General features: G+C 33.2%; 3 protein-coding genes across 3 annotated transcripts; all 3 read left to right on the top strand.

Annotated features, from left to right (window-relative positions):
- The first annotated feature begins 15,119 nt into the window (after nt 1-15,119).
- Nucleotides 15,120-17,435, top strand: LOC139497445 (ankyrin repeat domain-containing protein 50-like). The gene has a single exon (XM_071285668.1). The coding sequence runs from the start codon at nt 15,120-15,122 to the stop codon at nt 17,433-17,435; it is 2,316 nt and encodes a 771-aa protein (XP_071141769.1).
- A 14,770-nt stretch (nt 17,436-32,205) lies between these two features.
- On the top strand, nt 32,206-60,117 carry LOC139497273 (uncharacterized). The gene is made up of 3 exons (XM_071285454.1): nt 32,206-32,287; nt 51,066-51,517; nt 57,399-60,117. The coding sequence occupies exons 2-3, from the start codon at nt 51,066-51,068 to the stop codon at nt 57,850-57,852; spliced, it is 906 nt and encodes a 301-aa protein (XP_071141555.1). The 5' UTR covers nt 32,206-32,287; the 3' UTR covers nt 57,853-60,117.
- LOC139497444 (uncharacterized) lies at nt 59,148-59,933 on the top strand. The gene has a single exon (XM_071285667.1). It carries the CDS (start codon nt 59,148-59,150, stop codon nt 59,931-59,933), a length of 786 nt encoding a protein of 261 aa, XP_071141768.1.
- Nucleotides 60,118-72,089: the final 11,972 nt, after the last annotated feature.

Below are 72,089 nucleotides of genomic sequence, written 5' to 3'. Positions count from 1 at the left end.
TATTTTTGAAATTTATGTATTCTTAATGCATGAACTATGTAACAGATAAACGTTTACTTTGTGAAAAATGCACCCTATTAATTAATTCAATACTTCTATAAAAAAAAAAAACAGATATATTGGATATTTTGAAATATGCAGCCAGACAAATTCTATTTCCTTTTTTGATAAGCTTCTTTTTAAGGTTTCATAAAAACATAAAAGAAGGATGAGCACTTTTAGTTCATTTAAGAAGACCTATTGTTTTTTCTCGAAACAGGATACCTGTGTCTACAGTGGCCGAAGCTTGTATGCCATCTGAATTCCTTATTATATTCACTAACTGTTTTTATTTATATACAAAGGAATTAAATTTTGATTAACAAGCCACGAAACAAAAATAAATATACTAAAGCAGTGAGAACTCTTTGAAAAGGGACTAACGATTTGTTTCCTGTTTCCAACAGCTTCCTTTCAAAATCCTGCATTGAAAGCAGCAGCTCTTTAACCATGTTTAAAACATGTTTCATTATTTCTTTTCTTTCAGAAAGAAAATATGAAATTGACTTTTAAAAATGCAAACCTCCCAAAGATATGCATTGTGGAATACTCTATTCTTAATCATATTTTGTAATTGTTAACGAAGCAATATATTCGTCAAATCTAAACAAAATTTTTCAACGGAATATATATATATATATGTTGTGTTCAAGATGTAAGTTTGTACAAATTATAATTTGTACAGGGTTTTTGTACAAGTTATAAGTTTTTTGACACCTACCTTCTTGCAACAGGTGATACAGGTTTAACTTATAAAATGTACCAGTGTAATGTTTTAAATTCAAAAAAATATACGTCAACCTAACATTTAGTGCTATTCTTCTTGCCTTCAAACTGGAAATGAGGATACCTGAATGGTTTAAATTCTAATTTCATTTTTTTCCTTATACCATATTCATATCTATACAAAATCTTTGTGAGGTCTTATAATGTTTTTGTATCAATGCTCAGCATTAGACTTTATCATGAAGTTGTGAAAAATTTACAGAAATATGCGGAGCAAAAGACTGTGTGCTTGCATCATCCATTTTTGTTCAGCAGGTCATAAAACACTGATAACTTGTACAAAACTTCTGTACAAATTATAATTTGTACAACATTACAACTTGTACACAACATATATATATACAAAAAAGTTTCTTTTGAAGCGGTGTACAGAATTATATGTTAAAAATTAAATACACAAAAAGAGTTTTTAAAGCAGCACTGTCTAGCGCTTTCATCCATCTTGGGACTTTTCAAGACTATGAACGTCGTTATGGGGAACACAATAGTATTATGACGTAACGTCATTGTTCGTAGCATATTAGTAGGATGACGCGACGTTATTGTTCATGTAACTACTACGCAGTAAGCTTGGCGTCAAACACTTTAATGAATTTTCTCTCTAGTTCTTTACGGTATTCTTCTGTTGGTTCCGTACATTTGAAGAACGGGAAAAATTTGAATTTTCCTCCCGCACAAATGTCTAAATGTTCGCTCAACGGAATTTGTCTGTACTCGGGTTGCCGTATTTGCTGTTTATGGATCCTGACCCGTTCACACACACTATTTCCTGTTTGACCTATGTAATTTTCTGTAAACATACTCGTCTTGCCATACAATATGAAATGTTATTTTTCATAGACACTATCTCGAAACTTCCGATCAATTATCATAATACAAAACAGAATCTCTCAAGACGGAAGAAAAAATCACTAGAAGAATTAAAGAATAATCCGTCATTTATATTAAAAGAAGTCGATAAAGGAGGAGGAATAGTCATAATGGACAAAAAATTTTATAGGGATACAGTTTTAGAATAGCTAAATGACAACGAATATTACACCAAACTTCGTAAAAACATTGATAAAAGTACAATCAGAAAAATTAAGAAATTGGTGGAAGAATACTCAGAATCATTTACGGATAATGAAATTGCTTATTTGTGTGACTTTACTCCGAAAGAAGCTAACTTCTATGGATTACCAAAAATACACAAAAGCAATACAATTCAAACAGCTGTAAAACATCAGAATAGAAAGTACATTGAATCTCCCAACCCTAACGATCTTAAACTGAGACCAGTAGTTGCTGGCCCTGAATCAACAACTCAAAGAATGAGTCACTTTTTGGATCTAATATTCAAAAAGTTTTGTCCGCTTATACCAAGTTACGTCAGAGATGATATAGACTTTTTGAGGTATATACCTGAAACAGTGCCGAAAAATACACTCCTTACTACATTTGATGTTACCAGCTTGTATACAAATATACCGCACGATCTAGGAACAACGACAATAAAATATTGGGTTGAAATAAACCGAGAAATTGTCGACGGCAGATTCGATACGGAATTCATTGTAAAAGCTTTGAAAATCATCCTTGAGGGAAATATTTTTTATTTCGATGGTGAATACTACCAACAAATTAAACGAACTGCAATGGGAACAAAAGTTGCGCCTTTCTATGCCAATTTAGTTATGGCTTACTTAGAAAAAATATTATACGAAAAGGTTGGCCAGATATTTGGACAGGTATTCTAAACTTATGTTTATGGTGGAAAACAGTGGAAAAGATTTCTATACGATTGTTTTATATTATGCAATAAATCAACAGAAGACTTAGAAAAATTCAATGAAATTCTTAACTCATTGCATCCGTCAATGAAATTCACTATTGAAAGTAGTAACTTGGAACTCCCATTTCTAGACATTTTGATGAAACTCTCCAATAATAAAATCATTACGGATATTTATTACAAGAAGACAGATACACACCAGTATTTAAATTTTGAATCATGCGACCCATCACATGCAAAGAGAAACATTCCATATTGTATGGCAAGACGAGTATGTTCAATTGTATTGGATACAAATCTTCGCAAAAGAAGATTAGAAGAACTGAAGATGTATCTCTTACAACAGAAATCTATACTATTAAACGAGAAGACCTCATTTTTTGTGTCGCTTCTCTTCTTTCCACAATTAATTAATCAACACGCCTCTGTGTCCTATAGGTACAGTGCATAGTCGCATTTGACATACATTCATATGATTATTCAGATTGAGTTATTTTGGGAGAAAATCGAGAAAAAGGGCATCCGGATATTGTCCCGTCATTGGACAAAATTTTAAGTCAGATTATACTTCCGGTTTGCGTTTTTCTGTATACTTTGAACATACATATACTACGAATAAAGTGTATTTTCAGAATTCTATTTGCTATCATTTTCAAGTTTACTATCCACGGTGGTCACAGAGTTTATTAAATTGAGAGGGTCTGTATACTATATCAATGACCACCATGGATCGATTAGAAAACTTAGAATTGAAAGTAAATACACTTTATTTATATAGTGAATGTTCATAATATACAGATAAGCGCTAAAATTATTCATGTGCACTTTTGATACCTTTTCTGAAATTCTCCAGTCATTAAATTTTTTACAAAATTCATTGATTACAAAAAAAGAAGATGTGGTATGATTGCCATGTTGACAACTCTCCACAAGAGACCAAGACCGAAATGACACAGAAATTAACAACTATAGGTCATCGTACGGCCTTCAACAACGAGCAAAGACCATACCGCATACTCAGCTTTAAAAGGCACCGAAATGAAAATGTAAAACAATTCAAACGAGAAAACTAGCGGCCTGATTTATGTACAAAAAATGAACGAAAAACAAATATGTAACGCATAAACAAAGGCAACCACTGAAGTCCAGGCTCCTTACTTAAATGTTCATAACATACTAAATGTATATTTATATTGAAATTGATAGAAAACCACACATTTGGAATTTTGGAAATAAAGGAGGAGGGATTAAAAAAAACATTTTCCTGTCCCCAATAACCTATGATTTATGATAATTTTGCTGAAATTCTCCAGTCATTCAATATTTCACAAAATTCTTCCAACAACACTTTACATACTTTAAACTACGCTCTAGTGTCCATTAAAACTTATAGATGACAGTATTGAGAGGACAAATAAAATGTCTACAAATGAACTTAGAATACCGAAGGAACAGACAACCGATGATGATGTCCTCCCGTTTGTGACTACTCATGATCCGTCATTACCAAATGCCTTCAAGTTTATAAAATCGAATTTCCGATTTTACATCAAAGTGAAATAATGAAAAATTTGGTAAAAGAAGAATCGATCATTTATAGTAGAAGACAACCGAAAAATTTGAAACGCCCTCTAACAAAAGCGCGATTTGATATAGTTGAAAACATATCATCCGTACAAATTTGTGGCGACTCACGCTGTGGAGTATGTTCCAGAGACAATTATAATTACTTAGAAATCGGTAGTACCAAATATTTCAAAAACGGTAAGAAATTTACACTAAACGCAAACATGACTTGCAGATCAGAAAATTTAGTCTATTGTATAACATTTGTAAACTGTAAAGAAAATTACATAGGTCAAACAGGAAATAGTGTGTGTGAACGGGTCAGGATCCATAAACAGCAAATACGGCAACCCGAGTACAGACAAATTCCGTTGAGCGAACATTTAGACATTTGTGCGGGAGGAAAATTCATTTTTTCCCGTTCTTCAAATGTACGGAACCAACAGAAGAATACCGTAAAGAACTAGAGAGAAAATTCATAAAAGTGTTTGACGCCAAGCTTAATGCTTAGTAGTTACATGAACAATAACGTCGCGTCATCCTACTAATATGTTACGAATAATGACATTACGTCATAATACTAATGTATTCCCCATAACGACGTTCATAGTCTTGAAAAGTCCCAAGATGGATGAAAGCGCTAGACAATGCTGCTTTCAAGACTCTTTTTGTGTATTTAATTTATAATATATATCTATATATATATATATATATATATATATATATATATATATATATATATATATATATCTTAATATAATAGTTAAACCAATGATAACGTTATATCGCTTTGCGATAATAGAAACAAAGTCACGCATCGATATTTCTTTTGCAAATATTTTAGACATGGCACAAGTTTTGGCAGTACCAGGTGATGTTAGACATAGCTTTTCTTATATCTGCAAATTCAACCATGACTTCGGCCGAATTACTGGGATAGCAGCTACAATAAAGGGGAACATTTTGTTATGTGACTATGATAAAAAGAATCTGATATTAGTTGATCCTCTTGGAAATTATTTAAAGAAGCTTGAATTAGACAGTGAACCATACGATATTGCTATAACGAGTCAAAATATAGGCTATATTACCCAACCTAAATCCAGATCCGTCCTACAAATTGATCCTGACAGAATGGTGGAACTTTTCCAAGCAACATGCAACGACCTTAGCACTAGCGTATTTTCTGTTTCAGCAGTCCCATTTACTGGACGGGATTTTTCGGCGAAAGTTCCATGTTTTCTTGGTGTTAAAAGACAAGGTTGTTCGTATGCATTTCCTGTCAATCACAATCAAATGTAAGTTAATTCTTGATGAACATGTAGTTTTTCTCAAACAATATTATATAATTTAATTTTGGATGTAACGCGTCTTCTGATTGGCTGACGTTATTTTGTTATGAGCCCATAGACAAAATTTAGTCATGTGACCGTAACGTCATCAACGTTTTTTCATGGTTTTCTACGGTTTAAAATGGAATTTAGAATTAAATTATAAGAAATGACTGTAATATTTGTTCTGTCTATTCGAAATAACATAATAAAATGTGGTGCACACTGTAAAATAACCCGCTACGCGCGTTTTTCAGTGTGCATCAAATTTTTTATGTTATTTCTTCATAGACAGAAAAACTATTACAGTCATTCCTTAAATAAAAAAGTATAAAAACATGTTGGTAACTTCCAATTAAATAACTAAGCAATAATTCATCTTTTAAATTGTGTAATTTTTGATAGAGTTAAGCCATTCCAATTCATATTTAATAGTGTGCCTTTCTATGTTGTGAAGTTACGTTATTGTATTGAAGGGGAAGGTTAGGTACCATTAAAAAGTTTAAAACTGCTGTATTTGTGTGCACCTGTCAAAAGTCAGGAATCTGATGTTCAGTAGTTGACTTTTTTTTAAGTGGTTGATAAATGTTTCTCCTTTCTTGTTTTTTAAATAGATTAGACCTTTGATTTAACAGTTTGAATGGTTTTACACTAGTATTTTTTTTCTTCGGAGCCCTTTACAGCTTGCTATTTGGTGTGAGCCAAGTTCCGTGTTGAAGACCGTGCCTGGGATCATATTGGTTTACTTTTATAAGTTGTGACTTAGATGTAAAGTTGTCTCATTGGCATTAATATGCAATCTTAATATATCTATATAAGGAAAAATTAAAACACAAGGTTTTTCTATCAATTCCAATCCAATGTAAGCTTATGTTCTCAAAGAACATGTATAAAAAAAATCCCAATTAATTAACTAAGCAATAAGTTATCCTTTTAAATGGTGTAAGGGAGAATTAAAGAGGACGGAATCAAATGAGTTGAAATGGCTTATCCTTACACATTGTTACACTATTACTAGGACATTTATAAGGTTCACTTAGAAATATAGAAATGATCCACTCAACGACTCGAAAATTTGTTAAAACCTTTGTTTCTTGCCAAAAGTTAGGAAGCAGTCATTCTCACCTGTTTCTTCCTGTCCCAAGACAGGAGCCTGTAGTTCATTGGATCTTCCGTGTCAGGGCCTTTTATAGCCGACTATACTGTATTGGTTTTATTCGTCATCATAAGACAAATTGTTGCATATAATTCGGTACATCCAATTCACTTACACTTTGGTGGATAGTAGCCTACTTGGCAATCTTACAAGCGCGTTTGTGGTTGTAACATACACATGGTGTATCTTTAGCGCATTGTTGACGTATAAAACGCAACTGTTGCGTATCAAAAACGTATTCTGACATTAAACGAACCTTGCTCTGATATTTATAGGGGCATATGTCCGTGAATTTACAAGACCATGTATATCCAGAGGTGTACTAGATATTGAAGACCGTACCTTGACCTATAATGGTTTACTTTTATAAATTAAGACTTTGATGGAGATTTGTTGTTGTATTGACACTTCTACCATATCTTCCTGTATCTATAAAGGTAGCACTACACATCTAGAATGCAATTGTACCACCAAATGTTTTATCATCTTCCGTTCTTGTTTTTCTAATACATAAACCAAATTGTTTGTGTCATACATGTGCACTTATATGTTATCAATATCTTTCATAGATAAGATTTTCAAAAGGTATAATTGTGAAAAATAAATCAGGTTTTTTTTGTGTATCCATGGCAACATTCTGCATTAAATTTTGCAAAAAGGGGCATGAAAATGTCATGTCAATTCATTCTTCGCTAGAATTGCAATGCCCTTGAGTGATACCTTTTCTGAAACTGTATACATATATCGACCAATTGATCAAATAAAAAAAGGGTATCTTTTGCCTCATTATCTCGTAAAATTTCATCACAATGTTCCTACGACAATAAATTTGAAAAACAAAATTACAACAATTTCCGCACCGATATCTAGTATGGATATAAAATACCGACTGTCGTACAGAAAATCCCGCATAATACATAAATAACACAATCTTGATGTTTCTATAAACCCACCATGGAGGCTATATTAATCCTCAGCTATCTAAAAATCAATTGTATTGCACACTAGCTCTCATATTTGAAAAATCCTTGAGGGTCATTATGCGAAACTACACGCCAATATGTGAAGTACTACCCAAACATCCCCTAACTGTGCAAAATACGTGTTTCGAATAGCATATACTTTTGCAGATAGTTAAATTAAAAAAAAAACATGTGTATCATATACATAATAGTGAAAACAATATATTGAGAATTGAAATGGTGAATTTGTCAAAAAGACAACAACCCGACAAAAAAGCAGATAACAGTCGATGGACACCTATAGGTCTTCAATGTAGCTGGAAAATCCCCAGCCCATGAGGTGGTCCTCAGTTGGCCCCTAAATGAAAATGTGCACTAGTTTAATGAAACACCCGATAATAACATGTCTCATACATCCCTAAAGCACGGAATATCAAAAAAGGCGTCTCAAGTACGTTCAAGGGGAAGGTTTTCGTCGCAGTGTACATTGCATCTACGTTTTACAAACGCTAGACATATGCCTAAAACGTGACTTGATTGGCGGATAAACGCTTCTTGTACGCCCTGAACACTATTAAAGCTCGCTGTCGCACAATACAGATATGATTTACAAGTTGAATGCGTCCGAAATGACTAGCGTATTTTATATATTTGACCATGCCCGGCGAACGTCATTGCTGATTTTGACACCGGTATAATACTTATGAGTAACACTTGAATACAATCATTTAATTGGGCGAATAAAGTATAAAGTTGTAGTGCTTCAAGGACCAAAAATTGCATTCATATGAAAATACAATTATATGACCATATCAATGTTAACTGATGTAAACATAAAAGTACTGACTCCTTGATTGGTGAAACCTTCGGGGAATTAACATCAACTATAAGTGGCATCGACAAAGTGGTTGTAAATAAACTCATCATATTTTATTTATAGTTGAGAGAATTATTTATCTGGAGAGATATCCTTAATTTTAGTAATGTATTAATGAACGGTTTTAAAATTGGCATAACACCAATCGTAATTATGTACACGTTTTTCCATACAAACAACTATTAGAAGACGTTGTTTAATAGTTTAATGTAACTATAAACATGATAAAGTCAATATTGTCGAGTCACAATCTTTAAAACATTTATATTTTGACTTGCTCAAAATGTCATGTTTTGATTTAAGTAGAAATAAAGTGGTATGGTCGCGTTTGAGACAATGCTATAACGAATTTTTTTTTTGTAATGAAGATGAAAAAGAGGTTTGAGGGATGAAAGCTGAACCAATCCAGATACATGGTAATGCTTTGCTACATCTTAATAGGAATATACATTGTGTATTATGTATAATCAACAAGGTGATCTATAAACTAAATATTCTCTTAAAAAAAAGACAACGATGTAATGAACATTACATCGGACATGCACATAAAGAATGTGGTTGGGTACAGTATGTTTTAGGGCCTTTACCACCTTTTAGTCTAGCAGCAAACCATTCAGAACTAATAAAAATTGTAACATAGTTAGGCACGCATCACAAACTACCTACAACTTTGAAGTCAAATGTGGAGCAGGATCTGCTAACTAAACTTAGATTTGTGTATGTTGTGTGTGTTGAGTACTACTATTGTTGTATGTAGGTATTTTAAGCCATAGTGTTATCAGTTTGTTTTCTACTAATGAGTTTAGATGTCATTTATCTTTTGTTCTAAACACAATGACAACCAGTGTCAATCTAAGTGTACTTAAAGTCACCTAACAAATTTTGTTTAATAGGCTTCATCTGCATTTTTGTTCTTCTTTTATTTAATTAGTCTCACAGTCGTATCTGAAGGTGGCGGACAACATATTGGTCCATGTGTTATAAAGTTCCATGCAGTTGATGAACAGAATTTTTTGTCTTGTACCGGAGGTCAACATTATATAACGTCCAGCGGAAAATATGGAAATAATAAAAAGATAGATAGTATTGCTACAATGGATACACCCACTGATATATGCTCTGACGATAACGGACACATCTACGTTAGTGGACAGGGATCGAACAACATACACAGATTGGTGTTGGAATTACAAAACATTGAGATAGACTCTCGCTCGTACCTTAAAATGTGTAGACAGGAACAGGATTTGAAAGTATTAGACATACCATTGAATGCAAATCATGGAATCAAGGAACCTGTCGCCCTGTGCTTCAACCAGGAATATAGTAAATTGTATATTGTCAATGAATGGGGGAAATCAGTTATGATTTTTGATGTAATTTGATCAAAATTAGTGTTTGTCATACAGCTATTAATCCAAATAAATGTGTCCTGTTCATTGTGTAGTTCAAGTTTATTTTGTATATTGTTAAAAAAAAATTGTTTTATTTTTTAATATTTATCTTTAATTTAAGGAGCCAACAATTAGTATATTTTAGTCTGAGTGTAAGTTATCCTTTATTCTGTTGGGTCATTTTCAAAAAATGTGGATATTTCAGTTGTGAAATAACAATACAAAAAAATATTCAATTTTCAACTTTAATATATGAAATTGAATAGTTTAACAACAATACAATCTGAAATAAAAATATGCAATCTTAAATGCTACTACAAAAATATTTTAAAAAATAACATAGAAACAAGTATGGGACAAATGTCAACTACATAACGGATTTAGTTTCGGTCCCTAATTTTTTTTAAGAATATTTACATTTTGCTTGATATATATTTCCATAAAAATCATCACACTTTTTTCAAAACAGTTCATTTTATTATATGCCGATGATACTGTTCTAATGTCAGAAACAAAGGAAGACCTTCAAATGCAATTAAATTGCTTCAGTGAATATTGTGATACTTGGAAACTTAAAGTAAATACATCTAAGACTAAAGTTTTAATTTTTTCTAAAGGAAGACAGCCTAATAATATTAATTTCATTTATGAAGAAAATGAAATTGAAATAGTGAAAGAATTTAACTACCTTGGACTATTGTTAACAAGATCCGGATCCTTCAACACAGCAAAGAAAATACTATCAGAAAAAGCAACAAAAGCTATGTACAACGTTATTAAAAAAGGAAGGCAGTGTAATTTATCAATTGAATGCCAATTAGAGTTATTTGACAAACTGGTGAAACCAATTCTTCTATACGGATGTGAAGTATGGGGATTTGGAAAAAATGACATTATTGAACAAGTTCATCTCAAATTTTTAAAGCATTTACTACACCTCAAGAGATCTACCCCAAGCATGATTGTGTACGGTGAAACTGGACGATACCCATTGGAAATAAGCATTAAATGTCGAATGATAACATATTGGTGCAGGCTGCTTATAGATGAAAATAAGTTATCATCAATCTTATACAAATTTGTATATTCCCGATATCACACACACAATGATGATATTTTATGGATAAAGAACATTAAAAATATATTGGACAATGCCGGATTTTCAAATTTATTTTATGTGCAAAATACAGACCTCACCAAATGGTTACCAAAAAGTATCAAACTAAGATTAATTGACCAGTTTAAACAAAGTTGGAATTCAGCTATCCAGAGCACATCAAAATGCATTACGTATAGGCTCTTTAAGGAACATTTTGAATTTGAGAATTATTTCAACATCATAAATGACCGAGATATATATACACTTTGTAAATTCCGAACATCGAATCATTCACTGCCAATAGAAAAGGGGAGATGGTATAACATTGACAAAAGCGATAGAAAATGTTCAATATGTACGAAAAGTGATATCGGAGACGAATACCACTATATTTTTGTTTGCCCGGCTTTACAAGATGAAAGAAGAAGATTCATCCCAAATGAACTTATACCAAGACATAACACTATTGCATTAAACAAACTGTTTAATTCAAAAAAACCAAAGACACTTAGAAATCTCTGCAATTTTATAAGATGTATTAATAGTAAGCTCACTCCTTCTTAACAACCATAATTTATATACCATACCTATACTTATAGGAAGTATTTCTTTATACAATTTTAACTATTACACTTGACTATCAAAATCTATATATATATTCTTTAATATGTTATCTCATCCGAAATTTTTGAATTTTATGCATTTTAAATGCATAATTTGTTTTATATGTATATTATTTTTCAACTTCTCTGTAACCTTTGTACTTGCATGGTTTTATGAGAATAAACTATCTATAACATGGTTAAAATAACACTTTTTAGAAACATATTTTAAAGTGAATTTAATTCAGCATTGTCAACTACATAACGCTTTTTGTCAACTACATAACGTTATGTAGTTGACCGTTATGTAGTTGACCTATTTGTGGTTTTTGGATGTTTTTCTTGACACTAATACTACCAGATAAATGGTTTTTATTGAATTAGAGTCAGTATTATAGACTTTGAATGATTTATGTAAAAAAAAATATTTATGCCAAAATTTATCAATGTTTTTGCCGTTACAAAGTTGACATAGAATAAAATTACGGAGTAATTTGTACTCACCAAAACTAATCTATAATGAAATGAATCAATGATGTCATCCTGTAACTTTAAGCACGTCATCAGAGGATGAAGAGTAAGTAGAGAGCACTTCCTTAGTTACAAGGGATATAATCAGTTGTTTATTGGCAACATTATTTCATTTGTGTTATGTAGTTGACATTTTTTTAAGTACGAAATGAAAAGTAAAAAAAAATGCTAATAAAATCTAATAATTCCCTGTATTTGTGTATACATACCTGCAGTGATACCTATATATTTATAATAACAAAAGAAAAATAATAATTTCCGCTGGGTATTAAAACCAGCATTTAAAAAAGAATAGTTTTTCAATTTCGTACAAGCAATTTTGGGGTTTTTGGACCCTTTGAAACCCACTGGAAGCAATTTCTGTAGCTAAATTTCATATTGAATTTGCTGGAACTTGTTACACACACCAAAAACTAAATGGTGTATCTTAAAATTGGATAAAAATATTTATACTTTTTTAGAAATATTGATTGTACAAGAAAATCCACATATTTTGAAAAAGGCCCTTTAAAATCAAACTTTGATTTTTTTTTTTATTTTTGTTAAACCAATCCCACCAAATTATAGGAGTGATATAAAACAATGTACATGTGCAGGTGTTCAGAAACAATCAAATACAAGCGTTCAAACCGATAAAATGGCAGTCTTACACTTAAGTGAGATGAAGAACTAAAATTCACGTGTAAAACCTCAATTAAATTTCCTGATGTTTTGCATTTATCGTGTGAATAGAACTTTTGCGTCATTAACTAATACAAAGTATCCCTTCTTTTCCAAACGATTCAAGTATACCACATCTTCGTTTAAAAACGCAAAGTGTTAATAAAAAACAGTGTTTCTTATTGCTTCTAATTGTTGAAATTAAAAATATAATTATTTATTCATTTTTCGAATCGCAATGAATTAGGACTGGACAGTATTTGTTATTGATTATAAGGTATTCAACTAAAAAGATGGTTTGAGACAGTAGTATTGAGTTGGCACTAGTACTACTACAGCATTCACAAATATGTTTTTTGTCTAGCAGTCTCAGATTGGCATTTACATTAATTTTCACAAAATATATCAAAGGTAAAAATATGTTTAGCTCGATAAGCATGATCAGTATCATGAAACTAATTGGGTTTTTTTACAGATGAGAAATACATATATACCTTACAATCATTCAATACACAAAAAAAAATTGACCTATTGCTTATAGTTTCTAAGAAACAGACTTAACCAAGAAAACTTAACATTAATTAATAAACCATGAAAAAAAGATTAAGGTCTGATTAACCATGCCAGACAGACATGTACACCTAACTATTAATCTTTGCATTATATATAGTTAACCTATTGCATAAAGTATCTAAGCAACAAACTTATTTTTGAACATTGACCAATGAATCATGAAAATTAAGTCAAGGTCACTCGATACTTGCCAGAAAGACATTTTCACCTTTCAATCGTTTCATACAACAAACATAGTTTACATATTGCTAATAGTTTACGAAAACGCAGACCAAATCACAAAACTGAACACTGAGCAATTAACCGTGAAAATGAGGTCAAGGTCAAATAAAAACTGCGAGACCGACAAGTACATCAATAAATATTCTCATACATCAAATTGAATATAGTCGACTTATTGGATACAGTATAAAAAAAAAGACCAAAACCCACAAACTTATCTATAACCACTGAACCATAGAACTGCGGCTTAGGTAAGATGAACCTGCCTGTTTGACATGTTTACCTTTTAAACCTTCCAATTTCACCATGTTCTACATTTGAAAATGCCTGTACCAAGTCAGGAATATGACAGTTGTTGTCCACTTGTTTTTGATGTGTTTGGTCATTTAATTTTGTCATGTGATTAGGGACTTTCCGCTTTGATTTTCCTCTGAGTTCAGTTTTTTTTTGTGATTTTACTTTTTTTTCCCATACACCAAACATAGTAAGTAGATTTATTGCTCATAGTATCTGAAATGTGGACTTCACCTTGTTCATTGTTCCATGACATGAGAAGAAGGTCCAGTGGGCATGAAAACCTTGTAAGGTACGTACATATCCTATATGGTTATATTATTAATTAGTTGTATTTCTCTATGTTGTATTTTGTGTACTATTATTTGTCTGTTCGCCTTTTTTTTTGCCATGGCGATGCCAGTTTATTTTCGATTTTTGGATTTACAGAGATTTGTAGGAGAGGAAATGAGAAGATGGTACAGTTGCTTATAGACAAAGGAGGAGGTGTTAATCAGATGGATGGTTAAGGAGAGACCCCTTTGACAGCTGCCTGCAAGAGAGAAAATGAGAAGATAGTGCAGTTACTTATAAACAGTGGAGGTGATATCAATCAATGTGACGATATTGGAGACACACCTCTGAAAGCTGTTTGTGAGATAGGAAATGATAAGATGATACAGTTACGTATAGATACAGGGGGATGCTTTAATCAGGTGGATGGTTTTATAGAGACACATCTGACAGCTGTTTGTGAGATAGGAAATGATAAGATGATACAGTTACTTATAGATACAGGGGGATGCGTTAATCAGGTGGATGGTTTTATAGAGACACACCTCTGAAAGCTGCTTGTGAGATAGGAAATGATAAGATGATACAGTTACTTATAGATAAAGGGGGATGCGTTAATCAGGTGAATGGTTTTATAGAGACACACCTCTGAAAGCTGCTTGTGAGATAGGAAATGATAAGATGATACAGTTACTTATAGATACAGGGGGATGCTTTAATCAGTTGGATGGTTTTATAGAGACACATCTGACAGCTGCTTGTGAGATAGGAAATGATAAGATGATACAGTTACTTATAGATAAAGGAGGATGCGTTAATCAGGTGGATGGTTTTATAGAGACATATCTGACAGTTGCTTGTGAGATAGGAAATGATAAGATGATACAGTTACGTATAGATACAGGGGGATGCTTTAATCAGGTGGATGGTTTTATAGAGACACACCTCTGAAAGCTGTTTGTGAGATAGGAAATGATAAGATGATACAGTTACTTATAGATACAGGGGGATGCTTTAATCAGGTGGATGGTTTTATAGAGACATATCTGACAGCTGTTTGTGAGATAGGAAATGATAAGATGATACAGTTACGTATAGATACAGGGGGATGCGTTAATCAGGTGGATGGTTTTATAGAGACATATCTGACAGCTGTTTGTGAGATAGGAAATGATAAGATGATACAGTTACTTATAGATAAAGGAGGATGCGTTAATCAGGTGGATGGTTTTATAGAGACATATCTGACAGCTGTTTGTGAGATAGGAAATGATAAGATGATACAGTTACTTATAGATAAAGGAGGATGCGTTAATCAGGTGGATGGTTTTAAAGAGACATATCTGGCAGCTGCTTGTGAGATAGGAAATGATAAGATGATACAGTTACGTATAGATACAGGGGGATGCTTTAATCAGGTGGATGGTTTTATAGAGACATATCTGACAGCTGTTTGTGAGATAGGAAATGATAAGATGATACAGTTACGTATAGATACAGGGGGATGCGTTAATCAGGTGGATGGTTTTATAGAGACACATCTGACAGCTGCTTGTGAGATAGGAAATGATAAGATGATACAGTTACTTATAGATACAGGGGGATGCTTTAATCAGGTGGATGGTTTTATAGAGACACATCTGACAGCTGCTTGTGAGATAGGAAATGATAAGATGATACAATTACTTATAGATACAGGGGGATGCTTTAATCAGGTGGATGGTTTTATAGAGACACATCTGACAGCTGCTTGTGAGATAGGAAATGATAAGATGATACAGTTACTTATAGATAAAGGGGGATGCTTTAATCAGGTGGATGGTTTTATAGAGACACATCTGACAGCTGCTTGTGAGATAGGAAATGATAAGATGATACAGTTACTTATAGATAAAGGGGGATGCTTTAATCAGGTGGATGGTTTTATAGAGACACATCTGACAGCTGTTTGTGAGATAGGAAATGATAAGATGATACAGTTACGTATAGATAAAGGGGGATGCTTTAATCAGGTGAATGGTTTTATAGAGACACATCTGACAGCTGCTTGTGAGATAGGAAATGATAAGATGATACAGTTACTTATAGATACAGGGGGATGCTTTAATCAGGCGGATGGTTTTATAGAGACATATCTGACAGCTGTTTGTGAGATAGGAAATGATAAGATGATACAGTTACGTATAGATACAGGAGGATGCGTTAATCAGGTGGATGGTTTTATAGAGACACATCTGACAGCTGCTTGTGAGATAGGAAATGATAAGATGATACAGTTACTTATAGATACAGGGGGATGCTTTAATCAGGTGGATGGTTTTATAGAGACATATCTGACAGCTGCTTGCAAGAGGGGAACTGAGAAGATGATACAGGTACTTATAGATACAGGGGGATGCGTTAATCAGGTGGATGGTTTTATAGAGACACATCTGACAGCTGCTTGTGAGATAGGAAATGATAAGATGATACAGTTACTTATAGATAAAGGAGGATGCGTTAATCAGGTGGATGGTTTTATAGAGACACATCTGACAGCTGCTTGTGAGATAGGAAATGATAAGATGATACAGTTACTTATAGATACAGGGGGATGCTTTAATCAGTTGGATGGTTTTATAGAGACACATCTGACAGCTGCTTGTGAGATAGGAAATGATAAGATGATACAGTTACTTATAGATACAGGGGGATGCTTTAATCAGGTGGATGGTTTTATAGAGACATATCTGACAGCTGCTTGTGAGATAGGAACTGAGAAGATGATACAGTTACTTATAGATACAGGGGGATGCTTTAATCAGGTGGATGGTTTTATAGAGACATATCTGACAGCTGCTTGTGAGATAGGAAATGATAAGATGATGCAGTTACTTATAGATACAGGGGGATGCTTTAATCAGGTGGATGGTTTTATAGAGACACATCTGACAGCTGCTTGTGAGATAGGAACTGAGAAGATGATACAGTTACTTATAGATAAAGGAGGATGCGTTAATCAGGTGGATGGTTTTAGAGAGACACCTCTGACAGCTGCTTGCAGGAGGGGAACTGAGAAGATGATACAGTTACTTATAGATAAAGGAGGATGCGTTAATCAGGTGGATGGTTTCAGAGAGACACCTCTGACAGCTGCTTGCAAGAGGGGAAATGAGAAGATAGTACAGTTAATTATTAACAACGAAAGTGATATTAACCAAGCTGATGGTATGGGAAGGACACCTCTGACAGTTGCTTGCATGGTAGAACATGTGAATATAGTCCAGCTACTTATATACACCAGGTTGATAGTATGAGTGAGACACTACTTATAGCGGCTTGTGGAAGAGGGAATGAGAAGATAGTTCAATTACTTATAGACAATGGAGCTGATCTTAAGAAGGTAAATGGTATTAGTGAAACTCCTGTTACAGCTGCTTGCAAAAGAGGAAATGAGAAGATATTACGTTTACTTATAGACAATGGATGTAGTGTTAACAAGATGGATGGAATGAGAAGGACACCTCTGACAGTTGCTTGTCAAAATGAAGATGAGAAGATGGTACAGTTGATTATAGACAAAGGAGGAGATGTTAATCAAGTGGATGGTATGAGAGTCACCTCTGACATTTGCTTGCGAGAGGAAAAATAAGAAGATAGTACAGTTACTTATAGACAATGAATGTTATGCTAACCAAGTGGATGGTATGAGAGACACACCAATGACAGCTGCATGCAAGAGGGGTAATGAGAAGATATTACATATACTTATAGGCGTAGGAAGTGATGTAAACAAGATGGATGGGATGAGAAGAACACCTCTGACAGTTGCATGTAACAGTGGAGATGAAAATATAGTACGGTTACTTATTGACAAAGGAGGTGATGTTAACCAAGTGGATGGTATGAGAGAGACACCTTTAAGAGCTGCTTTCAAGAAAAACAATAAGAAGATAGTACAGTAACTTATAGACAAAGGAGGTGACGTTAATCAGGTTGGCGGTATGAGAGGGACACATCTGATAGGTTTTTGCAAGACAGTAACTGAGAGGATAGAATATTTACTCAAAGTCAATGAATTTAATGTTAACCTGTGTAATGATCTGAGTATCAGTCTGACACAGATTACAGCTGCTTACAAGGAGATGGTAAATATTTCTATAGACGACGGATGTGATGTTAACCGGTTTGATGCATATGATCAAAGTATATTGCATTGAACAAATTCATTATATGAAAATTTAAAAAATATATTTCCAAGATTAAATTATTCGTAGTGTACTGTCTAGTAATTTGTGGTGGTTCTTACATGCTTGGGTCATTTTTGTTTTATATCATAAAATGTTCCTAGAAGAACTTTTACAGAATTTGAAACATATTTTTTATTCCTGAATTAAGTGTTCTGTATATTATTATGTAACTACTTTTGATAAAACTGAAGGATGGGGTTAACTTTTTTTCAGCGTTTCCAAATGTCATATAGTGCGATTTATTGCAATCATTTGAATTAAGTCATGTTGTTCCTCTTTACATTAAGTACCAAATGCATTGCAAATAATGAATAAATCACAGATAGGTAACATCTTTTAAAAAGCTTCTTTGCTTTGGACTTGTATGCACCAATATCACAGCACAGTCTAAATCTCAATATTTGTAGTTTTTTATTTTGCAAGGTACATTGAGGTAGTACAAAATTCGTATTTTTAAAGTTTGTCATTAAAAGTCAAAATTAACTATGGCTGTGTGTAATGGTTCTTGTATAATAATTTGGTTTTAAATATCATTTTTTAGAGTAGAATTTAAGTCCATATTAAATACACATACAAAGTTAATTGCACAACATCTACCAAAAATAACATTTCATGTACAAAAAGTCTCCTTTATTCCATATATTACTGTTTAAATGTTGGATTATTGTGTTACTCATAAAATGTTTATTAGTAATGCGTATAAATAATAGGTTATTCCAGTTCAGTTGGTTTAACTATCTTACTGTAGACAATAAATGTATTACACTGTTTTGAAGCATTATTGACACATTTACTCAATAGAAGTGTAGTCCTGCTGATGCATTACGTGTTTTATAATCTAAATTAATTTGTTTATAACAATGGAGCTGTTTTAGTTAGATTCATTTGAACTAAATTGATATGATTTTTAGTGTGATTTTTACTACATGTGAGGTATATACAAAAGAAGATGTGGTATGATGTCCAATGAGATAACTGTCAACTAGAGACCAAAATGACACATAAATTAAAACAAGATATTTGGGTCACCGTACGGCAATCAACAATGAACAAAACCAACACCGCAAAGTCAGCTATTAAAGGCCCCGAAATGACAATGTCAAACAATTTAAACGGGAAAACTAACGGTCAAATTAATGTTCACAAAAAGAACTGTTTTTTTGTTTCGCAAGATGTGGCTTAGACTTATGGTATATGATATCGAACAATTAATACGCTTTTGAAACTGACACCGCGTAAACACTTTCCAAACTAAACATGAAACTTCTCCGGTAACACAATACTATAGACCCCTTACAGAACAAACAAAGAAGCAAGCAAGCAAGCAAACAAACAAACAAACAAACAAACAAACAAACAAACACCCCAATCAATCTATGTTTCAAAGGGTGAAAGACCGTTTACAATTGCTTTTTAAAAGCAATTGATTTATATTGTGAAAAGGGAAACTGCAATCTTTAAATAGGGCCATACTTGATGAGGACATCAGTAAAATATTGTGTAGTGCTGTTTACCTTTTGTTAAATATAAAACAAATAAAAATCTTCTTATTCTTCAATTATAACATCTACATGAACACAACTTCTTTCCTCAAAACGCGATAAATAACAAGAATAAACATAACGTAACGTTGTTTAAATTGTACTTTCAACGTCGTAATTAACAAGAAATCATGTATTGACAGATTGCACTCAATCAGATGATTAATATAGAAATGTATATGTATAATTGACTATGTCATGTATGTTGTATTTTAAAATAATTACATTAGATGTATGTTTCATCATAATACTTTATTCTGATTGGCTAACTGTACATCACTGGTTATTCCGAAAGCAATTGCATCACTCAATAAAACTTTTCATTCATGATAACACGTGGTCCCACAATAAAGTGCACAGGTGAATTAAATTAAACAATTATAAGATTCGTGTTTTCATGATCATATAGCTAAAAAATGTAATTATAAGTATTAAATGCTTCTTTTTGTAACTTCATTGGGTTGTAAAAGCGTTGACCGTGCGCACATTTTAAGTATGAAGCGCTTCCGCGCTTCATACAAAATGTACTTCGGTCAACGCTTTTACACCCCAATGAAGTTACGAAAAGAAGCATTCAATTCTTAGATAAAATAGTTCGGAAGATAAGTTATATATATGTTCTCAAATGGCATTTCGACAGCCACATTTGGGAATGAGATTTTAAATGTTTACTAAAATCTTATACTCTTATACAAACTTTGGTAAAAAGTAACATCACAAAAATACTGAATTCAGAGGAAAATCTAATCGGAAAGTCCATAATCACATGGCAAAATCAAATGACAAACACACATCGAACTGTCATATTCCTGACTTGGTACAGGCGTTTATAAATGTAGAAAATGGTGGAATAAACCTGGTTTTAAAGCGCAAATCTCTTATTTTGATGACAGTGTAATCAAATTCCGTTATATTTACAATGATGCGTAAACATGGTAAACTTAACAGACATAATAAATAAAATAGTAAAAATATGGGTACAGCAGTCATTATCGTGTAACAATTTTAAAAAGGAGCAATTTAATAGAACACAAAAACATCTATCTACAAACACATTCATTGATTCACTGGTCTGACGTCAGAAAATTTTAAACGTCATATATATTTGGTTAATGTATTACTCAATTTATTTCACTTGACAGGGCGGAGTTTAACTAGTTCGCTCATCGTATAACAGTCCATCTATAGACAGGAGTTTTAGAATAAATTCATAAACATGATAAATGAACTGTTCAGTAATGGTCATTCAGTGATCCGGTTAGAATATTTTAACACTTAGCAAATGTGTATTCGCAAAATAAATTATGATAGACAGCTGTTGATTTTCATGTAAAGCAAAAGTTTAAAAACATGTAAAATGTGTCACATCTGCCGGGGAATTTGTGAAATTGAAAGGAAAATCATGACGACATCAGTTTCAAAATATACATTTGTCGTTATTGTAGAAGTTGAAAATGGTATTGATTATGTTTAGGCTAGGACATATAGGGTCTAGTATTTTATTTTGTATATATATAGATAATTTAGCTGATCTGTAACAATAACATCTTCATGCCTTATATATCATGTACTGTAGTACGCCGCTAGATTACAACTGACGAGGAAAGGTACCATACGGCCAGCGAAAGCTCTATTATAGTAGAGCCCAGGTGGTCGTGTGGTCTAGCGGGACGGCTGCAGTGCAGGCGATTTGGTGTCACGATATCACAGAAGCATGAGTTCGAATCCCGGCGAGGGAAGAACCAAAAATTTGCGAAAGCAATTTACAGATCTAAAATCGTTGGGTTGATGTTTAGACGAGTTGTATATATATACATACTGAGTAGATATATTATAAAACACGTTTAAAATAGATCGCACAATAAGAACAAGTTTCAAACAGAATAGAACAATAGCCAACACCTATAAGTCTCTTGATCTTTTTTAAAATGCTACATTAATTAAATTTAGATTATTTCATCCCTTATCGTACACATAGTTCTTTTGTGAATATCTGTTTGGTAACACTGATGGGTGATTAGAAATCATTAACAATTAAAAACCAATTGTTCAAAGAACAATTGAGGGTCTTTCCACCAATAAGTATCTATTTTGATATGAAAATATTAAAATTCAGTTGAAAATGTCAGATCCTATGGCTTAATGATTTATAAATATGAATTTCAAGCAAAGGTCAAAATCTAGAACGTCCAATTAACCTATGACCTTGACCCCAATTTTAAGGTCATAAACCAAGGATTCCATATCAAAAGACCCTAGGTCTGTATTATGTATGGTTCATGAGTTATATCCCTTTACGCATAATTCTAAATATAAAAGGGGCAAAAACTCCCATTTATTGTCTACGCACCCTTCCAATCAAAATTTTTAAGTTACAACATGTCGCAACTAACAATTTAGTAAAAATAATTTCTCGAAATCTTATAAAGTTAATGAAAAAGAGTGAAAATAAGCCAAAATCAAAATTTAGAATTTGACCTTGACCTTTGACCTTGACCTAATTTTCATTTTTTTGGACCAAGGACCTCAAATCAAAAGATCCTAGGTCTCTAGCACTTATGGTTTACAAGATAGAAATGCATATCACTTATAACAAATGCATAAGGGGAAATAACTCTCATATGGAGCGTTCATATCGCTTCGGTCAAAATAGGACAAATCATGCGAAGGATATAACGAGCAATTTTGTAAAATAAATTTGTCATAATATTTTACGGTTGCGAAGGAGTTGCGCTAACAAGGAAAACAGTGTTTGGGGAGATAACTCCTACAAAGAAAAGTATTCGTTTACTCAGGGTAAATTTCAAAAGCGCATAAACTGTTCGATATCATATACCAAATATCTAAGCGACTTATAGCGAAACAAATGTTTATCGCAAGAACAAAATTAGGCGGAAGAAAAAAAAAAAAAAAAAAAAATAATCAGAAGAAAAACAATAGGTCTTTCCACAGAAAAGTGGAAAGACCTAATAATATAATGGCAATCATCCCTATCACATACATCTTCGAATAGACTGTCCGTATTCATATCAAAACGTAAGGTCCGCCCGATCAGTTGAAATGAAACTAGTGATATATACAAACAATTTTAAAATTTCACATGGACAATGTTAGCAGACAGGGTTAAAATATCAAAATTATGTAAGAATTAATTTCAGAAATTTACCGATATTTAAAATAGTCCAAAAGTTATATAGAGTTGATAAGAATTCATAAATAGTTAATTTCATGGAATAATTTTTACGTTTCTGGTTCAACGTATTTTCTAATTCATAATAGAAATATATTATAATGACATATAATAGAACAATATCATACTGACGGTATCTTTTAAAGTACAGAGTCACATTATAATAACCAAAGAAACACAAAAAGTCGCATATACAAGTCACACCATCAATAAATGAAAGATAATACAAACATATTGACGGTATTTTTAAGTACCGAACCACGTTAAATGGATATCACATAAGATAATCCAACAGCAAAAGTAATATTAAAAATAATAAAAATAATAAAAACACAAATGAAAGAACAATATAACACGTTGTTAAGATGATGAATCCGACACACAATCGTTTGGTTTCCTTATAATAGTATTGCCTGTTGATTATATACACATGGAAAAAAATATTGCAACACAAAAATCAGCCTCTTCTTTTGGATGAAAGTTGATAAAGTATTTGTAAAAAATATTGAAACTTAGTTAATTATAACATTGTCATTGAAACGAACAAAAAATGTATGAAAACAAAATGTTTTATCTAACCAAATTTTTCATAACAAAAAGTGAAGTGTTTTTGTACAAAATAATGCATTTAACACCTTTTACTGTAGTCGAATTTTACAATGTAAGACATTTCAAAATTAATCTTTAGATTATTGTTCACATAATGGTTGATCGTTATACGCCAACGAATTGGTACTTTGTGCGCAGCCTCCATACGGATAACTGCATCTTAACGTCTTCTGATGCCTGACATAAGTCGACTAATTTGTTGCTGAGGTAGCAGCAACCATTCCTGACGAAGGGTATTGCTTATTTCATGAAGTGTTTGAACTGGGTGTCCTTTCGTGCACTTTGCGTCCAAAAGTGTCCCATGATATGCTCGATATGGTTCAAATTTGGGCTACAATCGGGCTATTGAAGATAAACCGAATTACTTTGGAATAATGGATCTTCCTTCACGATGCTATTATCAACTTTGGCGAGCTCTGCACACTATTGGATACGGGCAACTGTGTGGCTGTTCGAAGGGTGAGGTCTCCGAACTGGTCTAATCGCAGGATAACCAGGAGCGATCACGTGATCTTGCACAGTTCTTGTTTAAAGGCTCAAGTATGATCCTCACTCTCTTTTTAGGATTGTATTGTTTGCAATTGATTTCCTTCTGACCAACCTTCATAATGCTTGATTTTCCCTAGCAGATGTTATAGGGGGTCTCCTTGATATCGGAAGGTATTTAACACCGTTTGTTGCCCGATTTTTATTCTCAAAACGACTTATAGTGGATTGCTGTTGACCAACAATACGTGCAATTGTCACAGAGACATACCTGTTCTCTCATGCTGATTATCTGCTATCTTGGTTATTTAAACTGTTGAAAACAATGATCATAAAAACATCTGTTTTATTGATTACGAGTACAGAAGCTGCATGTGCAGATAAGAACTTTTCGAGTCGATATTTATTGATTAAATTTATTTATTGATATTTAAATAACTAGTTCTATTTCAACAAATTATATCACAAAAAAATTAAGAGTGTATTTTTTTTTTTTTTTTTTCAATGTGTATAATTAAAAATAAAAATACTCGTTTGTACTAAAAAAAACAGTAACACTGTATCTATGTGCGATATGTTAACAATGCATGCATCAACATGTTGTGTTAGGCAACCAGCTTACAAATTTCGTCTCAATCGAAAGGATAGGGCCGTGTTGAACTTAGTAAGACAAGACATATTTTGACCAATATGTAAGGCCTCACTAGTTGAAATGATAACTGATGATAAGCTTTGGACATTTCAGATCACCTGCCCCGAAAGGGCTATGTGAGATTTTCTCAACACTTGGCGTCCGTCTTCCGTCGTCATCCGTCGTCGTCGTCCATATCCGTAATCGCCTCTTGATTTTAAAATGTTTACCAAACAAAAAACGTCTCTGAAACTTCATTGCCAAATAAAACCAACCATCAACCAAGATTGCCACCATTGTTAATAATATCATATTGGATAAAATAGAGTTCTTGGATTATATGTCAGAAAATTAGCCATTTAGAGCAAACCTAACACGGGGTTAAAACGTCCTTAAGGTCAAGATCTATCGCTCTTGGAATTTTCAGACGCACCAGACAATCCGGGTTTTTTTTCTTGGTAAAACTTTGTTATCTTGTACCAAAAAGTCCAATCTTGACCTAAATCCGGTACTTGAATTTTTTAAATTGCTTCCGATAAACTAATAAAGGCAGCAGTAGTATAACACCAAATCCAGGTTATAAACTAAAACTGAGTGAAACACATCAAGTAAAACAGAAACACAATTCTAAAATGTAGCACACACAGAACCGAACTTTAATATAAATAAAGCCAACAGTAGTATACCGCTGTTCAAAACTCATAAATCCATGGACAAAAAACAAAATCGCGGTAACAAACTAAAACCGAGGGAAACGCATTAAATATAATAGGAGAACAACGACACAACACCGAAACGCAATACACACAGAAACGGACCAAGCATCAGACATAATCCCACGAGAATAACAAATATAACATCTAAACCAAATACATGAACTAACAGTAAAATATAACAATGGCCATTTTCCTGACTTATTACAGGACATTTTATGAAAAAACCTTGTTTTGTGGCAGGTCAAATCTCCCGCTTTATTGGCAATGTTAAATGTAACATTAAAATGACAACATTACATGACAGTACTGCATTACAAATGAATGGGAGAACATATAGACTACAGAAACACACGAATAATAGCTATCAAAAGGTACCAGGTTTATCATTTAATACGCCAGGTGCGCTTTTCGTCTACAAAAAACTAACGCACATATCACATGTATCAGAAAATTCGAAAGTCAAAACAAGTAAAAAGTTGAAGAGCATTGGGGACCAAAAGTTCCAAAAAGTGCCTAATTCAACTACTTTTTTCTGTCTGAGATAAGAACATCTTTATTATTTTAAAATAATTCATACTTTTGCAAACAGTAAATTGATAAAAATGACTTCATAATATATATACATGATAACACCGAAGTGGTGACTAACTCTGGAATAAAAAAAAGAACATTTGGTTTGGGTTTAGGGGAGGGTCAATTCAGTTTGGCTTATATCTCTGAAATGTAAACGTTCAACGAATCTATCATTCGATTAAAATGTTCATCAAGTCAAGAACCATCTTCCTCGTATATTTTTAGACGCATCAGACAATTTGTTGTTTGGTTTCTGTCGCTAAATAAGTAATTTTCGGGATTTATTTTGGTTATTTTTACAAGGTATCAAACAAAATCACAAAAATACTTAACTCTGAGGAAACTTCAAAATTTAAAGTCCCAAACAAAATGTCAAAATCAAAAGGTCAAACGAATGGATAACAACTTTTATAGTCATGACTTGCTACACTTGCAATTCGTGAAATGAAACTCTCGTAAATTTTCTTTATATCTAATTTCCATTGTCAGTATCTCCAACTTATTTTCCCATAGACTATTATCTACATTGGACATCATCTACTTCTTCCATTTTGGTCAGTGTGCTCACGTTGGTGGAAATGGAAACATTGTCTTCTGTATCTAGTTCCGTAAAGTAAACTTGGATATGAATCTTTTTTGTTTTGTTTGCGGCTGAGCCACCTACACATGTAGGGTGCGATTTCCGGGGTAACAAGCTAAGTGTGATTCATGTTCCTGTCAAGTGTCCAACATAAAATATAGTAAAACATAATACAAAAAGTTCTGACCATTATAATCATTTAATGATCAGTTCGATGTAATCATTTGTTCAGGTTGTTGTTTGCATTCATGTTCACATCTCATGAGCTGTATAAAATACATATAGTAGTTCTGTGCAGTTTCCACATTTGTATGGCGGATTTTTATTTGAATGAGATTTACATATCTGTTTTCCTCATCGCAAGGTCCAACCGGTATATTGACCCTTTTCTAGGAAATATATGTAGGACTTGAAACCGGGATGGTACTCCAAACCGCGCTGTCCACGCTGAAGTTCGATGATCCACGCTGAAGTGCGTTGGTTAACAAGCTGAAGTGCGATGGTGACATTGTGACGTTTACTAGTTGATATCTACGCTGAATAGCGATGGTGGTTACGCCGAAGTGCGATGGTCTGCCAGTGACAGAGTAAAAAGAAAATGTACATGAGATGTTTCTACGAAATAACATTATTTAGATTTGACCAAAGTAGCTGCTATCCTCGCATTTGAAAGATCTTTTGATTTATGTTTAGTTCAAACCAAAGACTTTCAAGTTTTCATTAATATAATGTTTTAATTTTGATTTTACCAATTCTTATATAAGTACGCAGTAGTATAGAGTCAGAAAATATGGTATTCACGAGATGTATGTCTATATTAGATGGGCGAAAGATACCAGAGGGACAATCAAACTAAAAGATCAAAAATAAACTGACAAAGCTATGGCTAAAACGGAAAAAGACAAACAGACAAATAATAGTACGCAGTAAACAACACAGAATACTATAGACTAAGTAACACGAACCCCACCAGAAACTGAAATAAGCTGATTCGCCGCTGATGAGAATAAAATATATGATATAGGGAAGTACACGTAGGGACATATATGCATGTTGTAGAAATAAAATTGAACATTGTCACACAATAAAATAAGGTTATCGGGACGGTCTTACAAATTAGCTTGATAAAGCAAAAGCATTGGTAAGTTTTTTTCAGGATTAAATTGTCCACACAAAATCGTGTAAAGCATACTTGAAGAGAAGTCACAATTATTATTGAGACCAAGACATTTTTAGTGTCGTACAAACAAACTCATCATAGATACCAGGACTAAATTTAGTATTTATACTCCAGACGCGCGTTTCGTCTACAAAAGACTCATCAGTGACGCTCGAATCAAAAAAAGTTAAAAGGGCAAAATAAAGTACGAAGTTGAAGAGCATTGAGAACCAAAACTCCTAAACGTTTGTCCAAATACAGCTAAAGTAATTTATGCCTGAGGTAGAAAAGCCTTAGTATTTCAAAAAATTCAAAAATTTGTAAACAGTAAATTTATAAATATAACCATATCAATGACAATTCATGTCAGCACAAAAAGTGCTGACTACTGGGCTTGTGATACCCTCGGGCCTAAATCTCCACCAGTAGTGGCATCGACCCAGTGGTTGTAAATAAACTCACATAGATACCACGACCTAATTTAGTATATACGCGTTTGCGGCATTCTCCAGAACACTGGTTAGCTCACATGCAAACCAAGTTCATCTTTTTGCCGCTTTGACATAGCTTTAAATATTTTTGTAATACCCGCCAGCTCTACTCAAACCTGTTCGGGACTTATATCTTTTGTTACCTTTTTATTTCTTTTGATCGCAAGAACCTTATTTCTACAAAAATGTATTTCTCCTGCCTATGAATCTATCATAATTTATTTCTTGTAACGTTGTATATGAAAACGTCACACTATCCAAATGCCATGCCAAACCATCGCACTTCAGAGAAAGGACCAGTGTATCGCACCTCCGAGTCCTACATAGCTAAACGAATTTCAGGAATTAGACGACTGTAATATACCAGGATCAGCAGACAAAGAACCCTTGAATAATGTAGAACCTGTAGTGAAAAGATGTAAGCTAGTATGGTATAAGAGGGCATTTACACAAAGGTCACATTTTGTGGACATATTATAGACAAACATAAAAGTCACAAAACGCTATATAAAATAGAGGCAATATAAAATGCAACAGCACCAGAAAATGATTCTCAGTCTACATTAAACTGTATTCTAGGACGGATAAACTATTATAATACAAATGTGTACCACTGCATAATCTTCTTCGCAAACATACTAGTTGGAAGTGGACCGATGATTGACAAGAGCCATTCCACATGACGAAAGACTAATAAACCTCTGGTATGATATCAACACATTTTTTATCCAGAGTTTCGTGTCACTCTAGCAAATGACGAGGAACCCTATGGTTTTGTTGCTGTCCTCTCTTTTATACAAATTGATCAAATCAGACTAAAAGCCTTTGCTTTGACATGAAATGGAGTTGAAGTACATGAAGGATATCTTGTTTGGGTCGTCTGAGTGATACGTTTTAGTAAACTTTAAAATACTGAACAACATAACGATCAAAATGAAAGGTATAGTGGTGTTGTAAAAATGACAGAGTTGGCAAGAAGTAATCATTAGCATTGACATCGAAAGAATTCGAAAATTTCGTGCTATAAAATGGAATATGACGTGTACCATATCAGCAATAAATAATGGTTTAGTGGAAATATTTGTACAATTTTCATGCAAACCATTAAATCTCGTTCAAATGATTGCGGAACCTTTTCAAAAAGATATTGCAGTTTTTGGTATGTTATCGTAACACTAAAACTCCATCAAAACTCATGAAAAGCAAACGTTTGACCAATATAATATGTCTCTTAAGGGCATACGATACAGTTTTGAACCTGTAATTACAAGTTGATGAAAATTTGCATATAGGCTATTTTTTACCTGATTAAATCAAATATGTAATAAAAAATATAGCTTCATGTGCTACTTTTTGAGTAAAATGAGGTCGAAATTTTCTCTATTCGCTCAAAATTCAGATTTGTGGCCGTATTTTCTTTTTCGAAAGAAAGACATAACTTTTTTGTTTTAAAAGATAAACACAAATTGCTTTTTGTTAAATAATCGGTAATTTCTGTATTATATAAGAATCATTGAAAATTATGCAATGTTTATTCAGAAATAACTCATATTCATCAAATGTTCATGAATAGAGGAAAAAACGTCATTTTTGGCTGCATGTTTATCAAAATTAAAAAAAATTGCGCTATTTACAGTTTTATAAAATTTGGGTCACATAATCTCCTTGCAAAATGAAACAAATTGCCGTTTTAAAAAATAGGGGTCCATGCACTCGTTTTCAAATTAAATCAGTTTAAATGATAAAAATCAGTCGAAAAATACGTCTTTTCTCGATATGTCACAGTTTGACGTCGCGAAAATAACATTTTACGTTAGCAACGTCATTACCTCCCCTGTAACTGTATCGTATGCCCTTAAGATCCAAGATCGAACGTCGAGTGATGCTGAAATATGAAGAATAGGCTATCGACTTAAAACCAAATCTTCATGAATTGAAACATGGAGAATCTACAGTAGTGAAATGAAAACCACAAACAATAGCATGACAATTGATTTGTAGCGTATCGTGTTCTGGTCGATCATGTGACGGAGAAGACAATAATATCAGTCTGGATTCGAACACGATACCGGAACTAATTATCTTAAATGGATAACTATTGATCAATTATATATTAGAAGTATATGAAAACGACCGTCAGAAGAGACACCGACCAATAAAACCGTTCTAACCAATAAACTGTAAAACTGGAAATAGTTTGTTTACAATTGATGAGCAGTGGTGTGGACAGAAATGTTCCGAGTGCATCAATGTGAAACCTAGTTTTTTTTGTAATTTTCATTACTACTTATATCTGTAAACGTAGCTTATAAATAAGTTAACTTAGAACTAGAAAAATACCAGAGTATCTTTATCAGTAAGTTTCATTTTGCCAGTATTCGTGTTTATATCATGAGGTGCTAAATGAAATTAGTTTATACTCAGAACTACAGGTATTATTTTTATGTCAAATATTAAATGTTTCAATTTCTTTTTAATTTTGAATCTTTCAGGAATTATAAAACGTGAAAATGTTATATCTACATTGACTTCTTCATTAGTAATGCTGCGCGTGTGATAGATTTTTTGTTATATTCGTATATGATTAATCAAAGTTGTTCCTAACATGTAAACAATGGTTGCTTGTTGTTGCTAGATCTACCCCCTCAGCCATAAAAATAAAAGTTTCAAAAATACTGAACTCCGAGAAAAATTCAAAACGGAAAGTCCTTAATCAAATGGCAAAATCAAAAGCACACACTCATCAAACGAATGGATAACAACTGTCATATTCCTGACTAGCTACAGACATTTTTTTTTTCGAAAATTGTGGATTGAACCTGGTTTTAAAGCTAGATTAACTCTCACTTGTAGGACAGACGCATATAATTTTATTATTTCATACATTATATTTAACATATTTCATAAAGACCTCCATTTATATTGATAATTAACAAAGAAGTTATTTAAACGAATAAGGTAATTTAATACAAAGTGATTTAAATATTTTCTTTGTGTCTAGTCAACATATGTCGTGTCATTTACTGTAGACCAAAAATAAGGTTTAAAGGTACTAACAATAATTATTTGATATTGTACGACTTCGGAACAAAACATTGAGTAAAAGTGGTCCTAAACATACCTTGAGCGTTGCTTTGTGATAAGGAAATAACAATAACAAACAATAGTTGTGAGGGATTATGGGATATATCTGTATTTTATAAAAGAGAGACGAAAGATAGCAGAGGGGCAGTCAAACTTCTAAGTTACGTTGGATGTTCTGATTAAGATAGTGCATTAAAAGCAGGGACGACATTGCAATTCTAATTTAATTGTAACTAAGGTAGGTCACCATTTTGAGTGTTTGAATTTTTTGTGCCGCGCGCTTTAAAGAATAAAATTTAACTGACTCCAGTGAAGAACAATTGTAATACATTTGTTGCATTGTAGGAATCTATATTAATTTGTGCTTGAAAACTGTGTTGTATTTTACTTACAACTTTTTTTTTATTCAACAACAATATATCACATGCTGCTAACAGATTTCTTCACTGGTACAGTTATTTCAGTAAAGATCCCTGTACGTTAGTACCTTGAGACCAGGGTAAATTCAGGTAGTATATTTGTAATTTTGTTAGTTTATATATTATTTGTCATTTATACATTGTTTATCATAAGTACATTATTTATCTTAAATACATTAATGCTCTATAATTTTACAATTATAACTCTGAATAAGAACTTCATATATAAATATATATATATTGTTATATATTGTTACTATCTGATAGATGTTGAGGATAAAACAAAATCACGGGTTATCTAAGCGTGTTCCGAATTTGATTTGTGGTTTAATGTATTTCTCTGTTGTCCGGTACAACGGTAAATTCATTTGTTTTTTTTTGTGTGTGGATTAATTGCTTCACCACGTGCTTGCCAAATTTAAATGAATTAACCACGGAAGGTAGGTTAACATAAGAATCTTGTTCTCATGATGTATAAAGCATAATTTTCATATCTTATGTATTATCTAAAGTTATAGTATATAAATTTGGGGGGAAAGTACATTTGTACTTTCACTTTCAACACTCATTGAAAAAAATCAAACAATTTAAGTACAAGGAGTTCAGTAAAATACACATAATATTGCAATATTGACAATAATGCTGTCAAATATAAGAATATATCTTTTCTAGTATCCCTTTACCTTCAATATTAAGTAACAGTCTTTGTGTGAATCAGGCAATTTTGAAAAAAATCAAAACATGGCTGTAAAAAACCCACCTACCAAGCCATCCTATTTTTGAAGTAACACTCATCCTGAGTTAGAAATGGTAGGTCTTTAGTGTCTGCGTGTCTGGTAACTTGAGAAATCTTTAGATAAACTTTGGTTAGAATGATAGCAAATTACAGAGTTATCTCCCCTTAATTGTTAATTTCTAGTGCATTGTAACCAAATTTTATCTCCAATTACCAGAACAGGACAATGAAACAAATGGTATATTTTTGCATCATTATACATTTTGAACATAAAATTAATGTCAACCTGAGTGGGTTTTTGTTTGTCATGTTTTCACCACTGCCTGATTCCTAGAAAGACTAGCACTTAATATATTTTTTTTTGTAATAATACATGTAATAATCCTATTTTAAATTCTGACCTAAAAACATTTTATATTTTGATATTCTGTGTTGTATATTCTGAAAAATAATGTATTTTGTGTATAGCGAATACAATAACTGTAAGTAAAAAGTGTATTTCATAATAATGTTCATCATTAATTTTATATCCCCAGATTTTTTTCAGTGAGAATGTGTCTACCAATCTAAACTAATTCAAGTATCTTATATATTTCCCCCCAAAACTCATCTAAAAAGAGGCATGTTACAAAATAATGTTTATAGTCTTCTGTAACGTTAGTTTTTGTAACGGTTACAAAAAGTAGAGTTATGACTTATTTTCCATTGTTTTAATAAGACTTTGTTTAGAAGAATAAAGTGTAATAATTTCCATCTGCACATTTTCAGTTTATTATTTTTTAAGTAATTGTGAATAAATTTTTGCATATATTGAGCTTCAATTAGTATGCTTCACATTTTAATAAAATTTACTAACAACTTGGTTTTAATTGTGCTTTTCAAGCTTAATGTACTGTGTAGCAGTAAAATCTACGTTGACCTATCACTTCTTTATACTTCCTCGACTTAAACTTTGTGAACAACCATACAAGAGATTCTCAATCTCTCTGAATTGGTCAATTCTTAATGCGTATATAACATGTATACGGAAATAAGTTTATAATTTCTTTGGGTAATATTAGAATAAAATTTGAGGTTCATCCGGAATATTAATAAATAACCTACTTTTTATGACTAACCATGTATGTCAAAATTCATAATGCAATTAGAAATCAGTATATCATGTGTATATGTCGCGCGATATGTCGTTTTATGTGGGTGTTTATATTTTAATTTGCTGTCATGAATTGAGATTTTCTAAGTCGACAAACCAACATTTCCGACAGTGAAATATAATAAAGACGGTGGCAAATGACTTTGTACAGGCATTTTTTATATGATAAATGGTGAATTTAATCTGGTATTATTGCTAGCTAAACCTTTCACCTGTATAACAGTCTCATCAAACTCCATTATATTGACAACGATGCATGAATTTGAGTTTATTGATATCATGTAAAAAAAAAATACACTTAAATCAAGTTATAAATAAACAAGGAAGTACTTTACACGATCTGTGAAGCTATAAATAAGGTATGTATGTAATATAACCAAATTTTAAATGTCCCTTTGTTTCTAACAAAGATGTTAGTTCAAGTTCATATCAGAATGAATCACAATTCATTTGTCGACAATATTCGTTACTTTTTCTTGTAAAAATCTCATGTTGAGTTCCATTAACCTTACACTGTTATATGTCAACAGTTTATGATATTCAGTAGAATTGAAATAAGTGATTCCCACTTGCCTGCTTGTCTTACGGTTTACATACATGATATAAATATATATGTAGGTCACTTTGTATTGATTTGAATTGTATTTGAAGGATTTTAACACCAATTATGTTTGTGTTCTTCTTCTGGTAACACCCATATATCACAACCACTAAATTTATTAGTATGATAATCATTTTAATATATAACAAAAAGAGTAAAGTGCAATATCACAAAATAGAGCCGAGGGCTGGTTTATTAACAACAATTTAAAAAAAATTATCAGACACAAGTTACGAATCAGATCGAAATGTCATCATATATATTATTACTAGTATTTCAATAATCACAATCATTTGTTAATTAATCAATCTCTTTATGCATGATACAAAATATCAAATAGCATGGATGTAAAAATTAACGTGACCTATCGAGTAGAACCTGTCGTGCCGAATGATTTAACCGCAAAATCACACAAAACACTTAACCTAAAACGCCATCTATTGGCAGACCAAATTCCTTGATATTTTGATAATACTGAACTCCCTCTTATTTTGTTATATTTAAAAGAAATCTACCTGAAAATATGTGTTTAATTATAGCCAATTGTGTAAAGATGTAAATATCATTGAAAATACACCTATGTCGTGTAAATGCAGAAATTCCGAATACACTTATGACCCCATTTCCCATGTCATAACAGAAGACCTTAACATCGTTCGCGACCGAGAGTTAAAATCGTTCCTCGGTAAAGGACCTAAATATCGTCCCCCGTCAATTATTAATAGGAATGAGTGTCGTAATATCATCCACAACTCAATCCGTACAGCTACTGTTTGAAATGGGTAAAACGGTAAAAAGCTGACAAAAAATCTTTGGACTCTTTTGTAATTCAGTAATAAAGATAGTTGATATTTGAATACAACATTTCAATGAACATTTTACTGTTAACAACAACCAAAAAAAACATATTTCGCGAATCATAACATAAACTAAAAGAACTAGCCATGGAATTTGTTTTTGTCCCAGCTGATAAAGCTGCTAATAATATAATTATTGTTTGACCTAAATTTTATATAGAGGTTCTGCAAAAGGAAATCACGAATTCACCAACATTCCAACTGACTTCATTTTCCGAAAACGACATATGTAACAAACACAAACTTTTAGCCACTTCTTTACAAGCAGAACCAAATACAATGAAAGTCCCAACTATGTACTGGCTTCCGAAACTACACAAAAAACCTTACAAATATAGATTTATTTCATCTTCAAGCCATTGTTCCAGTACTGAATTGTCTGTTTTACTTACTAGTACACTTGGTACAATAAAAAAACCTGATAATAAATTGTTCAAATAAGGCCTTTGAAAATAGTGGAATTAATTACTTTTGGAGTGTCAAAAACTCGTAGGAAGTACTTGATAAATTGCATGCATATATTGGTGATTTTGAATCTTGTTAAAGTTTAGATTTTTCTACCCTATATTCCACTTTGCCTCATATTCTTATTAAGAAAAAAATCACATCCCTACTTAACTGGGCATTTAAAAAGTCAGAATGCGAGTATATATGTTCAAACTCTTTTAGGTCATTTTATAGTATCAATAAACAAAAGAACTTTGTCGATTGGACATGCTTTGATACTATATATGCGTTTGAATTTTAACTTGATAACATGTTTGTTCGCTTTGGAGATTCCGTATATCGTCAAGTTATTGGAATTCCAATGGGGACTAACTGTGCAACACTTATTGTGGACCTGTTTTTGTAATGTTATAAGTTTCAATTTATGACTAAAACATCGAAATAACATTTGATACAAAAATTTAACAATACTTTTAGATATTTGGATGATATATTGGGTCTAAATAATGACACATTCAGTATGTATACTAAAGAAATTTATCCTGTTGAACTTACTTTAAATAAAGCTAATACTAACAACGACCACTGCCCTTTCCTCGATCCTGATATCTATATCATTAACGGGAAGCTTAATACAAAAATTTATGATAAAAGAGATGATTTTTCATTTCCTATCATTAATTATCCATTTTTAGATGGTGACGTTCCCTTGTCACCATCTGATGGTGTTTATATATTTCAACTTGTACGATTCGTATGTGTATGTAACAACGTATTAGATTTTAGCGAGAGAAATTTATGTATTACTTAAAAATTATTACACCAGGGTTTTCGATCTCACAAACTGGTCAAAACATTTACTAAATTTTATAACCGGTATAAGGAAATAATTCGTAAATATAACTCAACATGCAGACATCTTATACGTTTAGGTATTTCGCATTCAATCTTTTATGGTAATATTCTTTACAAAGCACAACAATGTCAGTATTCACCTCAAAAGCTTACAAAACCTTTAAACAGACTTATTAAGAAGGGATATAATTACGATACTGTTGTCAGGTCATTAAAGATTGCTTATTTTAACTTTAATATTGATTCACTTATGGGGTCTTTGCATCAGAACTAAACATATTTTTTTTTAAACAGTTGTCGGCATGACACGGGTTATGTTCTTCTCATATATTTAATGATAGTATGATATTAAACCCCTAACGGGAGGAATTGTACCTGATATTCATATGATGAAGACATTATCTTTCTATCAGTTTAATTGAGGTCTGGAGCTGGCATGTCAGTTAACTAAATTAACAGGTAAAGTCTGCAATTCTTCCGGAGAGTGCCTGCAAAAATATATTTGTAAATGAAAAAGGAATCATTACTAATAAAAGCTATCTAAAATTATAACAATTAGCTAAGTACTATGCATCTAATTCTCACTGTAACATCCTCAAAATTCATAATAAAACCTAAACTCAAAAACTAACTGAAATTCAAATTCTAGTAAAGCTAGTGTCACAAATAGATTCTGGGTGTATCTGTGACTGGGAAATGTGTTGGCCTGGAACCACACACACACACACACACACACACACACACACACACACACACACACACAATAAACAGTACGACAAGTCTGCACGGACTCTAACTCTTGGACTAGCTCTTGTAACAAAAGACGACTCTGGTTAGCGCGATGTATAGTTAAATAAGTTCAGCATGGAATACAAATGTACATAGTTGGAACTGCTCAGTGTAATACTAAATCCAATCTGCCACATCAAAATAACAACATAGTTTACATAACAAACCAAAAATACTTGAATAGACTTGACAAATATTTCTCTAAATGAGTGAGAAAATTCAAAAAAGGGATTACAGAAAAATTAACACACAGATAATAATTAACAATAGAACATACAGACTTATTTATGGAATTAAAGTCTTGGCTTGTCAAATACGAATAATAGATCATTTTGAAGTAAAATGTCGCTATTTAAAAAAACAAATTAAAACATGAAATTAGATTAACTTAATCTTCTAAACTTGACTTAAATCTTGCACAATCAAAATATCAAAATCCCCAGTGAAATATTGCAAATATAACAAAATAATTGGTTTTACAAAATCTTTAACAAAATGTCCAAAAAGTATCAAAATCAATTTTTGTCCATTTTTCCACTGTGACACTAGTAACCTATACAAAGAGATCAAGAGAGATATATCATACATGCACACATCAAAATGATTATAATATATGCTCACATTAAAGTGATCTATAATACATGCTGACATTAAAGTGATCTAACTGGATGAAAATCCATCAGAATGCTAATTTGCGAAATGTCAAATCAACATTTGCAAATATGGCCTTTTTGGTCTTACCAGCTATATAAGCATGTTTGTAAGTAGAAAGATCTATAAAATTTGTCTCTTCCGAAATGAAACCATCACCATATGGAATAGGTTTTAGCCAAAAACCAGCAGAGAGCCAGTAAGGTAAAAATATCAACAGTTTAATGTTTACTGCCGGATATACATTAATTCGTGTGGGAACAAAGAAACAAGTGAAACAAACAACCCGTTGATCCCTCGCCAGTCCACCTCGAAAACCTCAACATCTGACGAATTCACATTCCAAAATATCGAATAAAAAAACTATCAATTTAAAATTGTCATCAGAGGCAAACTTATCAACTTCATGAGGTGCGCTAAGGTATTCACAAATCTGAAATTCAAATTCACAAATAGTCTATAGCAATCATGTTAATCAACAATCCAACTAAGATTATCTGCTCTCTTATTCTCAGTACGTAGACTCACTACCATGTCAAAATAAACATTGTGCAATGCAATTGCTAAAATTTCTAAAATTAAGTTTGCAATACTGATGCTGTGATATAATGATACCAGCAACATGATTGTCGGTAATCTTATGTATTCTTGCCAGCTAAAAGTTTATCAACGACAAAAAACATTTTGACTACTGTGAACTCCTTCATGTGGAATTTGAAGAATACTCAGATTATAACCACGCATCGTGAACAATATTACATGGGTTTTCTATGTACGCAATAGTCTGCCAAGAACTTCAGACTTAAAAAAATTTAACATTGGCTTCATGTGCATTTTAAGCCTAAAAAATAATTGTATCAAGACCGTCTACAGAGAAATGTATATAACTGTGCCATGAATGAACACTGTTTATATCATTAGACAAATGTGTTGTCATTAAATATCGAATATTGCCTATAACTCGAAAATAGATATAAGCTGGCCTACCAAAGAAGCTACCTTCCTCAAGAATAATATTTCGTTTTGACTAAACACAAAACCATGTATGAAATGAAATTTATTATTTCGTTTCTACGATTGTCAGGAATAGTAAAAAGACATTTGTCTTAGTGCCTAAAAATGTACGGTTTTTATTATGTGTCGACAAACTTTTCCGCCTTGTGTACAAAACCGCTACCTATTGTATTACATAATTCCTCATCGTCATTTGCACCAAGTCCATTGTTGCAGTACATAATAATCTGCTTCCTTCCCCTCTCCAAATTTTAATGAGTTGTCTAGTTATTTTAGTAATAATTACACCTTAAGTAAGAATCCTGGGTTTTGATTGGTTGATTGCCAGTATATTTTTCACCAATTGACTGTTATCAAATGAATATCGTTCATTTTGTAACGCCGCCGGGGTATTTGCCAAAAGGATATGCCTTTTTTATCCTCTCTGTCGTGATATTTGCCAAACAATACTCTATCCGACTAGACGCTTATAACGGCACGATCATCAATGCGCTTTTGAACATTACCATTCGGTGTAATTAAACAGATATAGCATGCTCTTGAGAGATGAATTTCCCTCGCCTTGCGGCTCGCGAAATTTAACATTCGTTCGACTGGTATTTGTCTAAATACCCTCCTTAACATTATATATCTGTTTAAAATATAACAAGCAGTAACACCGTTAAAGTCCCATTTAAATCATATAGATTTAGTATTAGGTGGACACATATAGACATGGTGTTATGGATAATGTGTGTCATACTTAAACGCATATGAATTGGTATTAAATGTAATGTTTTGCAATACGCATATCTTCAAACTTAACACTCAGCTTCCACAAATGTCTGTCATATTCTCTCTCAAATCTTATTTTAAACGTGTTCTGTTGTTTGACTGAACATGAACAGTTAAAGGATTCACAATAAAGGGAATATCTGACATCTCTACAGTCAAATCTATAGCTGATAACTCAGTAATAGCTGATTTAACAAAAGAGGTATTTTTTTTTAAAGCTTATAAATTATTGGACAAACAATAGATTGATATTGTATTTGAATATAAAGGTAAAATACAAGTATCTCATAGTATCTATGATAAATTTAGGCGTATCAATATCCATCTAAAATTGAATGTTTCTGCAAGTCTATCCTTAAAACAATAATATCAGATTGACCTAGTTGATATTCAAAATAATCATTGGTCAAATTATAATCAATACAAATATATATAATAGGTAAAATTTATAGATAATTTGAATACTTATTTTTCAAACATTCACTGTGGCAAGGTTGGGGTGGCTGATTTACTACTGTTGAAATACGGACTGCTGGACCTGGAGTGTGTGTAGGACCCACAAGAGAAGCAGTGTCCCTTTTTCTTTTTCTCTTCACCTGGGACTCCATCAGGTTAGCACCCTGCAGCTCATCCCTAAGTCCACCAATTCTCTCCGTCCCTCTATCATCACTAAATCACGAAATCAACCGACTGAAATTTTATGTATTTAATTTGTTGGGGAGGTGAACACTTAACAAGAAAAGATGTAACTACATAAAAAAACTACATTTTGAAAAACAAAATATTAAAAAACTATTATAATTGCAAATTGGTCTATCTTTCATTTATTCGTCAAATCGTAAAAGAACTTTACCTTTAGCGGACAAAATATGTGTCCAGTTGAATCTAGTGATGACATTATCTTGCGTTAACGATCGTTCTTAATAATAATAATAAAATTACAAATATTGTGACGCCGCCTCCCTGGTGCTAGAGTCGGCCACCAGAGAACACAGGGTCACAAAGGAAAAGAGCGTTTCTATAAAGTGTAAGGTTTGACGTCCACTGTTTACAGTCGGACCAAAAAACACGTTACAGAACGGGAAATCGTATACTTGTGTTTATATCATGTATTTTATAATTCTCATATAAGATATCTGATTAAAATAATGTTTAATAACTTATTAATATCAAAAATGATCCACGCCGGAGAGAATGGGTCTTGCAGGCTCCGTCACTGGTCTGGTCATGTCCCCGGTAAAAGTTGGTCTAACCTGAAACTACTATAACACAGAGATTGGTCACTACCGATTTATCGTGTAATGTGAGTCTCTACTTTTTCAGCTACGTTAATATAACGTAGTTTCGTATTTAACCGCAGTTTCGTATTTAACAGTAGCAGACGACATATATCACCACCTAATCACCGAGACTGCTAAATGTTTATATCAGTATCGGATATAATTTAAGATAAATTATAAAAAAAAAATAATTATATCTTTGTTAAAACTATTCATATATAGATATATTTTTTTAATCAGTTTATAGTTCGTTAATAAATTGTAATTATGCGGCGAAAATGCAAATGTGATTAATCTTATCCATCTTAAAGTTAGGTTCATTGTTTTGCTACAGGTCCGTTAATTGTATCTAATATACAAATATTTTACCTGTAAAGACAGGTAGTCTCAATAGCATGGGAGATGACTTTGTTTCACAGCTGGGTGCCCACAGGATACACGAGGCTCCGTTTATTGCAATAAACTTGTATACTTGTAAGGTATTTTTACAGCTGACTACGAGTACCCAAGTAACATGTTTATTGCAGTAAACCTTGTCAAATACCGTCGTTGCACTGGAGGTAGGATTCAGGAGGGTATTAATGGGGTTTTACAATAGTCAAAAACATGTAGAGAATGGAGAAAAATTGACCGTCAAATAAAAAATAGAGACTAGAAACTAATTCGGTGTTAAAATTTAAAGAATAGAGAATAATAACACAGAAATAATCAAATCAAATATTTTATTATAGTAAAAAAGAAACCCTACCAATAACCTCATTCCGATTATCCTACCGTAAATTTTATTTTTGAACCCATATTTGTTTCGGTTTCAACCCCTTTCTCTTTTGTCTTATTTTTTTATTTTCAGTTTGATAATTAGGTGGTGCGGTTTATTCCTGATCAAATATAGTCATTGCTTTCTATTAAAGATTCAGCTAATTAGGATGTCTTTCATAGTCAGTAATAAATGATAATTAAAAGATTTCCTTATTCAATCAATTAAGATCAAGATTTTGCAAACAATGTATTTTGCGGCAATTACAGTAGAAACACAAAATTTCATTATAAAAGTCAAATGAATAATTTCCTTGGGTAATAGATCAGAAAAGAGGTTACAATTTCACATAAGCTAAAGTGGACCCCTGCTGTTGTTTTAATCGTCAATCATGTGAAAGTATCAATCAGCGTGTGGCCAGTTTACACATAAGCCATACAAATTAAAACTATGAATAAATGTTCCCCAAAAATCGCCGTCATTTTTATTCTCAAATTCACAATGATTATTTTTTATCTTGGGATGAAAGTAATCTCAATTCTTGATCTTTAACGGAGTGATTATACTGGATCAGATATTGAATCTGACGATGACTACGTCTCTGCTGCACAGACTGCAAAAAATACAAAATAAGCAGCAACCGCAGGTGCTTGTCAATCGAAACATCAAGCTATATATCAATGACCCGAGTGTGACAATACTTAATGTTGAAGGCCGTACGGTGACCTATAGTTGTATATGTATGTGTCATTTTGGTCTCTTGTGGACAGTTGTCTCATTGGCAATTATACCACATCTTCTTTTTTTATATTATTCTTCCGTTTCTGGTTTCCTTGGCCATTTAAGAAAAAGAACAGACTAATCATGATGAAAGGTAAGTAATAAGACTCTCCTCAGAGACCAAACAACACAGAAGTAAACTAGAACAATGACCAAAACCCATACCATAGTGAACTATATAAATAGATGAAATAGTATATTTTTGTTTCAAAATCTTGTGTTTAATGGCAACATTTACAACGAAATGCTTAATATTAACAGGAATTGTCTAGAACAAAAACAACAATTTTGAATTAAAAATGAAATTTTTTTTTCAATTTGATCAATAAAAAGTATGGTGAAGAATTGTCAAATTTCAATTTCTAAGCTACATGAGAGCATCAGTGGCAAATATTTCTCGAATATGGGGTTCATTGGGTTTTTACAAAATCTTTATGAGATCTTATGACGTACATTATAATTTTTTGTACCCTAGTGATTGAAGTTGTATGAAGTATCTAAAACTCAATTTAATTTGTAATATCACATTGTTTTCGTTGACAATTTCCAAAAATTACCACGCCTCAACTGAAGAAGTATTTTTAGTGAAGTGTATTTCTTGGTGTACCAAATATGGTTATATACTGTAACGTGTACACAGGGTAAGCGTGTCTGTTTCTATTTTAGAATGAGTCCGTTACCAGTTTGATACTGGATCCAAAATTGCTCTATTTACAAAACATATAACAAATAATCTTTATTCAAATATTAACGTCAATGAACCAAAATATGTACAACTGCTCTTTGCAATCTTTAATAAACTATCTATAAACTATTCTACTTAAAGTATCTATATACAACTGGTACAAATTTGTACTCTTACAAATTTGTCCTTGGGTCAGGAACAAACTTGTCCTCCTGGTACAATGATGTACCTTACAAGTTTACACACTTGTCTTTGTTCCTCTGGTACAATTATGTACTTTACAAGGTGGTCACACAGACTCACACTTGTCCTATACGGTACAATACGGTTCCGCTTGTAAATATACAAATCCGTATTTATAACAGGCACCGACCTGTTCTTTATTACTCTTAGTAATAATATTTAAATATATACGAGCGAGCGATCTCGAATATCACCGTACCGTGGTCTTATGTCTCTGAAGACTTTATGACAATCGACCCTGAGCTAGGATTCTCTCCAGCTTATATACCCCAATGGTAGCCGTACCATTATTAAAGGAGGGGTGTTCTACCAAAGTGTCTCATTACTCGTATTGACAGTTTCCTTTGGAACACCCCTTCACGTTTGACTTGACCAAAAGTTTACCCGCGAAACATCTTACTCTTCTCTATGTTTTATTAAGGTATATATACAATGCATAACATAATGCTTCTACAGAACAGTTACTAATATAAACAATCTAGCCTTAGATACCAAATCATCACATAACCCACGCCTCAAAAACACATGCGTCCCGCATGTCTAAAACTAACTTTAAAACAGATAAAACATAGAAGTACTATATACACATTTTTGTTCATTTAAATATACTAAAACTATTTAACAATGTAATCTGCCATCCAAGCTGGTTTTCGCCTTGTACGGCGCCCTTCGTGACTACTTTCCTCACTTTCCTCAGTTTCTTCAACAGGCAACGTTGACTCATGAACAGCAATGTCTTGAACATAAGGAGTCTCTATAGGGTCGTTTTCAGCTGTATCATTTTCAGTGTCTAATGGAACAAAAATGGTATTATCTGATTCTGCCCTTAATGTCTGTTTGTTCTTTTTCTTAAGTCTGTCGACATGTATGACTTGTGGTTTCCCTCTGTATCCACAGTCAACTTTATATGTAAGGTCACCATATTTGTCGAGAATTTTGAAAGGACCTTTCCAGAAACTAGTAAATTTTGAAGACATCCCAGGTTTCTTAACTGGGAAATAAACGTACACCTCGTCATCTTTTCTGAAATCTTGGTATGACAATTTGAGGTCGTGATAGTGTTTCTGTCTTCGCATTTGCCCTTTAATTTTACCTCTGACAAAACTGTGGGAGTGTTCTAACTTCTCTTTAAGCTCCCAAGCCCATTTATGTGCAAGTATATCTTTAATAATCTCTTTTTGTAACATTTTGTCAAGGTTGTCATTTACTACCTTGTTCAAATGATAAGGTGTACGACGAGGTGGTTCTTTAAATGGCCTTGCGTTTCCCGTATTGATTGCGTGTTTTATGAGATTGATCCTTCCCAAATCAACATCAGAAGAAGCAAACAAGTTCTGATTTTCTATCAACAAAGATTTAACTTTTTGTTTGTCTTTCGAAGTCAATTCATCTGATGTCCTGTCTAACAGATCTTGTAAATCTGGTCTAAGTCCGTTATGTTTCTGTCCATTTGAACTAATATTACCATCTAGTACTTGGTCAACACCAGACATTTGGGCTATAGTTGTACCGGAATAGATTGTCTTAGGATCTAGTTCTGTGTTCATTAATCTAACAGGGACTTTTTCGCCTGACCTTACCAACGTTCTAGCAGTTAAAATGTAGTCTTTCCCTGCATGTTCATTTGCTTCTAACAAAGCATTGTCAGCAGGTAATTTCTGACCTTCTGCCAAGCAAACCGTGCCATTAATGACAATTTCTGACCTTGGCGGTATAACAACCGCTTCTGAAGCAACCACTCGGTAACAGCCTATTGATCCCTGAAAACACAAATCTACCTTAAAATCCCCAATACAAAAGTGCCCATTCTTAACATCAATTAAACAATTATGTCGTTTCATGAAGTCCAAACCAAGTATACCGTCAACTTGCAGATCCGTCACAACAGCTTCAGATTGCAACATATTTGGACCGAAATGCAGATTGAACCTGCCTTTTCCATGAAGCTCTAGCTTATTGCCACACACTGACCTAACAGTTGTCTTTACTTCACTTAGATATGATTTGTCTAATGGAGTCAACATATCGTATAACTTGGAAGATACCAATGTCAAAGTTGCTCCTGTATCAACCACAAACTTGGCTTCAATGTCTCCTACATTTAGTTTGACATACATACCAGCATCTTCAGATGCTGTTGTAACCGCACCTTCATTTGTCTTACGGTTATTTTGTTTCCTAGTTTTCATAATGTTTTTACAGACCCATCCCCCTTATTTCCATTATAATTGTTCTGATTTCTTCGGGGTAGGCGACAGTCCCTTGCTAAATGACCAAATTTGCCACAATTGTAACAACCCTTATTTGTCCTCTTACTTTGGGTATATCTAGTTTTAGCATAAGAAGACCCCATATTTGTACCACTAGTTTTTAATTTTGCCATTTCAGTCGTTAGAGTACTTAGACTTTTCTCCATTGTTTGCATCCATGATGCAATGTCTTTCGTTGGTGAGTCACTTTTTGTAATCTTTTCTTCCCTATCGAACTCGTCATCATTCATAGTCTGCCGTAAATAACCTCGTCCCTCTCTTACTTTATTTTCGGCTTTATTGTACGCCTCTAGTTCAACAGCAAGTCTTACGGCATCATTTAAACCTTTCGGTCGCGATTGTTTTATTCTGAGTCGCATTTCCGAATCAACGAGCGCGTCAATAAACTGCTCTTTTCCGAGAGTTTCACGTACGTCCAATGGGGCAGTAGGATATGCCAAGTTGGACAATCTCCGAATTGACTGGCCTAATTCGGGAAGTGATTCGCTGGCTTTTTGACGTCTTTCTTTAAACTGAACTCTATATAACTCAGTTTGACTAGAAGGCGCGAATCGCTCTTCAAGTGCGCTGACTAAATCGGTAAGGTTTTGTCTTTTCTCACTTGGTAAATCTCCAAGTACCGCTTGTGCCTGTCCCATTAACGATATCGCTAAGTATAACCCTTTTCGATTTTCCGACCAATTATTTACAAGTGCACACATTTCAAAATGGGACAAATAGTCTGTCCATGATGTGCTACCGTCATAGTGACATGGTTTAATTTTCACACCAGAATTATCTGTGTTACCAGTATGTCGGTACTTTGATTTGTCAGTTTCGTCTATTTCCCTAATGTAACTATTGTCTATGGGTAAAGGCAAAGTATCCCCTTCCCTCAAATCAATTTGGGAAAATTTTACAGTTTTGTACGTATTCGGGTTGTTGAATGTTGGTAAAACAACCTTTTCATTATCTTCATTTCTTGACAATGATGACCCTCTTGGTCCCAAACCCGAATCATTTCTTGATACAATATTATATTTTGGACGAACACCCTGATCTTTTGGTGTTGACGAAACAAAACTGTTTCTATAAGTTGTTCCTTCTTCCATATCATAAATTTGTTTTGTGTACTCGTCGATTGTATCATCAAAAGACATGTTTGTACTTTAATTTGCGATTTAACCATGCATACAATATAATAATGTCAACACAATGTCATAAATGTACAGTGTAATAAATGTCAATCAAAAACTTGCCTGTACCACTATCGATCGTTAATCCCTAAATGTAAATAATAATCGTAACTTAACCGTGGGAAATTTAAAACGTTAACAGGACAATTTTGATCTGTGCAAAAGTGAACAGTTTGGACAAAAACGATCTGACTGTGCAAAAGTGAACAGTAAATTCTCACAAGACAGTTTGGATATAAGTTTATAAGATGATCAAATTTGGATATATAATCTTTCACAATGGATTTAAAAATGAACTATTTGGATCCCACCGCTGCCACCAAATTATGTAACGTGTACACAGGGTAAGCGTGTCTGTTTCTATTTTAGAATGAGTCCGTTACCAGTTTGATACTGGATCCAAAATTGCTCTATTTACAAAACATATAACAAATAATCTTTATTCAAATATTAACGTCAATGAACCAAAATATGTACAACTGCTCTTTGCAATCTTTAATAAACTATCTATAAACTATTCTACTTAAAGTATCTATATACAACTGGTACAAATTTGTACTCTTACAAATTTGTCCTTGGGTCAGGAACAAACTTGTCCTCCTGGTACAATGATGTACCTTACAAGTTTACACACTTGTCTTTGTTCCTCTGGTACAATTATGTACTTTACAAGGTGGTCACACAGACTCACACTTGTCCTATACGGTACAATACGGTTCCGCTTGTAAATATACAAATCCGTATTTATAACAGGCACCGACCTGTTCTTTATTACTCTTAGTAATAATATTTAAATATATACGAGCGAGCGATCTCGAATATCACCGTACCGTGGTCTTATGTCTCTGAAGACTTTATGACAATCGACCCTGAGCTAGGATTCTCTCCAGCTTATATACCCCAATGGTAGCCGTACCATTATTAAAGGAGGGGTGTTCTACCAAAGTGTCTCATTACTCGTATAGTGCAGTTCCAGGTTTGATGACAAGATGTTCTATATGAAGAAAGCTTCCAGGTTGCATGACTAAATAATAAAAATATCATACAAATTATATGTGTGTAAACAACGAGATTTTTTCAACACGAGAAATATGGACCCTCTTTCGTTAACCCAAACAAGGAGCAATCTGCTTTTTCATGTTAAAATTCTGAGAAGCAAAAACATTGCAGAATGTATAAAGATGTAGCAAGGTCAGATCTAAACAAGAACATTAAATATGATAGTATATGATGATGTCACTCTTTCTGTCAATTTAAATTCCATTCACAACTGCTGTCAATGATGAATATTTCATGTACAGTCAACCTGATGATCCCGAAATGAAACATTTTACAATTTGTTTCAAGTTAGTTCTGATTGTGTTGTTTCACCTATGTCTCAAGTCAGGATACTGTATTTCAGTGGTTGGGTGTGGTTCATGTCTGTCATATCTGATTTTTTGTAAATTGCTTTGTTAATGTAGACTATTCGTTTTCTCTACTGAAATATACCAACATCTCTTCTTTTAATGGTATTAGTATTGCTTAAAGTGGCTTTCCCTTTAATATATCAAGATGTGTGTTACTTGTGTGTTTTTTAATTGACCTGTCATTCAGACTGACCATGTTTGTAAATTTCTGCAATCCAGTCTTAGAAATCATCGACATATAAATAAACATGTATATCAAAATACATAAATATTTATTTCTCCATATACTGAGACAAGCATAACAATATGACAATGAAATTCTAAAATAATAATTATTTTTTTCACTTTGTCCAGTACACTTCAACGTTCTTCCAAATCCAATGCATGATTTCTTTCTGGGATAAGCCTACAATAAAGAATATATTATCAATGAAAATGTATAGAACCTTTATCATTATCACAGAAGATGTGGTATGATTGCCAATGAGACAACTGTCCACAAGAGAACAAAAAGACACAGACATTAACAAATATAGGTCATCATACGGCCTTCAACAATGAGCAAAGCCTATACCGCAAAGTCAGCAATAAAAGGCTACGATAAGACAATGTAAAACAATTCAAATGAGAAACTAACAGCCTTATTTATTTAATAAAATGAAAGAAAAACAAATATGTACATGTAACACATAAACAAATTACAACCACTGAATTACAGGCTCATGACTTCGGACAGGCACATAGTTTTACATAAATAATGGCGGGGTTAAACATGTTAGGAGGATTCCGATTCTCCCCTAACCTGGGACAGTGGAATTATAACTCTGAGACTACTATAACACATTTTTATTTTACATTCAATTAAACTTACATATTTCATGGTTCTGTTCCCTTTTCCTATGCTCGATTTCTTTCTGGGAGGCATTCCTAATCCTACAACAAAGAATATAATATTAGAATAAAAAAAATAACCTTTATCAATTTTATTCAATATGAAATTCATTACAGTATTTATAAAAAATTATACTGATAAGCAGACCAATTGCATGTTCTTAAGGATATCATGCTTATAGTATTAAAAACAGACTCTCTATGCAGACATGGCTTCAAACATTCATGGCATAAAATTATTTTTCGAACAAGTAAAGACTGCTTTTATTTTATCAACAGAACCAAATATAAGTCTGAATTTCTTAAACTAACAATATAAATGAACTTATCATTCGATAGCAGACCTCATGTTGTTTATGCACCTTGTCACTCGAGCTTGTCACGTATGATTCTTAATTATGCATCGGAAATGACACGATTACGAAAAATGGAATTTCATAAAATTACAAATTTTACATAACTACAAAGGATTATTACTAAGGGTTGTACTTAAATATCAGGGAAACAGATTGTTCATCTGAAATATAAGTGATGATCGAGTTTCTCATTGACCCAGTCCCATACACTGGTAAAAATTCGAGATTACCTTCCGATTTAGTCAGTAAATTCAAGTATATAACTGCACTTTTTTCTATTTAAAGTGATTATAAGCAAACAATAATGATTATTTCAAATGTTATATTCACACTTACCGTAATATAAACCTCTTTAAACATCCCCATTCGCTAATTAATTAATTTTTTTTCAGCAGTCAAAGATGGCGGATTTTTCCATCTTGTCAAACTCATCAAATCACGTGACTTGGATGTTATCGATGACACAAAAATAATCACGATTTGATTGGTCAGTACAGGAAGTGACCAATCTCTGTGTTATAGTGTTATAGTAGTCTCAGGTCTAACTTGAACATAGACACACACAACTAGTAGATGTATATTATTCAACAGTCAAGTAACAAAGTCTAAAAAAATCTCAATTAAAGGATAATAACACCCTTCTACATTATAGAACTAAGAAGACAACAACTTACTATAACACATTAAATGACATATTAATCATGTCAAACCCGCCAAGATAACTCTTAATGTGCACCTTCAATAGCACCGTCACCGGCACTAGAACTGTCACCGTCACCGGAAACCGTATTTAGCACCGTCACCGGTGACAGTATTTGACACCGTCACCCGTACTAAGCACCGTCATCGTCATTCGTATTTAGCACCGTCACCAGCACCCGTATTTAGCACCGTCACCGGCACAGACAATATTAAATTAAAACAAAGTTAGCTTTCAACGATTGTCTGTATTTCTCAGACATATTCCAGCGTCAATTAAAGTTTGTCACTTCACATTCTTTGTCAACCCAACACTCTGTCGTTTCTGTTGTTGTTTTTGTACTTATACTTTCAAATGGCCAATGGCAAAGCTTGTTACATATTGTTTACCACTCGGAAATAATGAAACACACAAGGACAATTCCCGTAATGTTGATATTGTTTGTAAAAATGGATTAATCTTCAACAATAAAGATAGATTTTGACTATAAATTTATTGGTGGATCATTATAACAGTTTCATTTGAGATTATAGATCATTATAGTATAATAAGGTATCTATCGCGAGAATACGGAATAAGTACGTGAAATAAAACTTCTAAACAAACTAACATCCACAAATCTGTCGTATCATGGAAACAACAGCCAAAATAACAGATTACAAGTTTTACATTACTTGCAAAATAAGACATCTCACTAACATCTATCGTTTATCCTCGAAATTATTCAGACATAGGTTTACTACAACAAGGGGGGAATGCCAGCATTACAACTATATTTCTTTTCAAATATTTTAGATGGCACAGGTATTAGCAGTTCCAGGAGATGTTAGACATGGATTTTCTTATATAAGCCAATTCAACCACGACTTCGGTCGAATTACTGGGATAGCAGCTACAATAAAGGGAAATATTTTGTTATGTGACCATGATAAAAAGAATCTGATATTAGTTGATCCTCTTGGAAATTATTTAAAGAAGCTGGACTTAGACAGTGAACCATTTGATGTAGCTATAACGAGTCAAAATATAGGCTATATAACACTACCCAACTCCAGGTCGGTCCTACAAATTGACCCTGACAGAATGATTGTACTTTTAAAAGCAACTAGCAACGAACTTAGCACTACTGTGTTGTGTGTTTCAGCAGTCCCAAATAGTGGAAGGGATTATTCAGACAATGTTCCTTGTTTCTTTGGCGTTAATAAACATGGTTTGATGTATGCCGTGCCTGTCAATTACGAGGAGATGTAAGTTTTTGTCTACATACATTTATTAGTATACATGTAGAACAGTAACCGATGGTACATGAAACAAATGTCATATTTGAGAACTTCCAATCTTATATCTTAGCAATTACTTATATTTTTTTTAAAAGATCCATGATACCATGGGGTTATGTTTATAGGTTACCAGAATAAAGTATAAATTCGATTACCAAACTTGATGCACTCAAAGTCAATCTAGAACTAAAAGGTGTATACACCCTATTCTTTTTATGTTAACTTCGTAAGCAGTCATTCTAAGTTTTATGTAAATTTGAAAACACAAATGTCCAGAACTAAAATGATGATGTAAAATATCGAAGGTCTGTATCGAAAATCATTTACATTGCATGTTTCACTGGTTAACATTTAGGAAATATACAAAGAACCAAAACGCAATGGAGTAGGTCTTTCTGGACTTATTTTACAAGGATCTGTAACCATGATAAAAAAAAATGGAATTTTACCTTATAAATGATTTGATTCGATCGTCAGAGATGGGTCTTATGTAGAAGAATAAGAAGACTGGTATTTCCTGACTTTAAACCAGCATTTTGACTGTGAAAATCTGGTAGAATTAACATTCTAGCGGGGTAGGCATGCTTTCAATACTGTGGGAATGAAATATTTAATCATTTACCGAAAAAAGCCACTTTATCAATTGGTTTTGAATGGTTTTGGTTTTTGGGATACGATTGCTTTCAAGCAATCTGTAGACTTTTACCGTTGACTCAGGGCTCATTCCCTCACGTCAACAGTTTTATTCTAAACATTCAGCAACATCTCAGATTCTTATGATTGTCTTGCTTTAAAAGGTAAAAACAAGCAAAAGGATTGAAAACAAACAACTTTCTTGTAATGTTCTTCTCTTAACCTTTATGTTTCATATTTCCCTTGACTTATATGCGTGTTTTCAAAAACACGGAATATCAGAATTAAGCAGTATTTATATTAAGTGTTTTTATAAATTTAGAAACACGTCAGATGGAAATCCCCAGTTCTCTGAATTCCGATAATTCTATTTCTGTCATATTAGAACTGAAGTTGAGTTTTTCTATATTTTTTCGTTATGAAACTGATACTGTACTCTCATAAAGAAATGGAGACCCATTCATCATATCATTTAATAAACGTACTTGTTCCAAATCGCAGGTCGCGGGTTTGTTTATGTATTAATGCGCATGCGTATAGTTTTCTTGATTTCAATGGGTATCAGATTAAGTGGTTGTTCTGGGTTCCCTGCTTAATAATTAATTTGAAACTCATGTCTGCCTGCTATTTAGGGTTTGATATTGTTGTTGCATAATTTAAAATCATATGCATCATTTAAATTAAAATCAAGGTAGTTTTACCTATAACACCCCTTCAGCCGAAATGGAGTCTTCCATATTATCGTTTCGAGTTGTCTCCCTTCCGGGAGTATTTTCCGTCAAAATCGAAATACAATACGACTTGTCAAGGAAAATTAACTCGTTAGATGTCGATAAACGTCGTATTATATTAAGATCGAACTCAATTTAAACAGAGGAGTGTGTACGGAAAGGAGTCATGCCCACTGACCCAAAGGAAATTAATATTTAAAGAGTTAGAAATGGGGTTCCTTCTAGAATTGACGGTGATAAGATACGAAGTGAAATACCTTCTCTCACTCTCAGTCTGAGCTCTCAGTGACTGCTGTGGAAAGTAAACTTGGAATTGATAGTACACAAATAAAACACATTAAGTACATTGCTCATATATACATGTATAAGGGATTGGCGATTTTTAAAGTTGAGTGACTATTCAGATTATTACATTTGCATGTGCAGTTGAATTAGTTGTGACTGAAATAATACACCTAATCGCTATTTATACCATTCCGGATAAGTTCTAAAATTACACAACTTTTTCATTCAGTTGAAGCTATCTGGGACCCTGTTTAAACAATTCACCATGCACGATACTTTTTAATGCTACATGTTTAAATTACCGTAAATATTTCAAACAAAATATTTTTTTACTTCAATTTTAATTTCGAAAAAAGTGGATCATACTCTTTTAAAGTCTCTTGATGATCGCTTTCTAAAGTTTTTCCTCCCTCAGCTCTCTACTGAAAAACCTCTATTTGCGGCCGCTGGACCCAAACAGGAAGTTGTATAAATGACTCTTTTTCCCGGAATTGGAATTAATAGCGATAAGATGTATACTATCCAGCTATACCAGGACTTGCGGTCATACAACTTTCGAGTCAGATGTTTGTACTCGTACTCGAAAATCAACCAATGAAATTACTTAATTTCTTGTTTCGAGTATGTTTTTGGTGCTCCAAGCACTGATCAAAGTTTAATGCTTTCAAGGCCAGGGGTTGGAGTCATAAAACTTTGCTCAGTGCTCGGTGCACAAAAATTATGCTCGAAACATGAAATCCAGCATTTTGATTGGTTGATTCTTGCTTGAGTCTGAGTACAAAAATCGTGCTCGAAAGTTTTATGACCGCAAGGCCAGAGCTGCCAAAAATGCGTGAGACTCGCGCATGTTCATGCTTTTTTGCAGCAGTATCCTCGGATCTATTTTTTTTCCTCTTTGATCTTTTCAATTTTGGCCAAATCTCACGAATTTGCTTTATGAAAAGTTGGCAGAACTGCTATACATGTGTCAATGAAAACTATATGGCAATCGTATCCCTCAGAGCATTCTGTTCTTTGATTCTATTTTCTTGTTTAAAATATAAACATTTAGCTGTTACATTTTGCTGGTTTATCATTTAAAGGTTACGGATCTGACTCAAGATTATTGAGCAATAGTTTTTTTTTCTACATTCGAATTTAAAAATGAATTTCAATGCTTGAATTAATAAAATGTAACTTGTAAAACATAATCTTTTGAATTTTAAAAACAAAATCTAAACAAACAACTGCCTCTGCTGGTGGACTATTAGTCCCCGAGGGTATCACCAGCCCAGTAGCCAGTACTTCGGTACTGGCATGAAAATACGAATTGTTTGTGTTATTTAAATTTACTGTTACGACATATTAGAAATTATTATAAATTAAGGAATGTATCTCCCTCATGCAAAGCTCTGATTCCTTTCACGGATTTGGCTATACTTTTTGGACCTTTTGGATTATAGCTCTACATCATTTATATAAGCTTTGGGTTTCAAATATTTTGGCCACGAGCATCACTGAAGAGACATGTATTGTCGAAATGCGCATCTGGTGCAAGCAAATTGGTACCGTTAATTTTATTACTACCACTGGGTCGATGCCTCTGCTGGTTGACTATTAGTCCCCGAGGGTATCACCAGCCCAGTAGCCAGTACTTCGGTACTGGCATGAAAATACGGATTTTTTGTGTTATTTAAATTTACTGTTACGAAATATTAGAAATTATTATAAATTAAGGAGTGTATCTCCCTCATGCAAAGCTCTGATTCCTTTCACGGATTTGGCTATACTTTTTGGACCTTTTGGATTATAGCTCTACATCATTTATATAAGCTTTGGGTTTCAAATATTTTGGCCACGAGCATCACTGAAGAGACATGTATTGTCGAAATGCGCATCTGGTGCAAGCAAATTGGTACCGTTAATTTTATTACTACCACTGGGTCGATGCCTCTGCTGGTGGACTATTAGTCCCCGAGGGTATCACTAGCCCAGTAGCCAGTACTTCGGTACTGGCATGAAAATACGGATTTTTTGTGTTATTTAAATTTACTGTTACGAAATATTAGAAATTATTATAAATTAAGGAATGTATCTCCCTCATGCAAAGCTCTGATTCCTTTCACGGATTTGGCTATACTTTTTGGACCTTTTGGATTATAGCTCTACATCATGTATATAAGCTTTGGGTTTCAAATATTTTGGCCACGAGCATCACTGAAGAGACGTGTATTGTCGAAATGCGCATCTGGTGCAAGCAAATTGGTACCGTTAATTTTATTGTTACAAATGTCTCTTATCGCTACCCAGTATATTAGTTTATCAGCAACATATAAAAAGGAACTGTAATGATAAAAATCGACTCATCTGATCTGAAGACAGCACAAAAGTCACACAGTACCTTTCTAAACTAAAACATGTTCAAATCCAAATACATCAAGTCGTGCTATGATAATACAGTACAAATCAACAAAATATAGGTAAGATGTTATTAATAGTCTAAAAAATGCCTCACTTATAAAATAAAACTATAAGAATGACAGAACTTGTTGAAATCTGAATATCAATGATTATAGTTCTGTTTCTGTATTTTGTTGAAACCAGTTCCGCAGGGCGCAGCTTTATACGACTGCAGAGGTCGAACCCTCAACAGTTGGGGCAAGTATGGACACAACATTCAAAGTCTGAATTTGGATTGTGATTTAATTGTTAACACAGCAAAGGTTTCTGACACAGAATGAATGTGGTCTAATGAACTTAAAAATTATGGCATTGAATATAAATCTCCTAAAAAACTAAAAAAAAACATTAGAAGAAATATTCTTTTTAATTCTGAAATCTGTAATGAGAAAAATTTTACCCCACCCCTCCCAATTTTTTCACCTCTCCCAATCCCTTATTTCAAAAATAACTATTCATCTAAATACATCATAAAATATTAAAATATAAATTAACTTACGGTCATGGTTAAAATTAATAGTAATTAGCAGTAACTTGTAAAAATAAATTTACAGCTACAGTGTACACATCTTAAGACAATTATCACTTCCTTTAACATAATTTGCAAGCAGTATAAGGGAGATAATCAAGTAATCAAACATATATATAAATATATATTACAGTATTCTTTAAATTTTAGTTGGAATGGAATAACCTCCCTTACACTGCTTTTAAAGTGTCTAAATTGTCCTTTAACCAGAAAAAACCTTGTTTCCCCCTTTTGCTTGCCCGTAATTGCTTAATAATTTGATCCATTTACCCCTATAATCACCCCTTTGAAGTATTGAAACCTGTGGTATAATTTCAAGGAAATTTATACACTTAAACACAAGTTATTGACTGAAAGCTACAAAAATTGCTTATCTTGGCCCCTTTTTTGGCCCTCACTTTTTCAAACCCCTCTTTGAGGAAGAATCTTAAAACTCAATTCCAGCCTTTCCTGTAGTAGGAAACCTTGTAGTATAATTTCAGAGAGATCCATACACGTAAACACAAGTTATTGTCTGTAAACTAGAAAAATTATTCTTTCTGGACATTTTTTTGGCTCCTTATTCCTAAATGTTTAGGAATATTAACCCCTAACTGACACCACGCTTTCCCTTCATTATATGTAACCTTGTGGTACAATGTTCGAGAGATCCATACAGTTAAACATAAGTTATTGTCCCGAAACTTCACAAATGCTTGTTTTGGCTCCTGTTTGGCCCTTTATTATTGGACTGTTTACCCCATAACCCTTAAAAACGATCCCAACCTTCTACTGTATGGTATGGACATTGTGATACAATTTCAGAGTAATTGAAATACTTATACACAACAAATTGTCCTTAAACTCGATAAATGTATGTTTTGTTTAATCCCGACCTTCCTTTTGTGGTTATAAACATTGTGTTTTGTTGATTTATATTTACTTATACAAAAGTGCTTGTCCCGAAACCATCCGTATTCGGACGACGCTGACGACGACGACGACAACAACGTGATACCAATATACGACTGCAAACATGTTTGCGGTCGTATACACAAAAAAAACTTTATTGGATCAATACACACCATGGAGTAGAGTTTCATAGACACAGCAAAAACTACCCAACACAGTATTTTAATCTATCAAAGAATTAAGTAATTGTATTAAGCAATGTTTTTGTCATGATATCCTACACTGTTTTTTAGTTATATATTAACAAATGTAGTGTTTACACGATTTTTTTTTATTCCAGAAACCTGACAGACATATATAAAAATGGAAACATTATTAGTTCACGTGTTGTCAAGTTCCATACAGTTGATGAAAATTCTTGCTTATTTTGTACAGGCGGTCAAAACTATATCTCGTATAACGTAAGTTGGACCGGTCCTAAAAAGGTTTATGATATTGCCACTATAGACACACCTACTGACATATGCTCTGACGACAACGGTCACATCTACATCAGTGGACAGGGATCGAATAACATACACAGATTGGTGTTTGAATCAAAAACCACTACGACAGAAGATAGGTGGGGATTTCTAGAAAATATACAGGAACAGGATTATAAAGTACTAGACATACCATTGAATTCACAACATGGAATCAAGGAACCGGTCGCCTTGTGCTTCAACAAAGACTATAGTAAACTGTATATTGTCAACGAATGGGGGAAATCAGTTTTGATCTTTGATGTTATTTGATGATTGAACACAAATACACTTGTTATGTTCAATATAAAACTATTTTAAAATTGAGCTGCGTCGAATTTAAATCGACCTTATTTAGGTGGATGTATACATGTTTAATGTGCGTATTGTTATGCGTTTACTTTTCTACATTGGCTAGAGGTATAGGGGTAGGGTTGAGATCTCAGAAACATGTTTAACCCCGCCGCATTTTTGCGCCTGTCCCAAGTCAGGAGCCTCTGGCCTTTGTTAGTCTTGTATTATTTTAGTTTCAGTTTCTTGTGTACAATTTTAAAATAAGTATGGCGTTCATTATCACTGAACTACATGTAGTATATATTTGTTTAGGGGCCAGCTGAAGGACGCCTCCGGTTGCGGGAATTTCTCGCTACTTTGAAGACCTGTTGGTGACCTTCTGCTGTTGTTTTTTCTATGGTCGGATTGTTGTCTCTTTGACACATTCCCCATTTCCCTTCTCAATTTTATGAACATATTTAGGACTTTCTTTGTTTCGGAACATTCGAATACGAAATAAAAGATGAGTCTGTTTTGTTGATTATCGTATAACACATCAATTGTCAAGTGGAAAACACTTTTAAAAGAGAAATTTTTTCAACCGAAACTAGATGTCTTGACATGTATTTGCATAAGGTCTTAGCTTATACGGGTTATTCGTTGAATGTGTTTTGCTTTACTAATCGAAGCAAAAATCATGTATGTGATACAAAGAAAGTAGTTTGATGAATATACAGCAATACATCAATGCGCATGTGTGAAAAAAAGCCGGAAATGTCGACTTTTCTTTCTCTCTTGAAAATTTATTTTAAAATGGAATAAGATGGACTAAAACGGAATTCAACATGAACAATTTAAGTGATTTATGTGAAAGGAACTGTTAAATTTCTATATGAGTCCAAAAAAGAAAGCCAAAAATCCAAAGAAAAGGATAAACACGAGTGGTCAAAATGTAAGTGGTGAGAAACGAAATAAAAAGACACTGAAATCAACTCACACGTCGAATGAAAACAAAAACAATGCAAGTCAAAATAAAACCGATAGTAATGTAATTAAAGAGGCGAATATGGACACGTTTAACGTTCCAGCTTATGATTCCCCAATGATCCAACAAAACAGATCACAATTTCAACAGTATGCGGTATCAGAGCATCCGATTCAAAATCCAAATTTCACTCAACTTTCGCTAACACTTCCAGCTGCCGGGTTTTACACAAGCACCCCACACAACTTACAACCTATGATGAATCCTAATATAGATGCAAATAATAAACTTGATATGCTTACCCAACAAAATGTCGATGATGGATGAACTGTCAAAAAAATTAACTTCGTTTGATAAAACTGTCCAAACCTTAGTGAAAACCGTCAAAAATGTAACCAAAAGAGTCGATGAGGTCGAAAAGTGCATGAACTTTGTAAACGAAAAATTCGAACATAATAACAATACCACTAATAACACAATCTTCCGACTACAACAAGATCTAGATGACTTATATGATCGGCACATAGATCTCCAAACAAGATCAATGCGGGAGAACCTGATCTTCACCGGAATACCGCTTCAGGATAAAGACGAACAAACAGAACAAACGGAAAAAATCATTGAAAACTTTATGGTCGAACAACTCAAACTAAACAGACCCGCGGAATACGAACGTGCTCATCGTTTTGGGAAGGAATATATTGAGAGAAATAGAGATGGCTCAGTTAAATTTGCAACAAAGCCAATTGTCTGTAGATTCAGAAACTTTAAAGAACGCGAGACTGTTCGAAAAGCTGCAAGAGAGTTGAGGGATACTGGATTCGGCATTAGTGAGCAGTTCCCAAAAGAAATTAATGACAGACGAAAAACGCTATGGCCATTCTTCCAAGAAGCACGGAGACAGGGCAAAAAGGCATTCTTTAGGAGGGATCGCCTCTTCGTAGATGGAGTCGATTTTTTTCCACCAGAGAAAACAGATCATCAAAACCCTGAAGCGACAAGACAACAACCGAGACGGAACTACGATGATGAAGGCGCTCGCCCCAAATTAATCCAAGGAAAAAACAACGGGAGACGTTCCAAAAAAGGACATTAGGACAACCCTGGAGGCAAAGAAGATACAGTACGAAGTGACCAGTCAACCGATACATGTGACTTTCACCCTTGTGAATTGCATTTAACTGTAAATAAAACTGACAATAGTATTAACCTGTTATGTTTAAACGTATGTGGTATTAAAAATAGATTACTTCACCCTGAATTTAAATCCCTATTGTGTAATCATGATATTATCTGTCTTACTGAAACCAGAGACATGTATATGTCTCTGCTGAAACTAAACTAGATGATTGCGACGTAATTAATTGTGATGAATTTGTTTTTAGTTTTAAAAATAGACACAAACTTTCTAACTATAGATCTGGTGGTATTACATTGGGTTACCGGAAGTATTTAGAAAAGTATATTAAACCTATTGAAACTGAATGCAAATTTATTTATTGGTTTACAATTGATAAGAAAGTCTTGAATTTATCTGAAAACGTTTTTATTGGTATAGTTTACATACCACCAGTAAATACAGATTATACATCTGAAGAAGCTTTTAATGAGATAGAAATTGAACATCAGAGATTTTCTGAAAAATCTGATTATATTATTTTGGTCGGAGACTTTAACAGTCGCAAGGCAAATTTGCCCGATTTTTATGATGCAGATGATATAGATGATTTTGTAATTGACAACCTTACTGATCAATCAGATTATACTGATGTATATATGTTAGATGATTTAAATATACCAAGAACAAGAAATAATCCAGACAAAGTTGTACATTGTTATGGTAGAAAATTTCTTGAATTTTGTAAAAATAACAAAGTATTTATTTTAAACGGTAGAGTTGGCCAAGATGTCATTGGTCGGCCTACCAGTAGAAGTAATAGTGTTATAGATTATATTATTTGTACTTCACACTTTTTAAGATGCGTATCGAATTGTGAAATTCATGAATTTTCTAAACTTTTTTCTGATGTTCACTCACCTTTGAAACTATCTCTTAATAGAGTGAACCCCACATTTGAACTACACACTACAGAGTTATCTTATCAAGAAGAAAATAAAATTGGAAAATGGAAATTTGAGCAAGTAAATGATTTCAAAAATAACATAGATAAGACAAAATAAGAAATGTTATAGATGAACCATATTCCTTAGTTTCCAAAAGATTCATATTTATCACTCTTAACAAAAGAGAGACGAAAGCTACCAGATGGACAGTCAAACTCATAGATTGAAAATATACTGACAATGCCATGGCTTAAAATAAAATGGCAAACAGACGAAAAATAGTACAAAATACACAACATAGAAAACTAAAGACTAAGCAACACAAACTCCAACAAAAACTGGGGATCTCCAGTGTTCCAGAAAGGGTAAGCATATCCTGCTCCACATGTGGCACGCGTCGTGATACTCATGTAATAACACACCTTGTATAAAGTTTAATTCGGTAGGTCACATTTGTGAAAAGGGAAACGGATTGTAGTTACGACATAAGGAACATATTCGATATTATCTGTGAAACTGATATTCCAAAATGGTCAACCAACTTCTGATGGCGTCTGGTGATATTTACGAAATGATGATTTCAACTTCACCATTTGGAACTTACTTGTGAGCAGCAACCCTCTATCAAGGAAATCATTATAGGCAATACAGGCCTGGAAATATTGAACAAAGTGAATTGAGAAACTTGTATATCAAATTGCTAACAATTGTCAAAATAGGGTTAAAAAATCTTACCATTCTTCAATTTGTTTGTGTTGTATTAGGATTTTGTTTCAATTCTTCTTCTGAAAAAGATATTTGATTGAAAAGAGTACCTTAATAGTACTCCTTCTATTTTTGAATGTGTTAATGCATTTAGTGCTTTAAAGACTTATATTGAGGGAACAGCGATCCAATAAAATGGAAAAGTAAGAATATATTCCTCAGATCAGTAAACATAAACTACAACAAGTTAGATTCAGATGGATTCTGACTGGTCGAGTAAAAATAAGTGCAGTCCAGTACATATAAAGGCCATTTTAGACTTTACGGGTTTGTGGTGATATAATAACTATAACATGTGTTTAGTGATGTTATCAAGATTTTAATATGTATATAAATTCTTGAAGTAAGAACTACAAGTTAATAAATGTACACAAAGATTAATAAATATCTAAAAACAAAACAACTTTCTCACTGAGGTGCTTTTTAACATGAAAACATATCACATTCATTACAAACACTCAACAAATCAGCAAAAACAACCCATGTGACATTTATAAAAAGTCATGTGATAACTTAAAATAATAACATCATGAACATTTATTCTACAGAACAAAAACATTATAATTGCATTTCACATTTAAATTTAACAAGTATCACTATTTAGAACTAGCTATGTTAGTGTTGTGGACTGTTTCAAAATGTGACATTTTTGTAGTGTGGACTGTTTCAAAATGTGACATTTTTGTTTAAGTTGTCCGCTGATAGATATTTGTTTTCATTAAAATCATGATTAAAAAACAGCAGGATGCAAGTATAAATACAATTCGCCTTCTCAGAATCTAAAGGACTATGAGTAATCTCTTGTTCGCACACCAAAAAGATAAGAACACTACATCATTGGTTGAATTTTCATTGTTTAGAATGTTTTGAATTAATCATAACATTTTGATGTTCGCTTTTGAAAGTATTTATCATCACCTAGAATGCATTAGTTTCAGAAAAAGCAAATTATGTGCATTGTTAGAAAATAATCCTCATGGGTAGTCAAGGTTATTAAAACCCCCGTAGTAATTGGTTGAATTGTCATTGTTTAGAACATTTTTAACCAATCACAACTTTTTGGTGTACGTTTTTGAAAATATTACACAGAATGCATTAGATTCTGCATAGGCAAAATATGTGCATTGTTAGAAAATAACCCTATGGGTAGTCAAGGTTATTAAAACCCCTGTAGTTAGTAAATCAAATGTGTGGAACATTAAGACACAGGAATAGTATCTACGCATTACAAAGAGTTATCCTTTATATTTTAACCTCTGAAAATGAGTGCAAATAGGTTTTGAGAATATAGGGAAAATGGACAAAAAAAACAATTTGATTAAATTTTCAAAGACAGAAGTTGCTCATTTTTTTCATACTGTAAAGCTTGATGTCACTATTTTATAAAATTAAAATAGAATTTGGGGCTCACCGGCCATCCAAGAGATTGTTTGACCACTGAAAATGAGTCCAAATAGACTAAATATAGGGAAAACAGGCATAAAATATCTTTGATTGAATTTTCAGAGCAAAATAAACAGAAGTTGCTCATTTTTTCATACTGTAAAGCTTGATGTGTCTATTTTATAAAGTTGAAATAAAATTTTGGGGTCATCGGCCATCCAAGAATTTTTTTTACCTCTGAAAATGAGTCCAATTAGGCTAAATATAGGGAAAACAGGCTTAACATATCTTGAATTTTCAGAGCATAATAAATGACAGAAGTTGCTCATTATTTCATACTGTAAAGCTTGATGTCTCCTTTTTATAAAATTGAAAGAAAAAAATTGGGGTCACCGACCATCCAAGAGATTTTTTTACCTCTGAAAATGAGTGCAAATAGGCTAAATATAGGGAAAACAGCCCTAAAATATCTTTGATTGAATTTTCAGAGCATAATAAATGACAGAAGTTGCTCATTATTTCATACTGTAAAGCATGATGTCTCCATGTTATTAAATTAAAATAAATTTTGCGGGTCACCGGCCATCCAAGAGAATTTTTTTAGCAAAATAGTGGTTGTTTATTGTTCAATGAAGGGTTGACCTCTGCGATTTTATAATGCTGCGCCCTGTGGAGCATCTGGTTATTAGTGTGCTTAAACCATATTTGTTACAACATATGAAAAGTGTGAGCTGACAGTCTGCTAAGTTTTTATCCATAAGTTTCATTCTGACTTTCTATCTTATCTAGGTTTTTATGTGTCAATATGTGTGTTTCAATATTAAAGGAAGGTGTGGTATGATAATTGATTGTTAATGAGACAACTCTCAGCAATCGACCAAATGAAACAGAAGTTGTTATTGCATAGTTAGCTGTAAAAGGTCCTTAAATGACTAATGAAAAACAATTCAAATGAGAAAACTGAAGGCATATTAATGTACAAAATAATGAACAAAAAACAATACATGTATGTGACACAACAAAAAACAACCACTGTCTGAATTACAGGTTCATGACTTTGGACAGGCACATACATAATGTTGTGGGGTTAATGTTTGGAGGTGACAACCCTTCCCTTTAACCTGGGACAGGGGTGTAAATTGGTACAACATATGGGTTTTATCAATTTGTATCATTCATTTGTGAACTCTAAATCTAGCGAAAAGTAGATTATCACAGATAAATTTGCAGAATGAGTTGTATGAATAGTCGGGACCCTTGCAAATTTTATGGAGCAAGACAAATGTGATGAGGTTTGTATGTACATAAAATCTGTCATAAAATTAAAGATTTCAGTATATTAGCATTTTACAATATTTTTTGTAACTGCTGTATTTCACATGTTATTTTTCTTTTCTACTGTAGGATAGTAAGTGGTTCAAATATACATGTATGCCTCTTGAGAATAAAATTACATGCAATAAAAATCAGCCCCCAAAAATGAAAATTTTTAAATGTGAAATAAATGTATGTGTTAGGGGCCTGAATTGACCCTGGATTATTTCAAGTGTTTTTGGCCTCATACTTTTTATCACATAACGTACTATTAAATTATTACATGAAATATCATGAATATACTATGCCATTTGTTATTTCCTTTCTATTTAAAGTACATTTTAAACATATGGGAGGATTCTGAGGCAGCCCTGGGAAAAATGTGATTAATGATATAGGGAATCACTGAAGCATGACCTGAGCGGGTCCACTTGTACGCAGTCAGTGGGCCCTCACTTATAAAAAAAACTCTGGATCCGCCACTGGGATTATTTATACAACATAAACATTCACGAGGTTTTAAATTGCAGGAAAATATCACCTCTTCATACAGCCCCCCCCCCCCTTTTTTTGCATTCAAAAACCTACTAAATATGTTTAAAGGTACATACTCATACACTTTTATAATTTAGATTTTTGAATAATTATTATACATTCTACATGTCTGATACATGTACATCAAATTAGTCTTTAAAAACATTTTGTCTATAATATATATCTTATGATTGCCATGAAACTTGGTCCGTAGGCTTTTAATTAAGTAAGTTCTGATCACACAAAGTTGGTTAAGATGGGTTAGTGCTTCTATCCTATTAGATCATGTCCATGTAGACAGGAACGTATATTAAATTTATTATCCTTTGATTTTATCTTTATTTACAAAATAAAGACTCTTGTGTGAACATTATGCGTTCCACATGAAAATCAATTATATAATCATTTTTATAAATTTGATTACATACATGTATCTTGAAAAAAAAAATTCAAACACCTTGAAAAATATGCCTTATGCGGGGTTCACACATTGCCGATTAATGCTCCCGTTTGAGATCAGACAGCGATACGACACGAAAAGTGAAAAAGTCGGATTAGTATCCTCAATTATCTGGAATGTCCTATTATTGTCTGAACGCAGTCGTTTTAGTTCGTAACAGATTCCTACTGGTCGGGAAGGGTCCGAATAGTTCGGCAAAGCACCCCGACAGTTAAGTGCGTCCCGTAACATTCGGGGAAACTCAGCCGATTTTGTCTAGTCAGATTACAATCGTGCCTATGTCGTGACAGATTCTGCTGTATCGGATCGAATTCCTAACAATGTTCTGTGTATTCGGGACGGTGTCCTGTGGAACGGGAATGATCTGGAGAAGTCCCGACAATAACAGAATACAATACGACTGAGACCAGACAAAGCCGTTTGCAATGCGATAGAGCGGACCGTGATAGGATTACGTTCCGACAGTACCTGATCATCCCGATTATGCCGACAGTTTTCGAACGGATAACTCCCGTAAGCGTCGGTTCACTGTCTTGTCACTATCTGATCTCTGTCGGATTACATTCGGTAGAATCGGGACGCAGTCGTGACAGACTCGGTCGAATTTTACCTGGCGAAAGATACAAATCGAATTTCCATCCACGATTCACAGGATCTTGATCAGACTTTTGACAAATTTTAATCGGGAATGGTCCTGTCAAGGACGGCAGTAAAAATCGTGAATGTGTGACCCCAGCTTAAAGAGAAATTATTCAAAGAGTTGAAATTATACTGTAAATTTTGGTCGTGAATGGACCAGCTGAAAAAGGTTGAAAAATGTCTGAAGCCATCAAGAGAATATGACACCCACTTAGCGCAGGTTTAATTTTTAAAAGTTTGAATTTAATGTCTGTAACATATTAAAGTAATGCATTTCGAAATAACTGTGTAGAGATCTAACACGCTTTTAAATTTAGAAAAAAATCATTTTATGACAAAACCCCTTTTCCTGATTAGGTAGTAAAAGTTTTGTTTTTCTCTCATGAAGGTTCTGTAGGATCAAATATATTATAAGAGGGTCAGGAAAAGTTGTAAAGAATAGAGAATAATGCATGTAAGGTTCACAATATATTTGTAAATAAAGAAAATAGACATACATGTAACAATAAAGAAATAAATTATAAAAAGTAAAGAAGAATGGAAAAAAATAAAAAAATAAATAGAGATAAATGGTATAAAGGATAAGATAGGAATGAAATGAAGGACGCTCAATCCAAACCATCAGTAAGCAGGTAAGAAAGGTAGATTTGTGAAATGATTCATTTTTAAATAATAATTTATACAGTCTAGATCCCGCTAAGGGAGCTACCATTTAATTTTTATGGGGGGCTAGGATGAAAAATTTTGTCCTGCATTTTTTTTAGCAGTAATCTCTGTCCTGCCTTTTTATTTTTCACTCTGTTCGGTCCTGCCTTTTTTTTTTTAGTTTCTCCCGCCTTTTTTGGCCTAAATTGTCGTCCTGATTTTTTTTTTGCAAGTGTCTCATCCTGCCTTTTTTTTGCTCAAAACTCCTGTCCTGCCTATTTTTTTCAAATTCCATCCTAGCATTCCCCCCCCCCCCCCCCCCGCATACCAAATCAAATGATAGCTCCCTAATTTGTTTAACCCCGCCACATTATTTGTGTATGTGTCTGTCCCAAGTCAGGAGCCGGTAATTCAGTGGTTGTCATTTGTTTATATGTTACATACATACCCGTAGCCAGGGGGGTTTCGGGGGTTCGGATGAAAACAAATAAGCACTGTTAAAGTCAATGTTCTGTTCGAATTGTGACTGTTAAAGTCGAGTTTGTGAGTCCAACTATCCCTCCTTTGGAAATTCCTGGTTACGGGCCTGACATATTTGTTTTTCATTATTTATTTTATACAAATAAGGCCGTTTGTTTTCTTGTTTGAATTGTTATAAACAAATCTATTACATGATAAAAGTACCATGAGCTATGCCTATGGTTACATTTATAATTAATTTTCAGCCTGAAAAAGGGGGGTGTCTGTACAGTCTTCATGACGAAGTCTTAAATCTACAGGCCTGGAGCTCTTTTTTTTAATTTTTTTAGTTAGATTCTGTTGGCCTTTAGATATGATTTTTACAGGCCCGGGAGCAATTTTTACATGTAATTTTTCAGTGGTCGTGAATCGCTCTTTGAACATGTATGTTCAATTCATTTGTACCTACTTGTCAGTTTTTAAAAATTTCCACCTTTTCATGATTTGTAATAGATTTGTTTACATCATCTTTCGCATGTTTGTCGGACATTTTCTAGTGTAAGACAAGGGTGAAACTGCTTCATAAGCTACCAAAATGAAGATCGTTATCTATATTTCGATCTGCAGTACAGTATTCATGAAAAGCAGTTCAAGTGTTAGAAAAATGTGAGTTATTCTCTCTTCATTCTTCTCCGTCAAAAACATGCTTCATATATTTATTTCTAGAACAGAAGTACTATTTCAACAATGACAATTGTAACAATAAATTTTATTAAGTTTTAAAATTGCATTAAAAAGTTATTCAACTCTTGCTCAATGCATTTGAATAAAAATTATTATTTAAATGATCGAATTTTACTGTTATAAAAAATTACGACAATGTACATCCCTTACGATATCAATGCGCAATTGTATGCGCAGACGGCGCGAAAATTTAAACCCCGAACTACCTTAATAGGACATTTAATTCAGCGTAGGTATACAGTTCAAGTATGTTTGATTTTTGTCGAGCCTGCAACTTTTGTTGCAGAAAGCTCGACATAGGGATAGTGATCCGGCGGCGGCGGCGGCGGTGTTAGCTAACTTCTTAAAAGCTTTATATTTTAGAAGGTGGAAGACCTGGATGCTTCATACTTTGTATATAGATGCCTCATGCTACGAAGTTTCCGTCAGTCACATGTCCAATGTCCTTGACCTCATTTTCATGGTTCAGTGACCACTTGAAAAAAAAGTTCAGATTTTTTTGTAATGTTGAATTCTCTCTTATTATAAGTAATAGGATAACTATATTTGATATGTGCATACCTTGAAAAGTCCTCATGTCTGTCAGACAGTTTTCACTTGACCTCAACCTCATTTCATGGATCAGTGAACAAGGTTAAGTTTTGGTGGTCAAGTCCATATCTCAGATACTACAAGCAATAGGGTTAGTATATTCGGTGTATGGAAGGACTTGTAAGGTGTACATGTCCAACTGGCAGGTGTCATCTGACCTTGACTTCATTTTCATGGTTCAGTGGTTATAGTTAATTTTTTTGTGTTTTGGTCTGTTTTTCTCATACTATATGCAATAGGTCTCCTATATTTGTTGTATGGAATTATTGTAAGGTGTACCTATCTAGCGGGCAGATGTCATGTGACCTTGACCTCATTTTCATGGTTCAGTGGTCAAAGTTAAGTTTTTGAGTTTTGGTCTTTTTATCTAATACTATATGCCATAGGTCATCTATATTTGATGTATGGAAATAGTTTATGATCTTTATCTCAGTCGCGCAGGTTTTATTTGACCGTGACCTCATTTTCACAGTTCATTGCACAGTGTTAAGTGTTTGTGTTTTGGTCTGTTTTTCTTAAACTATAAGTAATAGGTCAACTATAGATGTTGTATAGAAGCATTGTTAGCTGTACATGTCTGCCTGGCATGGTTCATCTGACCTTGACCTCATTTTCAAGGTTCATTGGTCTTTGTTTAGTTATCTTGGTTAATGTTAAGTTTATGTGACAGTTGTATTAAAGCTTAGCTTTATACTTACATTACTTACTTACGAGACATTTCAGCGTGTGCACTCTTGTTTTATATGTATAATATTCGGTATTTTTGATAGACAAAAACTACTTTTTTAACAGATTTAAGGGTATTATAAGGGTCCTTTCAAAAAAACATCCGATAGTCAAAGGCGTTCAATTGAAATTAACGCCACTCCTTTAAAAGTAAAAATTAAGACGACAGTAGTTTACCGATATCAAAATCTCATTAACCGGTTACCGTAACAATGAGTGCACGGTTTCTCATCTTTACATAACTTTTGTTACGCAACATTTAGGTTATGCCTGTTTTTGGTACTAAAGTAATGCTCCTTCCAAATGATTACTCTTTTAAACTGTTGTGAGATGTTAAAACACCTTTTTTGTGTTGACATTAAATAAAAAAAAGTATAGTTTCACATGTGCTAATGATAATCTGTTGTCTTCTAAGTTCGTCACCATGCTTGTTTTTGGCAAAAGACCACGCTTTTGATGTATTTACCAACATGTTGTCTAGGTGAACATGTTTCAATTGCAGCCTTGAAGAACCCAGTTTATTTGTTAGGTTACATTTTTTTGAATGAGTAACAATCGTGTGAGTCATGACTTTTCAGTTCATTTTAAAAAGATTATGTTCGTGTCGTGTCGGGTTGTGTTGTACTGTTACGCCTTTAATATAGAGTTATGATCACTCACAAACATTACAAAATCCAAAGCATTCTTTTTGTATCTTTATAGCAAGGAGCTTTATATAATGTCCCTAGCAGTATAGTTTTAATCATCATGAATGTTATACAATGACCTTATATTATTCACATTTTTATCACTTGGTCTTTATTGATACAATTAGTTACATTATTTGAAAGTATCTATAATACTAAAATTACGAGGTCCAATTTGTCAGCCGTCATCACGTAAAAACGACGAATCAAAGAATTCAACTTTATATATAACTAATATAGTACAAAGGTGTAGATTAAAAATTACACCACTCCATGCCCTTTTGTTTTCCACGTAATTAATATTGCCAATAATTAAGAAGTTCCGGGTCGAGTCCGATACCGATACCAATAGTATATTCACCTGTTACCTATTACCTTATCTGTACGTTACGCATCTGACAGGCGCACCAACAAACGGTGTATTCAGGATTAATATGCTATATACACGGGTCATAATCACAGGGTTGACACTACTAAATTGTCAAATTGTTACCTATTGTAGTATTTTAATCAGTAAGACTTTCTAAGATAACAATACGAATACTAAAAATCTGGACTAAAAATAAGGCGTATAGGTACAGTTTTCAATTTGTTAGCGGGCATGACGTAAAACAGCGAATCAAAGAATTCAATTTTATTTATAACTAATATAGGACAATGCTGTTGATTAAAAAATACTCCATTCCAGGACCTTTTGTTTTCCAAATAATTAATATTACCAATAATTGATAAGTTCCAGTTCGACGGGTTCAAACAGAAAGATTTGAAAGCAAAGAAAACTGTGTATCTTATAATCGACATGACTTTATCAGATGACAATACTAATACTAAAATAAGGCTTGCGTATAGTTATATACTTTAATTCAGTCACGGACCCGCGATATCACGGGTGTGTTCTAGTAACATATAAGAATTACAATAATCCATTGAGAGTGATGTTACAACAAATCAGAAGAACACACTATAACATTGGTGTACAGTTGGTTTATTCTTTTTTCCCTTTTTTAGCCATGGGGTTGTCAGTTTATTTCTGAACGTGTGAGTTTTAAAGTCACTTTAGTATCCTTATTTACTCTATTGTTTAAAACAATCTTTCTTTCTTATTTCCAGCGCTTGCAATCTTACATGACTTATGTATCAACATGATCAATTAAATGACGTGACTCTGTACTTATACATCCCGCTTCTTTGTTACATATTTGTTTTTTTAGTTGTTTTTTGTGATAAAGATTATGAAACAATTTTGATTGCTGTATAATTGACATGTTTACCTATTATGTCTGTTTGTTGTGTTCACGCATCTTTGTCAATACAATGGACTTTGATGCGACTGTCATTCAAGTGAAAGGTTTAGCTAGCTATAAAAGCAGGTTCAATCCACCATTTTCTGCATAAGAACCTGTTTGTACCAAGTCAGGATTATGACAGTTGTGATCCTTTAGTTTGATGTGTTTGAGCTTTTAATTTTGCAATTTGAATAAGGACTTTCAGTTTTGAATTTTCCTCGAAGTTCAGGGTTTTTGTGTTTTTACTTTTCACTACGTAACGTCACAAAAAAAGTATGTGATGTCATGTCCTTGTGTTCTTACCAGTTTTGATATGTGATTCTTTTAAAACCTTTCTGTCTTTTGTTCTGAAGTCGTTTAGACACTTAAAAAGTATGTGTTATTTACCTTGTTAATATACTTCTAAATGATCGCTATAAGTATTGTGTCTTGTTTTTAGTTTACTAAATCTGCTGTTTATGTTTACGGACGAGTTCAAAAAGTTCCTCTCCTGTTTATTCTAAAGTAGATTCATTATTATTCGTCGGATACTAATTATTAATGATTTTGTTGGTATCGCTGAACCACAAATTTAGATGTTCAATAAATGACGAGTTTTCTATAGGCTTCTATCAAGACTCCCGCAGAACCACGAAATCAAATATAAACGAATATAGATGGTTTCCTGAATTCACGAAAATTGGTTCCAACAAAAATAAAAGTATCCAATGTATGAAGCTTCTACATAGTTTGTACAGGTGAGAGAATAAATCAAATTTATTTTAGAATTTGCACATATAAAGAAGTTCCGGAAAAGTGGTTGTAATAATTGCTACCTATTCTTTGCCGACTTCAGTATATTTCTGTAAAGATGCTCTGTGTCTGATTAAAATTGAGCGTCTGCTTTTTATTGCGCCATTAGCCAATGAGCTGGTTTCTGGAATGGATATTTACAGAGTTTTCCAAATACATGGTCT

Source organism: Mytilus edulis, chromosome 12 (assembly GCF_963676685.1).
Source record: "Mytilus edulis chromosome 12, xbMytEdul2.2, whole genome shotgun sequence".
Taxonomy (NCBI): Eukaryota; Metazoa; Mollusca; class Bivalvia; order Mytilida; family Mytilidae; genus Mytilus; species Mytilus edulis.
Note: the sequence above shows the minus strand (reverse complement) of the source record. Positions and strands in the feature narration are given on the sequence as shown.

Coding starts and splice junctions, on each gene's coding strand:
- LOC139497445 (XM_071285668.1), top strand. CDS start 15,120: ATGATACAGTTACTTATAGATACAGGGGGATGCTTTAATCAGGTGGAT.
- LOC139497273 (XM_071285454.1), top strand. CDS start 51,066: ATGGCACAGGTATTAGCAGTTCCAGGAGATGTTAGACATGGATTTTCT. Junction 51,518..57,398: donor CCTGTCAATTACGAGGAGAT/GTAAGTTTTTGT, acceptor TTTTTATTCCAG/AAACCTGACAGACATATATA.
- LOC139497444 (XM_071285667.1), top strand. CDS start 59,148: ATGTCGATGATGGATGAACTGTCAAAAAAATTAACTTCGTTTGATAAA.